Source organism: Zosterops lateralis, assembly GCF_965231275.1.
Source record: "Zosterops lateralis genome assembly, chromosome: 1".
Lineage (NCBI taxonomy): Eukaryota > Metazoa > Chordata > Aves > Passeriformes > Zosteropidae > Zosterops > Zosterops lateralis.
In genome coordinates, this window is record NC_139762.1 from 70,584,246 (window position 1) to 70,656,000 (window position 71,755).

Sequence of the window (71,755 nt, forward strand, 5' to 3'; positions counted from 1 at the left end):
ACCAAGTGGTGAGGCATGCTAAGAAATTAACCAGAAGAGCTGTGGTAATCCTGAGCCAAAACAAAGGAACTATAAACCAACTAGCCAGAAGAAGAAACAAAAAAGCAGTGTTAAAATACATCTGACTGGACACTTGGGCATCCTCACCTAATGCAGGGTTCCTTAATGTTAGGCAGTCATTGTCTTGTTCAAAAACCAGAAAGAATTATAGTAAAGCATTTCTTCACAAAGTTCATGCTTATGAATGCTCACATTTTACAACACAACAGATGTTTAACCATGTGACAAGTCAGCTGGAAGGCCTGGAGCAACGCTTGGTACAGAGACAACACAATCATCTTGGAGGCCACAACCAACTTGGATGCCTGGCAGAAGGGAAAACCAACCAACCACACTATCAAAGTGAGAGCAATGGGGGAAATGGGCATATGCTGGGGTCTGCCAAGGTGCTGCAGTAGTGAATTCTCCAGTCATGGTAGATTATTTTTACAGGGGCACTGCTGCCTAATGTGCATGGAGGTATCTGATAAAATGAGAGCTCTATTAAATACCTGGAAAGCACACAGACATCTTTCAGCAGTGTACTATTTTATTATAGACACAGGGGTGTAATTGCTCAGATAGCATCAACATGATAAAAAGGAAGAATCCTGAATGGACAAGTAGAAATGACATTTTAGTGATGCTACTCCCAGGTAGGACTTACAGGTGCTGTAAGCCTTGCAGAGGAACTTCCAGTCTCTGTGTGAACATGTAACAAAGTACACAGGTTAACAGCCATTAATGTCTATACTGATGTTCAACGCCAAGTTGTGTTCCATGGGGATAAGAAGGGCTGCTCCAGTGTCCTTGTTTTCCCATGGCTATATGCAGAATTACTCCTGTCCTGCCAGGTCTGGAAGTGACTGACTTTCAAGAACACTTAGTATATTCACCAAGGATAATTATGTGACTCCTCAAACTAAAAGACTTGTAAAAATGCATCCTGTGCAGGAGGAAACCTCAGGAATGAGTTGGAATCAGTGCCTAGTTCTCAGCAGTAAAGCATTACCACATCAGGTCTATGAGAGCTCCTGTCTGGCTCAGTGCAGGTGCAGAATAGGCACTGCAGAACACACTGGGGAAGGCAAGCACTTCTTGTTAAAGAAATTCAACATACAAAAAATGTTACAAAAACCTAACTAGGAATGCAATTATGCTCACATTTTGCTCTTTTATCTTTTTATTTAAAAAGGCAGAGGCATATAATAATGTATTTTATTTTCCCTATTTATTCAAATAAAACCTTCACCTTTTCTCAAATAGATAATTCAGATTTTTATTATCATTAATTATGTGTATTACAATAGCAGCCAGAAGCCAAATTAGTGCCCAATGCACAGATCCCTGTTGTACAAACAGATGCTAAATAACCACTCCCAGCTCCAAAATGATGACAAATGAAATCATGAGGATAAAGAAGTCCATTTGGGATCCTTGTCTAAGGAGTCAGGCAGAGACCCAGGGAACATGCAGCATTGCTAATGGCTGTGATATTGTTTTTTCACTTTGGAATAGACTCTGGAGGAAGAAAAATAATTGGGTCTGTCGGTGCATCATGTTTCCCATATGGGACTCACTTCTTCATGCTTGCTGATGATCCTAGTTTCAATCCTTGCCCAGTAGGAACCTGAAATTCAACAAGTGAAAAATGTGTCCTCATTGAGGACACATAGTAAATTCCCATTGTCTCCCTTCAAACCAGGATTCTGAGCTGCTCTCTGGTGGCAGTTATAAACCAAGGCAAGAAAGACGCTGTGGAAGGAGAAGATGACAGACCTGGGTAATTTACCCAGAGATGGGTGCAAGAAGTCAGTCCTGCCTGCCCTGTAAATGGGACTGCGGTTGAATGCTTTCCAGCAGAACTGATGTCTTGGAGAAAGCTTTCCAAAGAAAAGCAACTGAAAAAAATTAGGATGAAATGAGAAAATATCTATACCACCTTGTCTTAAGGTGATGGTGGTTCTGCTTCCCTGTCCCTATTGTACCAGTGCCTAGGGGATACAGAACTACTCCAGAAGAGACTAGAAAGAGGTTGTAAAAGATCCAGTAGGAAAGACAAAAGAATATTACAGACAAGAGAGCCTCAGTTACACACCTTCAGAGAGGCCCTGCTAGCTTGGGCCATTGCTGAATGGGACACTCTACCTGCCTGAGTCTAGGCTAGGATGATCTAGTTTTTTGAAGGTCACATTGAGGTGGAAGTGAGACTGGTTGTTCGTTTGCCCTTTTTTCCAGTCACCCAAGAGAGAGTCTTGCACATTTGTACTGAACTTTACATCCCAGATACATAAACAATGCAGAATTATTCTCTGGAGAGGTGAAGGTGGCTAAGCCAAACTTTTGTTTTATGCATGAGAAGCTCCTTGTGACACAGTGATCACCTTGCCAGCTTTATATGTGCTCCTTCACCACACAGAACTACTACTGCAAACAGCAGCCATGTAGTGAACTCCTCAGCTTTAAAACCTTCCTGGGGAGAAGCCCTCCCAACCAGAGACCTTTTCCATCAGGGAAGCCAAAATTACACTAGGAAAGAGATCCCTTTGCTGTCTGGCAGGAAACAGTGCACTTGCCCTCCTGAAGGCTCCGGCTGCAGGTAAGATTCCTGCAGCACTTACACCTGTAGGAGAATGTCAGAAAATTATCCCTTGTCAGGAAATCATTAAAAATGTTATTTTTTTCTCTTGGGAGCTCCTTGAGACTCTGTTCTCTTCATCTTTCTCTCCACAGTGGCTGCTGGAGAAGGCTGCAGGATACTGGACATGAACCAAAGCCAGCTGAGTAACCAAGACTCCCTTCTAAATACAACTACTGTTATTCTTTAGTGCAAAACCTTTGGTCCCGTTGTTCATCAGCTCTCGGTGTGACAGATGCTACACTCTGACTTTAGCTCACACAGGCCAAGTTCTGGAAATAGCTTCATGCTACCTAAGTAAATCTCTGCCTATTAATGAAAATAGCAAAGGGAATGACAAAATTGTTTGGGCAGATGAAAGATTGAGTGTTTGACCTTGACCGAATTCTCCATCTTTGCGTAATCCCTCCCTCTCCTGTAACTCAGGAAATATCCACAGCTGGCTGTCACAGGCCCTTTCTCCACCCGCTAGCAGCAGCTCTTTGTCTTAAACTATAGTGATGTTATTCCTGCAGCACTGTACCAGGCACACATCACTCTCATCTCCAGAGGTTTGAACTCCTCTGGAGAGGTGCAGTAAGGCAGAGGTGAATCAGGGTCACTATAAATGCTCTTTGCTCGAGATTAATCTTATATGCTTTTAAGGCATATCAGCTGTATTTCGCATGTTATCATCCGCTTGTGGCAGCATTACACACACCTATTTATACCCACAAGTCAATAAGGGGCAGCCCAGGACCTTGGCTCTGGCTCTGATTCAGGACTGGAGTGTCTGCCTTCTTGGGGAAAGATGGGAAGGGATGATGCCACCTGCCACATCACCATAGGGAGGCAAAGGCTGCAGCAGCACCAAGGTTCCCTTCCACCTCCAAGACCCAGCAAAATGGGTACAGCTTAGTTGCAAAAAAGAAACCCCGAGGCAGAGTTTGGGGTCCCTGTGAGTCCAGTCCTTGGCCACATGGTCCCCTCTCCAGGAGCATCCTGCACACCTGGCCAGCATTGCTCTTCTCCTCACAGAGTCTGAGATATCTCCCCTCTTTTTCCAGGGAGAGGTGGCAGGGACTGGGGTGCACGCAGGGAGCCCATCTCCCTGTGGAGGGGAGGAGAAAGCCCTGCTGCTGCTCCTGCTACAGGGGCAGCGCTCGTGGCTTCACGTGTGCGCCTGTCCCCACCGGCCACCTCCACCCAGAGCACCACCACCACCGACGTGTGCGCCATGAGGGTCCTTCCAGCTGTAGAATTTCCCAGGAGACACCAGGGGCAGCAACAGTCTCGCAGTCTGTCGTGACACCCAGGATTGTGGCAGCACGGCAGCAGCCCCACACCCCGCTGGGGGCTGTGTGCCGGTGCCCCGGCCCGCAGCGAGGACACAACGTCCCCTCAGTTCAACACCTTCTCCGAGAAGTGTCCCAGCTTCCCCTCCTCCTGCACGGGCTGCGAGGCTTGTCCACAGCAGGAAGGGCCCCGCTCTTGGGCCAGGGCTCCACCAGGCCACCGTGGCCCCCCGCTGCCCGGGGCGGGGCGGGCGCCCTGCAGCTCCGCGCACTTCTCCTTGTAGTGCTGGGCATTGCCCGCGAAAGTCTCGCAGCGGCTCAGGTTCTCCTCCTGCACGGGGCTGCCCACGTTCTCCTCGCTCTGCCCCGAGGTCGTCGCCCCCTCCTGAGAGTTTTGGCTAAGGTAGACAACAATGATGTCGCCCTTGAAATTCATTACTTGTCCACTTGAAATAAAGGTGGAGTTACTGTTTCCAGTCACATTTCCTAAGGAAGGAGGGGGAAGAAAAGAAGACACACATGATTAATATTTTCCCCTCACAAGGTGGACACTTAGTGCAGTGAACTTAATCTGCTGTGGTGGCTTTGTTCTTGTTCCATTATTTTTTCCCCTGTGACATGAGGATGCTCTTATAATCAATGCCTTCTGCTGGACCTTTTCATTATTTCCATTTTTGTCTTCTCGGGGCAAAGTCTGTCATGCACAAGAAGTCTGTCTGGAAGGGTTGGAAACATTTTCCCTCTGAGCTGTGATCTGGGAAGCCAGAGAGAAGGTGACAATCTCATGTTCCCTGTGCTGCCTGATGCACAAAGCTGTGTCCAATCTGCGCCTGCCTGTGGTTTGTGAGGAAATGCTAATTATTTCTGATTATGAGATCTATTTTTCTTAGAGTCCCAGAAATCGCACTGTTTGCCAAAGAGGCAATAAACCCCCAATCAAGCCTACCATTTGGGTTAGATAGCAGGCTTACTGAATAAATACTGAAAGACTTAACATCAGATTACAGAGTCACACAGTGTCCAAACAACACAGAGCTCATACAGTTATGTTATATAGTCCAGATGCTCCATGTAGGTACACTCTGGCACTCACCTTGCCCCTGCAGGGATTTAGCTGGATATAGACTGACGCCATTGAAGAGACAGAGTCTATATTATAGCAACTTAATAGAGTTATGGCTTCAGTCAGTCTGCCTGAGGTTAGAGATTTTTCAGTATAAATGCAATCTTTCTGCTATTCAAGGACTAGGCTGCTGACCTCAGTGACAGCAGGACTGGGCTCTGAGAATTAATAAGCTTTCCTCAGAGCAGAAAGAAAATAACAGAACAAACTTCCAACATCAAACTAACAAGCTTGCTAAAGGTTTGAAAATGAAACAAACTGAAGAAACCAAGTAAACAGAATTTTCCTGGCCCGTGAACACCCTTACTAAGAAATGTTTTTCCTGCTGTGTTTCACCTCATCATTACTTGCAGACTGATCTGACTTCTTTAAGATATTTTGTGCCTTTCTTCATTACATTCCTTAACACTTGAGACATTCCCATTTTCCTTGCAGATAAACATGGCCCAGCCCAGACAAATGCTGTTTTTCCGGTGGCCACGTGTGATGTTTGCACACCAGCCCTGGGCACTGGTCTCCAGCTGTGTGGAGTCAGGATCTGTGCCAGCTCAGAGCTGAGTCTGGGCAGCACTCGAGTATTTCTCTAATAGGCCCCCCTCAAGCAACCTGATTTATTTCACCTAAACTACTGCATTGCTAGCTCTTTGCTTTCTTTCCAAGTGCTGTTGATTAACATGAGATGTCCATAAGGGTTTTCTCTGTGGGAGGTTTTCCCTGCTGGTTCTTTCCCCTCTGCGTTCGATTCAGTTTGGCTGTTTGCCATGAACAAAACTCTTGGGCATAACGGCAGTACAAAAATAACTGTTTGTCTTTAAACAGATTGCCTGTCACTTGCAAAAGGTGCTGTGAAGAATGTTACCAGTGCTCAGCAAGAGATCAAAAATTTAGAATTATATGTAACAGTGGGGAGAGGAAAAAAAAGGCAGATTAACACATTTATAATGTTTAGCTGAATGTGGCTGGCAAACCTTCTGTGCTTTCTGAAGACACCATGCTGAAACAAATGGGTATTTAGGGCCCCAAAGCACAGAAAATGGACACAAGAGCTTCCTGCATTGTGCAAGAAAAGTGCTTCCAACCTGAAAAGTATAAGGGACACATTCAGAGTGAAGACATTGTTCTCTGCAGTGTTTTGGCCTTTTGATCTCTACAAACTATCTGATATTAATAAGAAAGACAGATTAATTTCTGTGGTAATTGTTCACTAAGAACTGGAACAACGCAGGCAAATGATTTTCTCTGAGACATTTAATGGCCTCTAGGTGGTGAGAATTGTTTGTCACTGCCAAACCAGGCTGGTTTGGGATCTGGAAGTGAAAGGCTTTGCAAAACCAGTCCCAATTATGAGTCAGCTAAGTTTGCTTGCACTCATATGTTACGCCGTAGCCCTGCACAGAACTTGAGGTGGGCCTGAACTGACCCACCCTCCATGTTCTGACTGCCTCCAGGCCTGTGGGGTTTGAAGAACTGCTTGAAGGTTTACCTCCATCTCCAGTGGTGACCCCTGGAAAGAGGCACCTGACCAGAGGTTCACTTTGTCCTCTAGGATTGTTTCACAGGAGGGACAGACTTTACCAGTTCTGTTGTCATTTTGAGTGGTAGTGAACCAAGACCAAAACTTTATGGAATTTCCCATGGTCTTTTCCTTCCCATTTTTTATCCACCCTCTTTTGTACCATTCTGTTCTGGCATAACTGTGTGCAGAGCCTGGTGGCTTCAGTTGCTTTGAAAAGCTTTACAGAAAGTTATTTTACATGCACATTTATTCCATCTGGGCATTTCACAAGGCCTAGCAAAATGAGAGATGCTGATGCACCCACACATGCAGCCCTGGCGTGGCTGGGCTGCTTCAGTGAAGACGCTATGGCTAAACCCTGCCCTGGTCCTCATGCAACCAGGCACTGCCAGAGGGGCATGGCCATTCTGTGGGCAGAAAAATTACTCTGCCAGCAAGCCAGGTTACCCACAGATCAACTGACCCACGCTCTGATACTGCCCACAGCTCTGTCAGTATCTTCCTGTAGTCATGCATAAAACTGGCCGATTAGGAGCACGGTATCTGTGCTCAGGTTTCACCAGATGGCACTGTAGCATGTACATATCCAAAGGCACAGGCACAATTAAAATCCCATACAAAGAATTGTGTTGCAGATCTAAGATGGCACTTGCTAGCACAGCACTTATATCCCAGCTCTCCTGTTTGCTCTGCTGTTCCTTAATATTTTCTCTTTCTCTTTGTGTCATATTTAGAAAGAAAAGCAGTACCAAATATAACTTGACTTTCAGTTCTACCTCAAGAGTCCAACAATAACAAAAAAGGCAATCTGTGTTCTCTTTACTCCTGCTGCATTTTGTATAGACCAGACAGTGAAACTGCGTCAAGACTTCAGGAAACTGAAGCAGCAGCAAGTTTCTGCTCTTCAGAAGATGAATGCTACACACTTTCAGATTCCCACATGGAATGCAGGCTGAGAGAGGAAGGGCCTTCAAGTGTGTTGTTTTGGGGCTTTGGCAGACTGACAAGAATGTCTCTGTAAGAAATTTTAAGGCACGACATGGTTTTAAAGAAGGGCAACAGCTTACAACTGCTGTGGGTATTACAGTAATACTTGGATGTCCCACTCAACACTAAGGTCTCATTATGCTTGGCAGTGCATTGATACAAATAAAAATAGAGCATCCAACTTTATGCGATTATAATCTAAAATGACTAATAACATATGACAGGCAGATTGCAGACTTTTATACTGAAAAAAAGTCTGGGGAAGGAAGAGCTTATCCAGAGAGGGCGCATGACTTCCCTTCTGCTGGTTTTACTTCAGTGATTTTTTCCCTGTTTTGATTTGACAATTTTGATATATTTACTCAATTAATAAATTGGGAGACAATTAGTAAACTAATCAGTGTTTCAGAGTTGTTTAGGGGACAAAGCATATGTGTATGGAAAAACAGTGTCTGTATGAAACTATTTTATGCGAATGCTTATATCCCAGCAAATAAAAGCAAAGAGAAAGAGCTATAAGCAGAAAAGTGTAGCTAATCTCTCATACCCAGTTGTGACACCAGCTTACAGCTCCAGCTGGAGTTTCACTGACCACTGTATAAATGTAACTGGACTTAAATCTAATGGCAAAAAATACGGCACACTGGTGAATAAAAAGTATCTGCCTGAGCATTATGCATCCTTCCTTAGCTCAGCCTCTAGGTCCCTATGCTGTGTTCTTTCTGATTTTCTCCAACACACACACCTGCTAACAGAACTGCCTGGCCTCTGCAGTGACAGCCAGAAGGTGGGCTCTGCATTGCTGGTTAGGTCAGGGTGGGACAATGGTGCCTTGCTGGGCTCATTTTTCTTGCAGAATTCAATACAAACCAAATGGCCTTACAGTTCCAGATTTTTTTCCAGACTAGCTTCAGGGCAATCAAGTGTAAAAAGCGTCATTTTCTTCTCCTAAATCAGATCCTCTGAATACTACTGAGCTAGCAAAGAGAAAAATCCTATACAGCTGTGTATGGGTGAAGCCTAATGGGCTTACCAGATGCTGGAGGGAGGTCTGAAGTGCTGCTGCTCGTCCCTGAAGTGCTTCTGTGTGTCCCTGAAGTGCTTCTGTTTGTGTTCTGGTACTTCATGTTGGTACTATCTGAAGGTGCATCTTCCATACCAAGATCGTTTGCTACAGTGCTCTGACCAGCAGAGAGAAAATTCAAACCACAGGTGCACTGGGCACAGGAACCAGTTTCTGAGGAGGTGGAGGTGCTGTCAGCCACAGCACAGAAGGGTTTGCCACACTTTCGGGGAGATTCTCTGTACAAAATGCCACACCTCACACATATCTTCTCTGAGTCACAGTTTGTTGCAAAATGATCTGTGTCTTTGTTGCCTATTTCCTTCGGGCAACTGTGGGCATGTTGGCAAGATTTCTGTAGAAGCTGTTCCGTGGCAATGTGTGCCCCATCTGCGTTGGAGGGAGGATGAAAACCTTGAGAGACTGATACATCCTCTGTGCTCCCAATACCTGAAAAGTACTGGTTCAAGCTGTCATTCTCCCCTGCCTCCATTGGTTCTGACAATGATGTCACAGCTTTACTGTTAGGCTGACTTAGCAAAGATAAATAATCAGCGTTATTGAGATCCTTATCCATGTATTCATCTTCCGTGGGAACTGGTGGGAATTGGTAATCATCAGTCTCAGTTACCACAGGAAAGTCTCCTGCCTCACAAGGCTCTGTGCTGGGGCTCTCATTCCTGCAAGGAGTGTGACCAGAGGTGCAGCATGAGTTTCCAGGGACAGGAGAGCCCGAGGGGACCAGGAGACATGTGTCCTCGGAGGGCTGGGGGACAGCAGCATTTGTGATGTTCACAGTAACAAATGCATCTCTGGGAGGTTCCTGAAAGAAATTAAAAGTAAAAACATCTTTAACAAATAGATTAACATTAAGTTATTTTTTAGACAAAGAAGGAAAGGGCAGATCGTGGTCCTTCCTCTGTGTGGAGCTGCTGAGGTTGAGCAGTGCTGCTATATTTGAGTCTTAATGTGTAATTCTACTCTGCTGTGAAACTGACTGGTGATGCTGGGCTCAGCAGGTGTTCAGAACGAAATCTGAGCAATAACATTTAATCTTGTGAGACAACTATTTCTAGTGGTTTTTTGAGGGCACATAAGAAGAGTTAATAAACCTAGAAGAGTTGGTGGATTCTGCTGTTCCTTATGGACCATTAGTAAGACCCACCTAACTGCTTATTAGCTTTTGGAAACACTCCCATGTGTCTGAAAGGCTATTGATCTGTGAAGGCCTTACTGGGGGCTGAATTTTTAATATCAGCAATGACTGAAGAAAGAACCTGGGTTGATTCAGAAGTTCTGAGAGAAGCTAGAAGAAAATACAGGCAAGGTTGTATTAACTGAAAGGTTAGGACAACAAATGCAAAGGCCCGTGACATCCTGTTGTCACAGTACTCGACAAAGTAAAGCTACATTTTTGGTAGCAGCTCCAAAAAAAGGGTTGGGAAATATCTCTTCAGCTCGTACAAGTTGTGCTTTAAAGATGGGTGTTTGGGAACTGACACCTTTAATTTCTAGCATCTGTTCAGATCTTCCATGATAGAAAAAAGAGTTTAAGTGCTGCCAGCCACTAATGGCTGTTGATTCACTCCTCTGTCCCAGAGGATCTGAGTGGCTGCCAAGACAGGAGGCTGCATGAAGACTTACGAGACAAAAGAGGAACTGCCTGCTCAGAAAGGTGGTTTTTTTGGGTATGTTTGGTTTTTCTTTTAAGCAATGAAATTTGAGTCTTTCAACAGCTAAGCTCATCAGAGCTCCTAGAAGGGGTGGTGGGACACCTGGGACACCACAGTTCACATCCACAGCATTAAGCAGGCTGTGCACATGAACTTGAACCAGTGCCACCATCTTTTTCAAGCATGGGGTTGGTGCTCTTCCAGAGCAAAGCTCTTATTTATTTCATATTGGAATGCACAAGCAGGATTTGTTCCTCCCTAGAATTAAGAAGTCAAACAGTTTCTTTAGCTGATGGCTCTGGGTTTAATGCCTTGCATGCCTGGCATTTTTGGCATGACCCAAATCCAGGTTTCTTCCCTGTGAGCACTCTGGTATGTAACAAGAGGCAAACTCAGCTGAAGCTTCTCCTGCACTTAGGATATAGGAAGGCTGTCTCCTAGGCAGCCCCAGGTGTTCTGATTAACTTTCTCATCATAAATATTAAATAATCACAAGACCTTGATCTCTGTTAAAACTGTCTGAAACCAGCGAGCAGGTTCAGAAGCTAATTGTGAATGGTGATTTCACATGCCTCACATTTACAGAAAACCAGACTGAAGAAGCCAAAGCTGCGAGCAATTTTTGAGGAACTCAAAATTTGTTTTCTAGCCAAAAATTACCGAGGAGTCTGCTTCAGAAGGGCTGTCAGGAATGCCATGAGGAAAACGCAAAACAAAGAGAAAATGCTACCATCTTTGACTTTACCTTTGTTCCTTTTATTTGGCTGCACACTTCATTAGCCCAGTTCTGTAGATCTGCTGTAGGGAAAACAAAAGAGTAGCTGTAACATATAGCAGGCACTTAAGTTAACCACAGACCTAAACACCCACAGTCATTCACAGCCCACAGTATCATATTAAATAAAACCAACAAGCCTGTTTTTACTGCCTGTTCAAGTGTCCCAGCGTCGGTCTAGCTGAGGATTCATTGTAACTGGAACAGGGATATATTTCTGTGGAACAAATGTTTCCAAGCTCCTAAAATAGACCACGGTTAAACTGTGTTCCACATCAAATGGGGTTTCTTTCCTGGTCATATGTCACACCAAGCTATGACTGGCCCAACAACGACCTGCTCACAGCAGAAATGGTCTATTTCAAGAGAAGTCACATGGATGGCCCAAAGGCCCTTCCCAGATAGGAGTGAGTAGCCTGGAGAGATGAGGATAAGCCACCGAAGCCACAGGATAGCAGACTCAAATATAGCATATTCTACTTAATCAGAGTATGTTTAATGGGGAAATTAATTCCAATATTTTTGGAGTATCTCCCAAGGAAAAGCTTGAAGTCTCACACACTTTAGGGCAACAACGGACACAGTGAGCAATTCTTGATTTGTGTTTATAAATGCAGGAGACTTTGCAGGGCTCAAGTCTCATGTACATTTAAAGTTTACAATGGTTTTGCATGGCTGAATACAGATCAGTCGTGCAGCCACTGCCAGCTCCCAGCAATGATTCTGTTGCTCTGATGTTGATTTACCACTAGTATCCACACCAAGCAGGAAGGGCTCCTTCCTGAGTCTGCAATTCACCCAAACTCAGGTGAGCAGGATTCCTCATGCAAAGGCAATGAGGGACTGTCACTGCAGAGCAGCAGGGCAATAGAAAAGTCAAAGAAATTGCATTCCCCCTAACCTGCTCTGCATCTCAAGTATTTGGTTTGCAAGCAGTGTCACCATTTCCTCCAGCCCATCCCAGAAATTCCAGATTTAGCACAACCCATGTTTAGTGTGGCAGAGGCAGCCTTTTTCTAAAACACAGGCTGAAATATACTTTACAAGAAGTGAGTTTTGTCTTCCTTTCCACTGCTCCCAAAAGTTTTCATAAATTGCTAGCACTTGGGAAAGGAAATGATGGAAAAAGCTTTCCATGTTTAGGAGAAAAAAAATTATAAACCGACAGAACAAGAGAAGTATGTCCTTCACTAAAGAGACCCAGGGCTTAACAGAAAGTGGAGGAATTTGAAGGTATTTCCATTCTATTAATAATAAACTCAGTATTTCACTGTTATCTAGTATGCCTTTGGCTAGAATTTTTCTATTTTTCTACTTTAAATATTCATTCTATTTCCTTCTAGTATTTCTTCAGTACCTCATCAGAACTTCAGCTTTCATCATCTCCATCATACTCTCAAATACACATCAGGCCTTTGTCTTGAAATTCATATTTTAACCTGTCCAGATGCAGGTTTTTGGGTGGGAGGGAAAGTAAGGTAAAGAAGACAGCACTTCTATCTGTCCCTGCTTCCCTTTAGCCAAGAGATCAGCTGTGCCAGGTGCTGCAGAGCAGCCAGGCTGCTATGAAAGCCCCCAGCACCAGCCATCCTCCTTCCAACCACAGTCATGTCTGCCCTGAGGATGGTCACTCCATGGGTCAAGTGTAATACACTGCAAATTACTGCCAGCCTAGAGGAAAGGAATTTTTAGCCTGGCTTTGTGCTAGATAAAGCATATCCACATGGACAGACATGGGCATGGCATAGAACTTCCAGTGTAATTCCTGAGCTTCTTAATCTGTTGGTTACCCATGAAATCAGAGAGCACAGCGAGCCCCAGCTGTCACACTCAGGAATATCATTAGCTATGATGTACCTGTCAGCTTTTTCCCCTTCTTCTTGTAGTATATGATGAAGACGACGATGCCAATTAGTGTCACAAAAAACAAGATGACAATCAACACGTATAAGATCTTGTTTGTTCCTGCAGGGTGTAAAAAAGATAGTGCCATCAACACATAGCCTGCACTCCGTAGTATGACAATCCTTGCTCATTTTACCTGCTTTTCTAGAGGCCAGGGTTGTTTTTCCTTCCTGTTTGATCTTTAGTTTCTATAATAAGAACAGTAACTCCAGCATTTATGCAGTTCTGTGACAAGCAGCCACACTGATGGTACCTGCTACCAAGACATCTCCATAAAAACCAGAATCTTGGTGTTACAGAGCAATGTTGCCTGGTTAGGCTTCTCTCAGTGTTCCCCTGCAAGCTGCCAGCAGGCCACAAGGCTGAGCTTGATCTCACTCAGGGGACAGAAGACATACATTCCATGGAAAAATCTGTCCTTTATCTCAGGTTATGATGGATCATTGCATGCCAGGCAAGCAACCTCCTTGGTACCATATCCACACTGAAGAAGGAAATGGACAGTGGGCAAGAAGGGATATCTGAGAGGGATCAGGCTGAGACTGTATCCATTGCTATAAATAAGCAAGGAGAGGAGCTGCTAGTCTTTATACATGTAATGTGTGTGGGGGAAAGCACATAAAAATGAACAAGCTGTAAATGTGATGGAGTCATGGGTATAACATGGCTATAACAGCAATGCTGTCATGCAGCTTTAGTGGGCGGTGTCAAACTCAGCTTAACAGTGGACACAGGCCCTAGAGTCACCAGGCCTGAAACAAATTTTAAAGGTGAGATTTTCCAAGAGCACTGTCTTGATCTACAGCTGCTCTCCCCAGAGTCACCACAGTGAGAATTGATAAAGCCAGCCCAAACCCTTAGTAATCACATCCCTCCTCCTCCCTGCTACTCTCCACCCAACAATCCATATTAGGACACAAACCATCTTCTGATGGCTCAGGCATCTTCCGTTCTTTACAAATTGCATCAGACTTGTCGGTCCCAGGCACACTTTCTTCCATTCCTAGAGCTGAACAGCTAAAAAAGAAACACAAAGAGGCTAGGTTCTCTCAAGGAAGCTTCTTGTCCCTCCCACACTTATGCAGAGCAGTACTTTCTGTTGTAAAATACAACACTTCTCCACCCCTAAGAACCTCAGATACTTTATTTTTGGCTCAGCAGTTCTGTTGTCACTGTTCTCTCTTGTTCTCCTATAAGGAGAATTCAAGCTTCAGCCTGACAATGCCCCCATCACTGCACAGCCAATGCTGATGTTCCCTGTGCTCTACAGGCAGCCTGGAATACTCCACTGAGAAATGCTTTTGCCCAAGCTTCTCCCTGCCTTCTGGCAGGTATGATTGTTTTACAACACCCAGGGACTTACTTGGTCCAGGATTTACACTCATCGGTGGACGAAGAGACCTTTGAGAAGTAGCCTCTGGGACATGGTATGCACATTGTGTCCCTGTCTTGTTGCACTGTGTGTAGGAAGGAAGAAAGTCATAGATGAGTTTCTGTGGGTTTTTTCCAAGTGAGAGGAAGGTGACTATACTCCCCATCCTCCCGCTCCACTCTCCCCCCACAAACTCCCTAAAAGCTTTCATAGAGTGGGATCTTAGGTTATATTAGGGCAGCAAAGGCAGTCCCATGTAAGCTTCACCTGAGCCCTTCTCTACATGATCAAAATGAGAAATGACCAGGAGCCATTTGTGTTATTTATTGCAAAATAACACTCAGCTGGTACGTCCTTCCCCTTCTGTTTATTCCCTCACAATGATGCTGTATCACAGACAGTGACACTGATTGGTATTGTCACTTCTACGAAGCCACGGTAAACAAAATGCTGTATCAGGATTTGTTAGTCTGGAGAAAAAACAGCAACTCTCCTCCAGACACGTGAAGCATTTCTTCCTCCATTACTCTATTAGTTGCTGCTTTTTTGGGGTTCTTTATGCCTGGTGCAGCTGTTCCCAGTGTTCACTACACCTTTGAACTTAACTGTCTGTCTTCCACCCACAAAACACCTGCACTTGTTTCAATTAGACTTAAGAGTAAATTAAATGTCTGTAATAAACCTTTGCACTACTAGCTATCCAAAATGGAGTAATTGCTAAAACAGAATACATGAGCTATCCAAAAAGTGTTAATCACTTTTAACTCGTTTGGAACAATGAAAAATGGCAAGGCAAAGTCATTGCACAAAACCAGACTGCAAATCTGACCTCAGGAACAACCCCCAAAAGAGTGCTTCTCTGAATACAGGAGCAGCACATGACCTAATGACTCACAGTCAGACACCTCAGCAAACATCAGAAATGTACTGGACACCTTGCAACTACTGCCATGTCCACGTGATGTCTTGCAGAAGTCACTTGATCCAAGATACTGTTTAAACTATGGAGGCAGAAGCCTTCAAAATGTGACTAGTACAGGAGGATTATATGTGGTAGCAATGACGACTCAGACACGCACCTTCTGTTGACAGTCATCTGAGAGTCTAAAGGACCCTCTCTATTGTCACAACCCACACAATGCTGGCTTCACCCAGTAGGCCTGAGCTGGACATTTCACTCTGTACATCCCCTTTCTGTGTCTTACCAGGAGGTTTGACTCCCAGTCCAGGAGCACACACGGTATTCCGCTGACAGCAGTCGCAGTCCTCGTTCCAGTGGTATCCCATGGTACAAGCACACTGCCGCTGGAACGTGCTGTTCCCTGGGTTCACTTCTCTCAAGGCCTTCCCTAAAAGAGAAAGCAGATGAGAGTAAAAATCTCTCTGATAACAAGCCTCAAGTTTCTGAACCTCCTGTTCTACACACTTGCTTTGCTTGAATGGCAGATGCAAAACCATTAATGTTAGAGGAAATGGTGTTTTTCAGGAAGCACGGGAGACCCTTGATCAGCACGGGGCTCCTCACCCACTGCACTCCTAAACAATACATTTCCTTGTGGCTTTTGTAGAAAATAAACACAGGATTGCAAGGGTGAGACAAACATATTAGGGGAAGTGAACACAGAGTGTGCTGGGCAAAAGGACAACTTCTAAAATCAGCCCACAGGGGTGAATGGCCCCAGTGAAGATAATCACTATCAGAGCACAGAGACTGCAGTCATGGTGTTTGCACAGCACAGGAGCTCTGCTGTCTGGGGACCTCCCTCTCTGCCAGGCTCTTGTGCAAGCTCAGCCTCCAGTGCTGGGCACCTGAACAAAGCAACTTCCCTAGATCCACTTTCCCATCTGTACGCTTCACTAGTTTGGATTAAAAGGTTCTGCAGTAGGAAAAGCTCACCTTGATCACATATTTTGTGCAGTAAGCATTTATCTTCTTCATTCCAGACGTCCATATACTCGTTTGGGCCGCACGGCTGGCACACGCTATCAGAAGTAGCAGTGCATCTAGCAGACAAATACTTCCCTGTGATTAAGAAAAGGACAAGTAGGTCATCTGGAAGCTGCAGAGCAGCTTTCTAAGGAGGTTAAAGAAAAATAAGAGGTTGGGTGCTAACATGCTGTGGACAATTATTTCTTCCTGCACATTTTTAGCTTGTCAATCTGGTCCCCGTTTAGTGTGGCACTGAAACATCAGTGAAACACTGTGCCCCATTTAGTGTGGCACTGAAACATCAGTCAAGTGGATGGCCTGAGAGCACAAGAATCGAGCTGCTTTCTGTCTCCTGCAGTAGTTAAGTGCTACTCCAACAAATCAGCTGCTGAAGCCTTTGCTGAGGCCACCAGGACCACTCCTGCCCTAGGAAGGCACTTGTAAACCTGAGATCAGGCACCTGCAGGGCACGTGCCAATCCACCAGCAGTCAGGAGAGCTGACTGCTTCACCAGTGACCCACAGAGCAGCTCCTAAGGAGCCTCTCAGCCCAGCCAGAGCTCACATACCTGGCTCACACTTCCTGCAGCACCGTCCAGAGTACTCATAGTATTGTTCGCTCTCACACGGCGGAGTGATTTGCAGTGACAGCTGGAGCAGGGAAGGAAAGAGAGGACATGAGAACCAACACACCTGGAGAGCTCCAGACCTCCCCAGTCCCAGGGCTGGCAGAGAGAAGTCTTTCTGTCTGTACAGCATTGTGGATAGCCAAGCAATAAAACCTACCCAACATTTGTGAATTCAAAGGTGCTTTGTAGACATGTTAAGGGTATGTACTTGATGCTATACACACAGGGAATTTTAATAGAGCCAGGTGACAAATATATAACCCATCTTGCAATTTATCATGAACTTTTGGCCTGTTACATAATCCTTTCTTACAGTACTCTTTTATTTAAAATCTACAACTTTAAAACCATTGTAAAGACCAAAAAAAAAGGCATAGAGATACCTCTGTAGTCTCTTCCACAGAAATTACCTCAGATCATGACCTGGAAAACTGCCAGTTTTAATGTAGAGCATTAAGCAAACAAGCAAAGTCAATGATTTATATTCCTGAAAAAGAAGAAGTTCCAAGCTTCCCACTGGGATACAAAATGCTCCTGGCTAGTCCCATGAAATACTGGACTTAAATTTTGCAGCTTTTTATGGCTCCCACTGTGTCCTGCAGAGGTGGTCTCGTGGAACTAAGGCAGCCATCCAGAAAGGTAATGCAATTAAGCCCACAGCTTTTTGTGTCTCAAAAATAGCCAAAACAAAATCAGCACAAACTACCCTCTCCCCCCCACCCACCTGAAACGGGTACATGACAGGGCCTCTGCAAAGTGGGCAACAGAGATGCCTCTGGTCCTCATGGGCCTTTGCATCCCCTCCCAGCTCTCAGCTGCCTGTACACAGAATGGTCCCACCCAGAGCCCAGGCTTCAGGCCATGGCTTGTGCTGGGGATCCTGGCCAGCCAAGCATTGTGCCCAGCCCTTCACTGACCCTGCTTTGGCAGACCAGAGTCCTCGAGACAAACTCAACACCTCACAATCAGTTGCCGATCTTGAAATTAGATAAAGTGATTTAAAATCTAGCCCACAGCAAGGAATTCTTCATTCTTGGATACAGCCCTGAAAACTGCATTTACTTGGACAAAGTTGCAATAAAGCTTCTGCTGCTGCTTAAAGGGAGCTTTTGCCATCTAATAGCACATGACAACCCTGTGCCTGCTGGGGCTGGTTCCCATTCCTCTACTTAGCATTCTCCATTTGTTTCCTCCCAGTCTTTACATCTTCTCTTTCCTCCTTTACTAGTTTAAGCAATAGAAACTGCTTTAAAAAGAAATAGTTTTCTCTAAGGACCTTGCCCTCTTCTAATGCTAGGAAGGGTCTTGTATATTTAAGATGACCAAAAAAGACTGCATTTTTTTTTTAAACACCACCTTTTGGCTTGGAGTTTGAGCCATGGGTTGGTGCACGACTTGTGTTTATCAAAACTGCACTAGCTGTGTCTGGAATAGAAAAAGTAGCACAAGTCAGAAGTCTTGAATTCTCATGTTTTTGCAGGGTATAAACAACTTACAGCCATTTTTTAATCATCACAACAATCCCGGGTCAAATTAAGAGTCTAGTCTTCTGTTGTCTCATTGTTTCCTCGTGTCTCTCTTCATTAGCAGTACCTTTCCTGTGATTAGATAATGCATTTTTGGAACAAACACTGCATTCCCTGTTTACACAGCACCTCCAAGGAGGGGCACGGGACAACAGCCAGTGCTGGTGAGGGAAGAGGCAATCTAGGAAAAGGAAAGCTGGGCCAGCCTGGCAGCCGAACGGTGACACAGCTCAGTGACCCCTACACTTGAAAGAGCTCGTTTTCTGTAATGCACTTCAGGCTAAAACACTGAGATGGCCAGCAAAGGGTTGAGGTGATATGTGGAACCAAGCACAACGAGTGTCTTGAGCAATTGATTCTCTACCCAGCCATCCACAAAGGTAACAATTGTGGTGAGGCCAAAGCAGGTCCAGTCACTCGCTTTTTGTTACGGAATGTCCTCTTCTTCCTCGTTTGCCCCTGTTCAATAGTTCCTCTTTAGACGAAAAGACTAAAAAAATTACTGAAGTGTCAAACAAGGGCAAAGTCATCCTTTTTACGGAAGGATATGCAAATCTGCTAAGAAGCATTCAGCAAAAGGGTCTGGAGTAATTTCTGAGAATCACAACTCAGTCTGAGGAGAAGCAGCAAGGCTCTGGAACCAAGGTGAAGGGAGCAGGCTAATTGCTCAGCCACTTTTTGGACATTGTTTTATACCACCAAGCTTTAGGACACAATTGTTATGGAATAGCTCACACTGCATTAACCTATGCTCTATGTCAATAAGCAGCCTCTTCTGTGTCCATGTCCCTCCTCTTTTCATACAAGCCAAGGCATTAATAAAGCTGCAGTACTACCTCTTTTGATTTATGCCCAATGGTGCAAAGACAAGGCTCTCAGCACCTATGGGCAAACCCCCATGTGAAGGTGAGGGATCCTAGCTTAGTATGGACTGGCTGGACCTGCTGAGTGTGAAAGCTGGGGCAAGAGTGGACAGGAAGGGAAACCAGAACAACCTGGTTTATTATGGCGAGAGCCAAACTCAAAACTTTTTTCTAACACTGCTCTGTTGATGTCATGCAATCCTGTGTTAATCCCTTTGCCAGGCAGATGTGTCTGTCTCAAACTGCACATTAACTTCCTTTGGAGGATGAGAAGTACTTGTGCTGCTGGCAGCACGATGACCTGATGCTGCACCATCACCAGCACATTCCTGCCAATGTGTCCTTCTGAGACGGGGAAGTGCAGTCATTTGCAGATGAGGAACTTGTACCAGGAGGCCATCTGGCTTTACAGAGGTGACAGGAAACCAAACCAAGTCTCCCAAGGCTCAAGTTTGCTCCGTAACCCCTGGAACATCCTTCCTCTCCTCGGATGCTGGCCTGTGGGTCAGAGTGATTTGGACACCGCCAAGCTCTTATCTAGAGAGAGAAAGTGCCAACTTCCTCCGAAGTGCTTAAATGAGATAAAACCCAGCCTTTAATGGTCATTCCTTTAATGGTCTCACTATGGATGGAGCTGCTCATTAAATCCCACCACCACGTGCATATAAGTGCTTCAGAGAGCTCTAGGTATCCTGTGTAAGTTTAATTTGTCACTTCAAAAGTGTGCAAAGCACCTAGTTTTGTACCTAAAAAACCAGACAGCTTTCCTATTTGATCAATATTACTTCAGAACAAGTGTATCTGACAGGGGAAGAAGCTGAGGGGGAAAAGACAAAGCTCCTCCAGGCTTGGTAGATCCAGTTTGGTAAAGCACACCAACACCTGCTTACCTTTAAGCACATGATTACCACAATGGACTTCTTTGGTGAAACGGGCATGCTTACATCAAGGTTTGTGTTTGAAAGATTGTTTTGGTATTGAGCTGCAAGTAGACTTTTCAGCTTTGGGTTTGGGCTTTTTTCTTGCTTATTTGTTGAAAAGGACACTAAGCAAGAGTGTGCTTGTGCTTTTAGGGTTGGAGAACATGGACAACAGCACTACAAAGCACCACTGTGTTACTCACACCTTAAAAAAATACACACAGGTGCTTCTGAAGGGGAGAACCAGCAGCTTTCAGACTCCTGTCCTCAGGCTTAAAGAAATATTTATTCTTTGTGCCCTTGAGCAATCAGAGGGCAGAAGAAGCCGTGTGTCATGGATGCTAAAATTACTCTTTTTCTCTCCTCACATTTCAGAAAAGATAGAGTTGCACGGGCCTCTTTCCTTTAAAAGAAAAAATCTGGAAGAACAAGGTCGGGGGTTTCCACAGCCTTTTTCCCATGACACTTCTGAACAAGAACCTGAGGCCTCAGTGAGGATTGCTCATTAGCGATAATCTCAGTTTTGCAAAAATTGAGATGTAAAGAGACACGTCAAGGGGTAACTGTCTTTTAAGATGACACCTTCTTGATCAGTGTAGTTGTTTCTGGAGAGTATTCAAGTCATCTGTCATCATTTCACTGAGCAAAGCACATTTTTTCCTCCATTTATTATTACAGCATCAAAGTACCTATGGGAAAGACAACTACAGTCTGTCCTGCCTTGCACACACCACTTCTTTTTTGTGCTTTGGAGCACAGGTTTATTCAAGTCACTTGCTTTTGAGGTCCTCTGACTTGCCTGCTATAAAACTGAAAAAAATCTGTAGATTTGGGGCTTTATTAGGCTTTGTCAACAGGAGCGAGCTTTGAGCAACATTTCCTGAACTGAAGTAGCCCCTGCAAGCACAGCTAAGATGGCCTCTGCCGTCATCTGCTGCTGCTTCTTCAAATATGAGCCACTGCCTCTCCCCTCACAGGTACCAGCTGTGCCCACAGCTTTCCAGCCTCCAAACTGATTTGGGTCAGTACTATGTCTAACCAGACCCCAAATTTCTTCAGCCCAGTGCCAGTTTCAGAGGCTTGCCTAAATAATTATTTAAGAGTAAAAACAGAATCTGGTTCTTGATGGGCGCTGCTCTGTGGCTGGTGCTCCCAGGCACTCTGTTGAGGCACACAATGGTAACAACTCTGGAAAATTTTACAGTCATGGGTGTACAAGGGGAAAGAGGAGTCCTGTGTTAAAGACTTAATCATAATCACGTTGCATGCAACAATTGGACATGTCTTTGCTGTTGATAAAAATTAAATCAAAGCAGCACCCAAGTCACAGCTTTGCAATTCCAGTTATTTGCTTGCAGGCCTGTAATTCATGACAAAAATCTTAGCTTGTGAATGAAATGATTTTGGTGATGTCAACTTTCCAGTGACCAGTAAACCACATCACAGAACTGCCACCACGTGGTAAATAGAGCCGGGAAATGGGAACAGCTTAAACTAAATATTATTTCATTTTTAAAAATAGGTTCTTAAAACCCTCCTAGAGCCTGAATGCCTGAAGAGGCCAGAAAGAGCGTGAGGGATAAAATCAGTAACGAAGAGGTGAAGAGAAAACTGTAACGTGCGGCCAGGACTTGGGCAAATGGTGGCAGAAGTTCTATCCTGCCTATTCCCCTTGTCCCTCTGTTCCAGCATGAGCCAAAAGCAAACACCTGAGCAACTGGTGCTGCTCCACCGATGGGAAGGAGCATTCCCCAATCTCTAACCCACCAGAGCTATTTCTGGCCAGCAGCTACGCAAAGGAGAAGTGCTGCACTGACGGCTCTCACGGCGGGGTGGGGTGGGGGCAGGCAGACAGGAACCTCAGGTATATCAGATAAATCAGATGGGAGACAACGGAGGTGAGAGACAGCAAGGCTGAAACAGTGACTGCCTGAAGCTGTGAATCAGTCAGCCTGATTCTAAGGGCTGAAGACTTGCCATCACGTGCACAACATTTGTCACTGAGAGACAAAGTCATCCCCACACCGCAGCCAGAGGGGCACACTTAACATTTTCACTGCCTGGGCAGTCAGTAGTGCCTGCACATTTGCCTGCACTTTGCTGCAAAACCTCATGCTTTAACCTACGTGCCCCCATGGCCACAGCAATTCAAAGACTAACAGCTACTGGGTAGAATACTCTGAAGGTGAATCAGAGAGTAAGGACCCAAAAGCTAACCAAACCAAAATATTTAACAAAAAGGCTTGACAGCAAGACCAACAGTCTATAACAAACAGAAATAAAGACTGCAGAATAAAGACACTATCAAAGCTAATACCTAGGTGTGCTTGTGGTAAGGCCTGCAGAGACAAATCTCTTCTGGATTAAACAGGTGTGAGAGCAGTGCTCCAAAGGAAAGTTTAGTAGCCTTACCACTCCAGGTACAGTCTCAATGACTCATCATGAGTAACTCTACACCCATTCATGCTTAATTAAAAAAAATATTTAAAAAAACCCCAGTAAAGCCACAATGATTTAGGGGGAGCATGCTCCTCTTGCATTTTAGTTCAGCAGATAATTTTTAATGCTTCTTTAGCTGAAGTTGAGTCTTAATGAAGAAACGACCATGACAGATTTCATGTGCTGGATGCCAGATTAGGAGTCCAATGGGGACTTTCTGTGCTTAAAATCTGTGTATTTATGTATCTTTTCCTTCCAGCACGCCCTCAGAGTGCAACATAACAAACTAATCTCTTACGGTGTGAGGTGAGATCTCAAAATCGTAGCTGAGCTGCTGGGCAGAATGAGAAAGCTTGTAGAAGAGAGGAAGCTTGCTTTCACCACCTGATTTTCTGCCTTGGCTTCCTTCTCCTGGATTTTAGCATTGCTCATGGAACAACTGCTGAATACTCTGCAGGCAGAAACATGAAGGGCAGTGGTGGGGCTGCAGCCCTTGCTTGGTATGATGGCTGTCTGGGGGGATGCCTCCAACACCCACAGACCATTCTGCTTCAGTGTGAGCTAGAGGGAAGACTGCTGACTGTATCTGCACTTTCTCTGTTGTGAAGGAATTGCTGCCTTTATGAAAGGGCTCAGGACTGGGCTGAGAATTGATTAATTCACTCTGTAGGTGTCATCACAAGGAACCAGCTCTGCCAGTGACTGCGGCCAGTAATGTCTGTGGAAATATTCTTCCCTGGTTTGAAGAGGCTCTGGCTGCTTTCCATTAGCAGGCTGTTTTACAACATGTGGTATTGCAGGGGAGTGCTTTTCTTCCTGTGAGATCAGATTCAAGGAACCATCTCACCCTTGCTACCAAGCAATGCAAAGTTACTGGAGAATATATTGCTTGTAAGGCAAAACTTTTCACTGTGGCAAAATAATGCACTTGAAATAGATGTCCTTGTGTGCCACATAAGCAATTTTAGGGCTTAATATGAACCTAGTTGCACATTTTTCCCTATCTGTATTTCTGCATTCCAGATTAATGGGTTGCCTAACAAAACTTCACAGTATTTTTATTTCCATACAAGATTCTTTTCTTTTCCCTCCATTTTGACCACTGACTAAATATATTCTGCACCCATCTGCAGTCACAAATGTTGTTCTTTGTCATTCTTGAACAGACCCTATATACTTTTTTTTCTTTTGGAGTAGCCACAAAGTGGTGAGGGTGAATGACCTCACTTTTTTTCCCCCCTCCTTGGCTAACTGGCTCTTGCAGAGTGGATTAAACCGGCCAGCTTGGCTTTTTTACCAAAACACAGTCTCTCCTGGTCTCTTTTATCTGGATTTTAAGAGAGGAGGCAGCTAGAGGGTTCTGCAGAGGCCGAGAGGCAGCTCTGGGTCTCAGCTCTCTGCCTGCCCACTGTGGTGCCATCCCCTGCCAGAGCCCTCTGTTGGAGCCGCTCCTTTGGGAATGCTGCAGGGAGGCAGCACAAACACATCTGGCCAAGTGGTGCGGGGAATGTTCCTCTGCCGTGGGGATGCTGCTGGAGTCCTGGTCAGAAAAATATCCAGAGAACAAGGGTGAGGGTTGGATGCTGCAGCCTACACCGTGGCATCCGGCCAGGGCAATGTATCCACTCCCTTCCCGGCCTGCGTGGGCAGACCTCCCTGTGCCTTTGGTGGGAAACAGATGGGGCGCTATCCCAAGGTGATTAACGACTCTTTGGCTTCGTTTGCAGCCACGACATCCTGGGCACTGCACAAACACCAAAGAAAGCCGTGCCCAGGGAACTCACACCCTGAGAAGGCAAACAGAAGAGGTAACCATCAGAAGCCCTGCACAAAGCAGCTCAGGTGGCGACACAGGTATGGGACACAAACCAGGATGTCCTGGAGTGCCAGGGTGATGTCAGCATTGCTTCTCCTGTGCAGTGCTGAGCCCTCTAGAAGGCACCACAAACATGACAGCACACTGCAGTGACACACAGATGGGGGCAAACCAGGAAACCTGCTTTCCCCAGTGCCAAAGCATCACACCAAGTCCTGCTCTCACAGGGCAAACACAACAACAGGCTGCCCTGAGTGCCAGCACAGCCAGATTCCCACCTGCAGCCCACCTTATGACTTCCAGCCATTGCTGCCTGTGGAGTTTTTTCCTCTACTACATGAACTTTGGATCATTTTCAAAGAAGAGTAAGTCATAAAAAGGGGCAAGTTCTTGCAGGCAGGCTATTGTGTCGCATAGACCAAGGCCTACTGAAGTCCAGAGTGCAACCTGGTTAAACATCACTTAATTTTTATCTTGCATTTATAACATACAAATATTTGCCTTTGTGTTGTCCATTAGGAATAACAAGCCATTCTCAGAGCAGCTGCTTCTCCGTGCAAGCAATGCATTCTTGAAAACAGGAGTGCGTGTCTGCAGCAGAAGCCAGTGCTGCCTTGCAAGTTGAGTTTCCATGGAAAGGAAGGGGAGAGTCAGTGCAAGGGGCAGAGCTGCAGCTGACAACACGATGAACCACCTATCTCTGTTTCCCTCTTCCCTCCTGTGTAAGCTCAACCAGATCCCAAAGCAACCACCTCCTCCAAGTGTCCAGCAGCCTTTGCTGCAGAGCAGCCTCCTGCAGCACGGGGCACAGGATGGAGGGAGATCTGAATTCTGTGGTCACAGCATGTGGAGCCAGGAGGGTGGTGACCCTCCTGGCTCTGGTCACCACAAAGACTTCCTGGAGACCTGGTCATACAGAGAGGAAGTGGCAGGGAGAAGCAGGAGGACAGCCTTGCAGCAAGCATTGCCTTTTCCTTGTATCTGCACATATACCTACTACAGGAGAGTCTTTCACCACTTGTGCTCTTGGGGACAGATGGATGAACGTAGCAAAGTGACTCAAGTATGATTCCTCTCAATGGTGTGAAGGTATAAATGGTAGAGGGCACCACTTTGAGGTTCCCATGATTTTCTGTTACAGTTACCATCTTTTACCATCTGTACTGGTTCTTGCCCAGCTGTCAAGTTACATCCCACTTTTCTGAGCTTGAGGGTAATAGACAGAAATGGGCAATAGAAACAAAAAAAGATCCTCAGGGATGCAGTTAATCGCTCTGCTTGACCTGTTTCTTTGGGTTTTTTTTCTCTTCTGGCACACTATGAAAAAAGTCCTGTGACCCAGATGACATTGGTCAGTATCCCTGAGATGTCTGATAAGCTTTGAATTCTACCAACCTGTGAAATGTGGCAAAGGTTAGTTTTAGTTGGTGGGAAAGAAGAAATTACATCATCCAGATGATGCTTAACATGAAAAGAGAAGTGGGACAGATTTCTTAAATTGTGGGTTGATCTGGTTTTACATACATTATATTCTGTTGATATGAGGTACTGTCAGATTTTTCCCATGTTCTGAGGGAAACTGCAAAACAATGAAAGGCTTGCCAGTGTTCCTCACAGGGACCACTGCTGCAAGGGAATTTTTACAAATGAACTAATTGAATTACAGTAGCTTTGAAGCCCATGCTGTTAATGGTAGAATAAATCCAGGAGTTTAGATTAGATATTGTAGAAGTTTTGCTCTACTGAACGATTCCTTTGGCCCTGATCAGAGCAGGAATAATGGACCACGAGAGCTCACAGTGTAACACAGTATAGTCACTGTTACACTCTTTTTTCCCCTCTCTCATCATACAGACTATACATTTTAGAGAAGTTAGAGAAAAATCTGTATTTTGGCCAAAACTTTTATATATAGCAAAGAATTCCAAATGTTTGCAATGAGCAAACTTTATCAAAGAAGTAAATGTTACAGAGTAGTGGAAGAACCCATCCCATGCCACTAAAAAGGAGATGAATGTGATAGTGCAACTGATTTATTGCACATTTGCAAATGCACATTCTCAGAGACTTTGACTCCCATCTGATAGTAATGCTGATACTCTTTATTGATGTTAAGCAAGGAAAGGGATGTAACTAGTCTGTGCAAAGAAGCTGAGCAGATCATGCCCCAGAAAGCCAAATACCCCTGACAGGTGCCCAGAATGAATCACTTGGAAAGATCATCTTGTGGCTGAAGCACAAGATGAGCAGGGCTGAGCTCTGCTCCCAGAAGTTCTGCTCGGTGTGTGACCTACAGCAAGTCACGAATTCTCTGTTCCCATTTCCTCTTTGGTGAAAATGATGACAATGACCATGTCTATTCTCAGCAGAATTATGAGTGAGTATGCAATAACTTACATTTTTGAATGTTTCTCATTCTTTGCTGGAAATACATTGCAAATATCACCGTTTGAGCACTATTCCACCCTGTTAACCAGTCTAAACTAACACAAATGCATCAGAAAAACCTCAATCCTCCCACAGGTTTTCTCACATTTGTTCCATCAGAAAGCAGCACTCTTCTAAGAAACCACTGCCCAAATCAGTCAAAGGAGAAACTGTAAGGCTGTTCCACCTCTCTAAGCTTGCCTTTCACATTCTTGTAGGTTCTGCTCACTGTTAAAGGCAGAATATTAAATTAATGGGCTCTTTGACAAATTATGTTTTATCCTTATGCCTTCCTAAAGCTACCTGCAGTTTTGTGCTGCTACTTGTCCAAAGCAACGGCAATGCAAAGTTGCACACTGTACGAACACAGACTCAGAATTAAGCACATGCTGGATGCAGTGGAAAGACTTTACACATCAGCCCAAAATAAATACAAGTTCCTTGTTCTGTGTCCTGTGAAATGCTATGAATCAAGAGGTGAGAAATGATGAGGAGCTCTTGCTCCTGCATCAGGGTACTTTACACATGCTAGGAGCTATACCGCAGAAATCTGAATTTCCAAGGTTTGGTCAAAAGCTGAGCCGGTTCCATGCAATGAGGATATTCCAAAAGGGAAAACTGCACTAAACTCAAATGGCTCCAGATGGAAGCAGGCATGGAATGGTTAGTGACCTGAAGTAAAGGTATGCAGAGCGTTGAGGTCTGCTCTTCCTGCTGCATTGATTCCTAAGGACCAGGGCAGGAAAAAAGAGAGACACAGAGCATACCAAGGGACAGGATAAACCATCTGAAAGCTGTGATGTAAAAGTCACTTTCGAAATTTGCAGGCTCATTCACATACATATGGAGGACACCTGGAAAGCAGCGATTTGAGAGAAGCCTGAGAGTGAGGGTGGACAAAATGAAACGTATGTTTTAGAGTGGAAAAAAGGGCCTGTGTGGTTTTAGGCAACATATTTAGGACCAGGGATCCAAAGGAAAGGCTCTCAGGACTGTGCGGTCAGACATTAAATTGTAAGCTGTAGACAGCAGAGGGTTTTCTGTTTTGGTTTGGGTTTTTTATCTCTTTTTTCTTGAAGCTGCACCTTGCTCTCAGGGAACTCAGCCATGGCCCAGTTGCAGCCCCATGTTGAGGGAAGCACTTTAAGTTATATAACTTATCAAGAATAACGAGACACAGAAAAATACCAGAAGTTCAGACGAAAGAAATACAAATGGTAGCGAGGCTGCCAAACATTGATTAACGGAGGAAATAAAGTGTAAATAAAGGGTAGCATGGTATTTGTAAATCCTGCCAGTCTAGAAGAATCTAAATAACCAGAAGGGGGATGGATAATTTTTAAGCTGTATAATTAGAAAGAGCAAAGCAAGAACTTCTGGGGGAAATGCGATGCAGGCCATTCACAAGGCTGAAGGCTGAGCAGGAGCCGGCTGTAGAAAATGGTTTTTCCGACAGCGGGGTCAGACCAGCCGCGGTCCCCAGGGTACCGCGCTGAGCAGCGGCCACCTGGCACCGCACAGGGCTGCGACCAGAGCACGCCGTGTTTGCAAACAACCGCAGAGCCAAACCTCGCTCAGATCTTCCCCCGTCAGAGGAAAGGGCTGCGCTGGGGGGCAGCTGACCTGGCACCGGGTTCCCGGCTCTGCCAGAGCAGCACATCGACCTCCCGGCGAGTCGTGCGGGCCGAGCCCCAGCCTCCCGCCGGCGGGGCCGGGCACACAGGGCCGGGCCGGGGCGCTGGGGCTGCCAGCACCGGCATTCGGGAATGCGGGACGGCCGGAGTGCCAGGGGGCTCATCCCGGCGGGGAAGCTGCAGGGCTGGACCCGGGCTGCCAAAACCCCCGTCCCCCGCCCGAGGGACAAGTGTGCCCACGCTCTCTCGAATAAATCTGCTCGGCAGGGTGGAGTCTGCCTTATTTTTACTCTACATGCAAATTATATCCCTCAACAACCTCACTGCAAACATTTTCTGGTTTCTCACACCCTGCCCTGGGCAGAGGCAGGCTGTTTTCCCCGCAGATCCCCTGGCTTCCTTCGCAACTTCGGCTTTGGACTACTTTGATTTTACAGAAGCGAGAGACGCTTATGAGTGGCGGGGATAAAAACAAAACCAAAACCCGCAGGACGGAGCGGAGCGGGGGTGAGGCGGGCGAGGCTGCTCTGCCCAGTGCCCAGCGCCGGCGGCCCCGGCCCTGAGGGGACCCGAGCCCTGAGGGGGATCCCAGCCCTGAGGGGACCCGAGCCCTGAGGGGGATCCCAGCCCTGAGGGGAGCCGACCCCGCCGGCCCCGGCCTTACCTGCCCGCCCGAGGCGCCGAGGCACAGCAGCAGGAGGCAGCAGCCCCAGGGCCCGGGCATGTCGGGGGTCCTCCCGTGGCTCCTTCTCCTGCCGCCCGAGGGAAACTAGATCCGTCCCGCCGAGCCCCCGCGCCCCGGCAGCGCGGCCAGGCGCATTGGAGCCGGCTACTTCTCCTTCTTCCTTTCCTTCCTCTCAGCTACACCAGGGGAGAAGAGAGAAGAAGAAGAAGAGAAAGGAAAAAAAAAAAAAAAAAAAAAAAGCGCCTGGCTGTAGTTCCCACAGCATTTCCTCAGCCTTGACATGCAGGGCTCTTTTTTTTTTTTTTTTTTTCCTCGGTTCTTGTCCCTCCCTTTCCTTTCTCCACCCCTTTTTACAAGAAGTTTAGTCACCATGCCCGCGTCCCTCCTCCGGCCCGTGGGGATTGCATTCCCGGCCGGTCCTTCTCGGCAGGGCCCTGGATCCACCTGCCCCCTGCCCCGGCCCTTTCCCTGGAATCCTCTCCCCTGGAATCGCTGCCTTCCCCTCACGCCCCGAGTGTCGCCTGGCACTGTCAGAGGAGATCCTGGGCCTCAGGCCGCCCCCCATCCGCTCTGCTCTGCCCCGGCTCTGAGGGGAGCTCCTGCCCTGTCCCTTTCCCGTCCCCAATCCCACCTGGCTGCCCGGGCAATGTGTGTGTGCAGCCTCGGCCTTGTGGCACAGCGCGGGGACCCCTCCCTTCCCCCCACGTCCTTCAGCCGGTGTCGGGAGCCGGCGGGCGGGATTGGTGCCAGGAGGGGAAGAGAAGAGGAAGATGTGCTTTGGGAGCTCTCCCAAACCGCTCCACGCCGTGCCCGGGGCCAGTCCCTGCGGCCTGACTCGGAACGCTGCGGGGCGGCCTCCTGACCCCGGGAGCGGCTCCTCCGCCCGGCCCGGGGACAGGGGCTGGGGACAGGGGACAGGGGACAGGGACAGGGGCTGGGCCCGCCCCGCCCGGCCCGCGGTGTCCTCGGCTCACAGAGGGACAGGAATCTCTCCCGTCCGGCAGGACAGGGCCCGGCTGTTGACACAGGCTGGGGATCCAGCAGAGCTGACCCTGTGGACACAGATCCTGCCCTGGGCTCACAGCCTGAGAAATAAACTTGGGAGCGTGTTGCTGACTTAGGCAAAGAAGGAAGTCGTTCTTTCACTTATGAATTGAGATTTAACCCTTGACCAGGAAAAAAAATCTAGAGTTTCTCGATGTTTTCAAATAAATAAATACATTCAAACACAAAAGATTAAGAGACTATTAAAAACTCATCCTTCGTTGGTGCTGTTGTCTGATTTCTGCTCAGAGGAATGATGCACTCAGGACAGAAACAGCTGCTGAGCTTTTTCCTTGTAGCTCGTGGAGGGCCTGCCTGCACAGCAAAGGGAAACATTGACCTTCACTTCACCCATTCATAGTTTCCAGGGGGCCATAAAGCCTTTTTAATCTCCCTAGAGTTGCTTGACCCCCCCAATGTCCTCAGCAAGAGTTGGGCCCTGCCTGATCTGTGCTCAGGTCCTGCTGGGCTCCTTCCCTTGCCCGGTCTGTGACACCACGTTTGGGCACCGGGGTCCCCTCGGTGACTTTGGTGCTCCACAATGGGCTGTGGCTCAAACACCACTGGGGGATGTGCCTGCCTTAGGGCCAGCCGCTGCTCCTGCTGCCCTCACTCTTCTGGGGGTGACTGGGCAAGGGTCATGCTGATGGATCATTGAGCTTGTAAGGGCAGTGTCAGAGCCCTGCCACCCTGCTTGAGGAGCCAGGCTGCTGGTCTGGAACAGAACTGAGTTGGGAGTGAGGAGAAGGAGGGATGGCCACAGCACCCAGCTTACCTGGTAGGCAACAAATGCAAAGCCAGTTCACCGGGACGTTGCAAGGTAAAGTGTGACACATGGAAAGGTGTGTGCCCGGCTGCTGGCAGCAGTGTCAGTGCTGGCTGGTCCTGGAGGGAGCCCACTGAGAGGGAGGGACAGCACCAGGGTGAGATCCTTCTGCCAGAGCCTCGTCTACCCATTGCTGAAAACATGCAGCTCTGTGCCAGCCGGGATGTTATAAAATGTTTGTGTTTATGGTACAAGGAAATGTTTATTTTTAAACAGAACAGTCTGTTAAGTCTCTTCCCCTTTTCACATTTAGCATAACACCAAGGCTATAGGCTGTGTTTATTTACCAGCTGCTCGTTCTAACCACAGATTTACAAGAGCAAACTCACACTCTCATGAGCAGTTAGATCTGTTATCAGCTTGCTCTGAAGGTGTCAAGTGAAGTGTTTGAAGGCATCGAGTAAAGCCAAGCCCTGTGCAGCTCAGAGAAGCTCCAGAGTAGTCAGTACTGCACATCAGCCCAATTACTTTTGCATTCTCACCCCTGATCCTGCCTGAAATACTTCTTGCTTGGGCTGAAATTTCTTTCATTTTCTACCGCTATGTGAAAACTGCCTCTTTTTGAAAGCTCAGACATTTTCCTCCAAGTTAAATTTTATGTTTCTGAGCCAAAACCCGCAGAAGCCACTACTGGGTGCTTTATAGTCTTAATTATGGATTGCAGTAGATTGTTAGAAACTAAAATGTGAATGCTATAAAATATGAATCAGGGAACATTTAGCACTGTCAATTCTCTCACACTTATCACACATATCATTCTACGTAGCACAAATAAAACTTAAATGTTTATACCAGAACTTGTTTGTTCGTCTGTTCTAGAACATTTTTTTTCTCTTACAGAACATTATTTTGTCAGCTACCTTTGTGAAGCACCTGTCCTGAATAAAAGCAGCATGCTTGAAATATTAAGGTTTCAAACTTAATGGTGACATTTGGGTGCCTGTTGTTTCTGTTCACTACTGTGGCACGCAAGCATAAACTGGACTAGCCTTTGGGAAGCTCTTATGAAAGAGGTGAGATGGAAAACCCTGTGCAGCCTTAGAAGTGTGACAGAAGGAAAATAATACCTTGGGTAATTCCAGGATCCCTTCTTTGGTGATGCCTGCCATGGAAAACAAACTGTGAGGCCAGCTGACCGCTTAGCAGGGCTGCGGTGAGTATGGATCTCTTCTTCCTTCCTTCCTAGAGAGAAAAGCAGGTATTTCCTGCTAAATGCTATTCTAAAAGAAGCACATCAATGTAATGCTGCAAGTTTTGTAGCTGTGTGAAAATTAAATCCCTTCAGCATCAGTGTAAAAACTCCTCTTTTACAGGAGCTGGGATAATGGCAACTCACTCCCAGCCAATGCCTGAATTTGTCTCCCATCTTTCCAAACTTTCAACCCAAAAAGCAAAGGCCAGGAATGGTTTGGTGGATACACCAGGCCATCTGAGCAGCACCTGTACACTCATGTTCATGTCCCCAGCTGTTTCTTCACTTTATCCATGCCACTGAACTCCCCTTACCTGCACATGGACACCAGCACCTTGTGATGCCCCCTTTCCTCAGGAGGGAGAACCAGGAGGCTCTGTGCTAAATCCAGGTCTTCAAAGTGATGTGACAGAAACTTGGGCAGAGAAGCAACACTGAAAGCAGATGGTTGCACCCTGGGAAACCTTTTCACATGTGCAGGAAAGCTGTGAAGGCATTCTCTTGCCTCTCACATGCTGTTGAGGGATAGAGGATGAGAGGAAGGGTTTTGATCAATCACAATCAATGGTTTTCTTTCAATACGTGTCACAAAGGTTATTTGGGGTTTCAGTCTGTGGACTAAATACAGGCTTTGTAAATATGAGCACCTGCCTCTCAGCAGGTGAGCAAGAAAGGCAGTGCAGTGCAAAGTTAGAGCTCTAGGAAAGATCCCCCTAAATCAAGGGGATGTCCTGCAGGGCAGCTGGGTCACAGTGCAGCTTCGAGTACTGCAGTACTCCATGGAGTACCAGCAATCCATGCAGTCAGTCTGCCATGAGACCAGAGAAAAAGAATGCCTTCAGCTGCCTCATCATCCACTGCAACGAGGGAGCCCTACTGTCTGACCCAGCATGTGGAGCTTTCTACACTTGGAGAAAAAACGTAGAAAAAAATCTGCACATTTTAGCACAGGCAGCACTAGTTTTATTTGAGAACTCTAGCTATTTCAAGAAATCAATTAAAAAATTTAACCTATTATTTACAAAAAGCCCCAACCCATTCACAAAATCATGTGGTCAACTTCAGACTGTTTTCTTACTGTGAAAGGCAAGTTTCCATAACATTCATTTGCCCAGTCTCCTTGAAATTTTCAAACACAAATATTTCCCATGACAGAGCAACTATAATAAAGCTCCTTAGTCACACTGGTGTGGTTTACACAACACACCTTTTACAATGCCACAAAAATGTACCACTGCTAAATGCCTGTCCGAAAACCTCAAGTCCACAGCATTCAAAAGAAAAACCACCCACCGCTAGTACGTCAGATATTTGAAGTACGTGCAAGCAGACACCGAGCTGACAGGTTATCACCAGCCACTGTGCCAATACCTGTGCTTGCATACTCCTGGGAGGAAATACAAAGTCATGGTGAATTTTTAACTTTGATGTTTATAAGATACCTTGAGTCATGTATTCATCCTTGGGACAAGAGCAATACTGGCAGGGCCTGGGGAGCTTGCTCTGCCCAGGATATCCCTCAAGCCCTGGAGATGAGTCTTTAAGGCTGGCTAACACCTACCATCAGGGGAACTGAGACCCTAAATCCTTTGCAACACCCCATTACCAGCTCCCCAGAGCCACCCTGACATTTTATCTAACAGCACAATTAATGATCCCAAACTTCTTTGAAGACTCACCTGATTGAGATGACTCATACTTAGATCAATGGAGTGCATTCATCTGTCAGCAAGGGATCAAACTTAAATGAGCCATTGTTGCCTATTAAACATTGCAGCTGCTTCTTCCCCATAACCACTTCCCCTCCCCTTGCAGTGTATTTAAAGAGAAGGTACAAACGCCTGACAGAATGACCCACATGATCCTACAAGGCACATGCTCTGCTACAGCTGCTGCCACTTATGCAGGATTCCACTGTACTGCCTCCATCTCCTGAAGAGGCCTCTCAGGTGTTGTGGAATGGGAAAAAACTCTGAAAGTGCAGGGCAAGGAGCAGCACCACAAGGCCACAGTCACAATAGTTTTGGGAAAGCCAGTATTCAAATACACAGCAAACAGTCCTATTTGCAAACAGTATTTAAATGGTAGAAGAAGCAGCCCTCTGATTCTGTGGGATGGTGAAGTCAAGAGGGTGCAGACCAGCCTGATATGGGGTGACTGAGGGAGGCAGTGGCGAGCACATGCAGTCCCGTGCTGGGAAAGGAACAAGACTGACCACTGCCACGGTGTTGGCCCTTGACACCAAGTGGTGAGTCACAGTTTTAAGTCACTGACTTCTGCAGTAGAACTGCTCATGCTCAGAAGTTTCTAGGAAATGGAAATCTTCAGCCTAAGGAAGTCATTAACCAAACTGGAAGTGTGATGGTCGATCAACCTCAGCACATAGTGCAGATGCCTCTGAAGACAGAGACTGTTTACCACTGACTTGCCTGTTACTGACTCTATAAGCAGAAACATCTTTTCCTGCAGCTTACCTGTATGGATGAAAACTGGCCAGCATTAAACCTAAGGAAACCTTAAAACAGCTTCTAAGCTAAACCTTAGGAACATCTTCTGTGGAAAAATGATTAATCATTCATGGTTACTCATCTGGGCTAGTTAACACACAATACATCAGTGTACACCAGTGACATCCAGAACCTGAGCAGCTTTATTCAACAACCACACTCCTCTGGGCCTTTGTTGACCAATTTCATAATCTAAACTAAATTAGCTGTGAATTTGAATGTATTTACTAGAAACATTAGCCAAATGCACTCAGAAAACCAATGAAACAGTTTCCTTGAAATCTTGTTGCCTTCATTGCTGTTCTTCATCAGGACTTACATTTGATGCAGGAACTTCTGTGATTCCATCTCGAATCAGTGCCATGCCAATCAGTTTGCTGTATCAACACATCAGTGACTTTCTGCTCCACAAACCTGTGTTGGTACTTTATGGTTTACTTAAATATCATCACCAGTAAGTTCCATACGGGAAATTACTTAAAACATTTGGAATACATTTTACCCACCTTCATAAATGCACTAACAGAGCCACTGACTCCTGGAACAGAGAAATGCCATTAACAGTGTCACAACAGAGAGAGTACAAATATCCCACAAATCTACTTTTCTGCAGAATCTTTTTGAATCATCTTATCATCTCTATGTAGCAATGAATTCCCATAATATATTACAATAATTCCTCCTTGTTCTTCACAACAGATTTTTTCCATGGATAATTTTTAATCTTTCAATCCATCAGCTTCCTCACCTTCTCTAGCCCAAAATCCATTCAAACACTGCTTTTAGTTCTCCTAACAAGAATATACTTTCATGTACAGTAATAGCAGGGTTGTTTTTCTTCTTGGTGCAGAAGGGGAGTAGGAAGAGACTGACAGAAGAAGACTGAGCAGCTTTTCTTGTGGAGCTCCCTTTATTCACCTTGCTTACAAAATACAAAAAGAGCAATTTGCCTAATTCAGAGTTCTAAAAACAATTTCTTTCAGAACAAAATATAGGCATAATATCAGTTAGCCTTATGCTTAATCTACAGAAAACATATTGAGGCAGTCAGGTACCTTCAGCCCACTGATCACTTTTGTTTAAGAACACAAGAGTCAATATTTTAATTAAAGATACTAAGATTTTATCTGAAATCTCTCCAGGGGCAGCATGAGACCTTTGACATTCAAAGCTAACAAATTGAAGAAGTTCAGGCAATGCCAATAAAGCAAACATTTCAGTTTTCTACAGAATCCTTACTCAGGTAGAGCCAAAAGCAATTGAAGCTAACCCTTAGGGGATGAACTTCTTTCTTTTAACAAAACATTTTTTCCCAAAAGGTTCACTTATTTTGAGTAGTAATAGGAAAGAGGGGGGAAGGTTAATTTAAAATATTCTGGTACTTCTTCTCATTAAATGGGTCTCTTTTATTTTCCAGTCCTGAATGCTACAGTGCTGTATTTAGGAGGAATAATCAGAGAAAAACCCCAAATATCACCACCCCCCAACACAGAACAACTTCTTGCAATCTTGAAAGTCTGTTCATATTTGAAAACTAATTAACACTTTTCAAAAACTCCTGCAACGAACATACACTAGCAGAGACTTGAAATTTAGGAGGCAAAACTCCTGAAGACAACCTGCATTGGAAGTTTGCTGCCTACACAGTAATTTTTTTACCTCAGTAGTTACTGTGCTGGTCTTCCTGGGATCCTCGCTCAAATTCATACAACTGGTGTGAAGCAGAACCCTGAGTAGCAAAAGCTACATTTTTCAAGGGGCTGGAGAGACTGGACCTATTACCCTGTAGGGGCAAAGATGCTACATTTATATTAACAAACTAAAAAGTCTCATACCACTTTCTCCACCGTTAAATTGCTGCCAGTTTTTAGGCTCTTGCGAATTTGCAAGTTTTCCAAACACTGGATGAAGTTCAGGGTAGGTGAGCAGCAGCTCAGCTCTCACAGGCAGCTGCCCTGCTTTAGAAAGCAGCAGCTTAACCATGGACCTGTTATTTCAGTCTCATGACTACAAAGCTGTCTCTGGCACTGCAACTGATCGAGAAGTCAGAAAAAAGAAGGAGAAAAAAAATCCAAAACAAAACCGTGGCACAGGAGACATGGGAGAAGAGGAGATAGTGAATGAAAATGGCAGTAAAGCCACAGGTCTAGGAGCCAAGCACACAGATAGGAGCAAGTTCAGTCTACCACCTGCTATGTAAAAAGAGTAAAGGAGTTAAGAGTCAAGTTAAATAATTCTTGTGCATTAGATGTCTCTCCTGTAACAGCTCTGTTGATGTGATTGTCTTTTTCAGAGAAGAGCAGAAGTAACAAGACAAGGCAGGTATACAAAACTTTTTATTGACAACAGAACAATAGAGAGGAACGTCACCACTTCCCATTCCTCAGGAATGTCTCCATTTCACAGTCAGTCTGCTAAAAACATACTTTCATGGTAACGAGCAACACGAAGGCATGAGACTGTCTGTAACCTCCAGAAAAATGTTCCATCAGTGCAGTGCACGGGGACCGACGGCGCGCGCGTGAGCAACAGGCCCTGTCACAACTCCAATGTGGCAGGGACAGCGTGTGCAGAGCCAACAGGCACAGACATGAAGCCGTCAGAAGCCTCAAGTTATCTCCATTATCTCTATCTAAGGGTCATAGCTGACCTGTTATTCCATCCATACTCTGTTTCAGGAGGGAATACTTTATTCCCTTGCTCTTTTTGCTTTCCCTGTCCTCAAAGATGTCCATACTTCCAGCCAAATGGTACCATGTCAGAGAATGCCTGAGCTTTTGTATTTTGCTACCTCATACCAGTTCATGCATGCACTTGAGTTTACTTTCAGAAGCTTACATTGACATAAAAAGGGGGGAAAAAAGTGCTGCATAAGAAGAAAAGGATTTAGTTGTTAATGCTTCCTTGCTAACAAAAATATTTGGTAGTTGAATATACTCCCTGTAATGTCATTTTCCAAAAGTAGGTAGGCAGTCTGCTTAACATTTTAAAGAAGCTGCACATCAAACTCAACATAATTTCAATCACTCCAAAATTAAATTTGAACTGAAATTCAATCTAAACAACAAAATCTTTAGTTTTCACAGTCCACAGAATTGCACACCGAGTGCAAGATGAAAGCTCTCTCTCTCCTACAAAAGATTTTCTCTGCCTGCAGAACTCTACTGGGGACCCTGTGTTGTAGCTTAGACATTTATTAACATTTATTAATTTATTGTGTTTTTCCTTTACTTAATGGATGTGCCTGTGGATGTGTAGACTTGTAAAGTGCTTTAAAATAAAACAAAAACCTCAACAAAAGGAAAAAAACCCTCAAAAACCCACATAGGTGTGAGAATTTTATCTGAAGGACTTTGTACAGCATTTACAATGTCAGCATAAAGCATCTGAAACATGAGCATTCCCTGCAGACTGATGCAGTGCTAGCAATCTCATACATTGGATACTGCAATTCCTCTGGATTCAAGATGCACAATACTTAAAAAAAACAACCCTAGAAGCACAGACAAATGCTGGTGGCTCTTCCTCTTCTTTTTAGAAACATAATTTAAAAAATCTGCATTACTCTCTCATAATTTAAATACATAAGTAATCTCCACTTTTATTACTTCATGACAATGACTTCAAATTTACATTATTTTAAGTACCGTCAGAATAGCTCCATGTATAATACAGATATTTGCTGATATCCTGTCAGAAAATAAAAAAACCAAAACCTTCCACTATATAAAAAAAATTATGCCGGAAAGACAACACAGAACAGGGACTTGGTACAGACTATGATTTCCGTTTTATATCAACCACAGTTAACCCAAAATTAACAGATACACAGCGATATTCAAAAGCAGTGCAAATATCTTTGGAGGTTAGAATAAAATTATACTACAAGAACATAAGACATAAGAAGAAATTAAAAGGCAAGTACTTCAAGTACAGGAACCAGTCTCTGTGAGGTCCACCTTAGTGTTAGCTGGGAGTTCCTTTTCCCATCTTACTTCTTCCTCTGGAACACATTAGCCAACATTGCACCTGATGTAGTCAGCTGGCCCATTTTGTTCAAAAACTTCGTCTTTGTATCTTCACTCACCAGGCTCGCTGCAATTGACATTGAACTAGGAAAGGAAAATATTTAGTGGCATAAGACCGCAAATTAAAAAGAACATTATGTTGTTATTTATTAAGCAACTAAATTGTCTTTGTGTTTCAGAGGTTTCAACAAAAAACACCAGTCTGTGAAGAATTGAAAACCCATCAGTACCTACTCCATATATACACTGTTAAATTTATTATAATGTGCTCACAGTGCCTGTGAAAATGGTAAAATATTTTTTGCACAAAATAAAATAAAAAAAAATTACTACCTTTGGATGTAGCATTTGCTACCTATTGGGGAATTGCTATGTGAATAGTGACAAATACCTCTGTGAAAGACTTGTTTTGCCTTCTCCCCAGCAATGTCAATCCTTATGTTTAGTTAGTGTAAGTTGAACAGTATTAGTTCAGACACAGACCTTTCTAACCCAAGTAACCTGCCTCCAACAGTGACATTAACAGATGTGTAGAGATGAGCAAAAGCAAGCTAAATACAAAACAGTGACCCCTCTCCTTAATTTTAAACTATTTTCCAACTACTTTCACCTGAGCAGTTAAAAATTGGTGAGGATTGTCAACCTAGTAACTTTCAATAAACCTTTTTTTCAATATTACTGGATCAGCTTTCCTTTGATATTCTTATAAATTTCTTGTGAACCCCACCCTGAGTCCTACTGGGTCAGCCTCTCGATGGGTAAGGAGCTTTTCCTCCTGGTTGTTGTGAACGTGGCTCCTGTTACCTGTGCTTGGATGTTCCTACTTGAGACATACTAGATAGGTCAGTGGAGAGTTCATAGGTTTCCCACAAACTGGACTAAAAGGAGGAACCAAGCAGTGCTGAAGCTACAGGATGCTTAACTTTCAATAACATGTTAAAAAATTATCCCTATTATGTGAAATTAACAGATTTTTTTTTTTAATTAACAACATATCAGTGAGCTCAACTTAGATATATATAACTGTTTAGCACAGTAGGAGTCATCTATCTCAAGACAGAGCAAACGTACATAGCAGGAAAATTAACAAATATTCTATATTTCCTATATTTGTAGTCAAAATAGCAAATGTTTTTCAACATTGGACAAGGACAATTTTATAAAAGACTACCAAATAAATTCTCCCTTGTGGACTCAGTGTGGACTCTGTATTTCAAAATTATAGCTAAGACCACAAAATCTGTCTTACTGGCAAAGGCCAGATTTCACACCACAAAAAAAAGGGTCCTTAGTGATAATGATTTCTGTTTTTTTTTTTTTTTTTTTTTTTTTTTTTTTTTTTTTTTTTTTTTTAAATTCCTTAAAAATAAAAGGGAAGCTTCTCACTAAAGCTGTACTGTGGATTTAGACATAGTTTAATCATAAACTTTTAAAGTAAATTATTTATTTCAGGCACATTCACGTAGCCAGACATCTTTGGCTTGATTAAACATCTCCAGTCAACTAATGAATCACATATTTCCAGCTGATAGAACTCAGCAGGGAAATTACTGCTACAGTAAGATGGATGCCTTATGCAATTTCCTTTGATTTCATGATAAAACAAGGGCATATAAATTATGTAAGTAACAGTTTACACTCACTATCAGCTAGTTAAGGACAAGAAGTTAGCTCAGACTATGCAGTATCCTAAAGTTCTGTGTAGCTATGAAAACTTATTTGGGAAATACCGTACATTCCAAGCATTAGCAGCATTAAGAAATTAAAACTGCTCACTTCAGAAAAGAAAGCCTAGCAACTGGTGACAAACCTGTAGTTTTAAACAAACTGTGCTTTCATTAGGCTAACGATCCTGAATAAGATTGAAGAAAACAAGAACGTGCTTCATTGGTTCTTGAAACAGTTCAGGGGATATCAACCATCTGATGTCAAAAATTAAAGAGTAACAACTGCAGAGTCTCTGATGTCAAAAATTAAAGAGTAACAACTGCAGAGTCTAGAAGTTCATGTTTTTAATATGATGTAAATTATGTAAATAGAAACATAATCTACACCATCCTGCATACTTAGAAGTTTAAATATGCCTCCAAAGTATTTCCATTACTATGCAAGCTGAATATTTAAACATAGTAAAAATTAATATGAAATTAAATAATTTGAATCTCACATTTTAAAAAAATAATCAAAAAAACCAACAAAGCAATCGTACATCTTGTTTGAAACAACCAGTCTTATAGAAAAATCCTTGCATTTATTCATTATGTAAAAACCAAAACAAAACCCAACCCACAAACAAAAATAATGTGTAAATATCAAAATTTTCCTGGTGTCTAGGTGAATCAGATGCTACACAGAGTTCTACTTGTTTTACGGGAAAGCTCTAGGCCAAAATAGACATTCCTGATGGGCATTTCAAAGCAATCAGTTTGTAACCTAAGTTGTTACCCATGATTGAAATACATTGTTAATTGCTAAAGAAAATGCTTAATAAAAGTGGCTATTCAATATTTTAAAATTCAGAGTTTAATCTTCTGAAAAAAACCTATTTCTTTGATCTTGTATTATTTGACCAACTTTTTCTAACAGCAAGGGGAAAAGACAAGATAAGAACACCCATTTTGACTTCTGTGCGTGCATTCCCATGCTGTTAACAAACACCAGTAATTTATATCCCAGTCACATTTAAATCCTTTGTCGTATATATATTTGTCATTGAAATTAGGAACTGAAATTAGCAAGCACTTAGCAAGAAAAGAGAGGTATTTACGTATATGAAAAGGTCATTTCTTCACTGGTAAAATATTTCTTGTTAATTTTGTACAGTGCAAGACTGCAACCATAGCCTGATGTTGAATAAGAAAGGGGAAGGCTAATTAAAGAACAAAGGAACAGATTGCAAAGACCTACCCTTTTCATATCTTAGTTTTCAGCAGTTGCATTCTTAAAGAAAATACACTAGATGTTGTATGAGGTTTACATTTTTCTGTTGCTGCAATGGCTTAATAGGACTGACTGATTACAAAGTATTTTCTACTAATAAAGCCTGAAGTACTTTACTTGGTGCATGAGAGACTGACCTTTTGTCTACTTCACATTTCTTCTGTTCAGTTCTTGTACACCCTATTTTAGTCATTCTCAAACTACCAGCTGCCTTCCAGGACTATGAGTGAGCTCTTTCAAGAAGTCACTTCTATCAGTTTGTTACAGATAAGGAACAAGCTTTAGTAATTGTCTCAATTCTCACGACAAAGCATTGGGATTGAGAACAGATTCCCTTTTCAGATACCTTCTCACACACTTCTTGGCAACACTGCTAAGCATTTATTAAGTTATATAATAATCCACAAGAATTTACCTTGCTGGCATGCCATTTCAGGCAATAAGCAGGCGACAGAGCACATACAACAAACTCATCATAATGACACTGAGCATTCCAAATTTCCATGTCCAGTGTGGGTCTGTTGGCTACATTTGTTATCAGGAAGTGCACACATATGATACCATCTCTACATGTGGAGCAAATGGATGCACATGCACCGTGTGTCTGCTGCCTCCCTGGAGAGCTGGGTTTACTGTTTGTGGAAGGGATATTTTATCAAAGTGCAACACAGGTGGCATTTTCCCAAAGTGCTTCCTAACCAGCACTCTCACACAGGGGTCAGTGGATACACTGGAGAAATTGTTCTCATGTGCACTGGTCATGTGCAAACCAGGACAGCAGCCTAAAGCAAGCCATTCCCAGGACCTGAACAGTTCTCTCAGCCTGCAGGCTGCATCCCCATGCTCTAAGCACTTAGGCCAGGCACTCCCTGATTTCTCAGATTCAGGACAGAAATTTAAATACTACTTTAAATGGATAAAAAAATTAAGAACAAAGAACATCATTCCTATTAAAAAAAAATGTTGTCCCATGTTTTACACTGGAGACAGAAACAACCACTGTATTAAAGTTTCTATAATCTGTTTTCAAATACAGCATATGTCAGTGCAGGATTTCAGGTCACAAACCTTGGGCACCTGTAGGAGAAAGGAATACAGGTGACCTCAATGTGATAAATAACAGCTGCGTTAATTCCCAATACAGCCTTGCCCCTGATGAGTCACAGCTGTATCCAATAAAGATAAGTGTGATAAAAGGAAGTGTGTTAGCTGGTGAGAGGAATGATGAAGGCAAAGGAACCTTGAGGAAGAGGGAATGAGAGGACGGTGAAGAAGGAGGCTCCTGGGGAGAGAGAATTACTGCTGTGAGGTCAGTCTGGGTCTGCAGTCAGAGCCTGTTGTTGGAACCTGCAATCACAGTCTAGCCAGGTAAAAGCCTGCAGTCAGAGTCTGCAGACTAATCCCTGCAGTCATAGTTTAGCAGGAAATAACCAGCAGTCAGAGGCTGCAACGGAAATCTACAGCAGGAGCTTGCTGCAGTCAGAGTCAGGGAATGGTTGGAGTCAGGATGGCTAAGCTGTAAAGAGAAACAAACCAGGACCCTTTTCATCCTTTGATAAACAAGAAGTCTGTGTCTCAGCTCATCTAAGAAGAGGGCTGCTGCAGCAGACATCATTATGGAATACACACTGCAGAACACTACTCTGGAGGCACACAGAAAAAGGGAAGTGGAAGTCTTACCCTTGCGGTTCTTGGACGGTCTTGTTTTCCACTTTCTGTTCACATTCTTTTATCATGGAGCTCAAAATAACCTAAGTCACATAAGGAAGAGAGATACATGACATTTGACATTTTTCCTTTTACATTAACACTTCTTATGAAATCTATTCTGCAAATAATTCTAACATTAGCAGAACTGTTTAAAACGTTTCCCTGGGTTTTTTTCAAGTGCCTTTGAGTTCCAGTTATCTGATAATGCCTTGTGGTTAGAAACAACAAAAACGTTCAAAACAACTAAAGGAAGAAAATGTTTTCCAAATAGTTACAGAAGGTCAGGACTCCCTCCTTTCTCCCAGGCTTTTAAAAACAGAGCTAAAACAAACTCATATCTGTTACACATTATATCTTCAGGAACATTATGCATGACAGAAAAAGCAAGGAAAGAAAGTGTGATGGCACCCTAAGACAACATCTTAATGGAAGGAAGTAGTAAAATCAACTTGATATCATTACACTGGTGTCTTCCGGAGTTCCTATGACTCATGGCTTTCTTTCCTTTATTTAAGCAATTACAGTGTTAAAGGTTTCTGCAAAGTATTTAAGATTGAAAACACCTCCACACTGACATTTTCACACTTATCCAAAAATAAATAAATGATTCCCAATAGCAAGCTTAAAAAAACCCCAACAACACACAGTTAATATATGGGACAAATAAATGACTCCCTGCCCTGTTCACAACAGTACTGTTTTAACACATTAAAATAAAAGTGTTTTGAAACACTTAAGCAAAAACTTAGAATGCAAAGTATGAAACTATAAATATATACATATACACATATATATACACACTGCATAAATGGAAACTTCCTCTGCCACAGCTCAGTAGAAAGCCAGACTCTTTTTTGAGACACTAAACTTAAAATCAGTACTGTCTTACCAAACCTGAATATATACAACAAAGGAAAAAACCTATTTTCAATCTCTAAAATACGTATCAGTCACTAATGGTTACTACCAACTGGTAACTATTTAAAAAGGTATTTGTATAAATTAAAATTCTGGTTTCTGTCAAGTCTGCAGCACAACCATTAATTACACTGATAAAATGTGGCCTGGTCTGCAGATCTGGGCCACCGCTCCCTCGGTTTCTCCAAAAGAATTACTTCAGCATTTGAAACATTTTAGGTACCAGGTGTTACACACCTTAAGTGTTTCAGAGAGCAGCATTCAAACAGGACTACAACTCTTCCTGCTAAATTTGCTGTCCTCCGTTTGCATAAAGTGTTATACAAATACTTAATGCTCAAGAGTACAGTGGTACAAGAGAAATACATTCAGAATTCTAGTGAAAAAACAAGATTTTTGTTCTGTATCAAAAAATCCTGAATTTTCTAACCACAACCACCATAATTTTTGTTACTTAGCATTTCTACCTGTGCACTGGAGCTTTCCTACATTTTTGTACATCTGAATCCAGATCTTCAAATATCAACAATATGAAGTCTTGATCAAAGGGGAGAATAATTCATCAAGGATTCAGCATCATTTAAATAACAGGATGGATTTCCCATCCATTGCACAGCTCCTTCTGGAAAGGCTGTGTAATTCATGATGAAGTGAAGCAATTCTTGTTTCTTCTGCAAATTAATTTCTAAATTTCTACATTATGGCTTTGCACATACTGCTCAGACCTATTCCCTTAGGTTCTCTTTGTTTGGTCATAGGACTGATTATGAAATCACATCTCCTTAAAGAGAAATATTTTAGAGCACTAACTCTATATTTAGAGACACTTAAGAGACTTAACATGCTGAAGTCCTGTAAACAATACTGCAGTATATGGACTGAATATTTTTACCAAGTAGTGACTCACTATCGTGCAACTCAAATCCACTTACTTTGAAAACCCATAGAAGGCAAGGAGAAAATGAGGAAGAAGGGACTTGATATTGAACTGAGATGCTGGTAAAGTATCTGAATGTCTGTACAAGGTGAAATGTTTCCTTTAAAGATGAGAAGGTCTGACCTAAATGCCTAACCTACACTTTCACTTATATGAAAGAAAGGAAAACAAGTATGAGTTATGAGTGGTAAATGCTGCCAGACAGGACCACACAAGCCAATTCCACAATGTTACCTCTCCAAGATGAGCATCAACTCTGCACTGACGTTAAAGCCATTAGAGCTAAGGCACTGTGATTTAGAAAATGTGTATTTGTCAAGTGATATGCCATTTGAATCAAGAATAACACCACAGTGGACAAAATAATGAAAAAAGGCTTAATTCTGTTTATGCCAACGTCTAATTGTTTGAGACAGTAAAAGGCATTCATTTCAGAAGACATGACTTTCAGATAGAAGGCTTCCAAGACACACTAGAACTCACTGGGCCTCAGAAGCTTCTATCATGATGCCTACAAACATCCTATTGAAGTGGGAAGCTGATCAAGCACTAGATATCCATTTCTACAATAAAAGAGATAAAAATGGTAAAGCCTGTAGTGAATTTTCAAACCCACTGGAGCAGGAGTAAGTATTTTAAATTTTATATTGCTCTCTGGCTAAAAGAACAAAGCACTTGGCATCAAGTCACTTATGCACAGTAATGGAGAATGTTGTAATGGAGGATTAAGAGCTATCTTTACTTACTGATTTCTTTTTAATCCTATTCCAGTCCTTGGTTCCTTCTCTGACTACAAGATTCAAACTCAATCAAACCCCTTGCTCTAATTCAGTGTGTCTTTTGAACTATATCTTTAAACCTTAGAAGTTACATTAACTACAAAAATGAAGTAGCAGAATTTGTTTTAGTTGGTGAAAGTATCTTCCATTCATATCTTTCATTGGTGAAAGAAAATGAAACTTTTGCCTACTGCAGCTTTCAGATATATGCTTGAGACCTCCCAGTCCATCTTCCACCTCTCTCTGAACACAGGATATCTACCATTGCCACACCTCCAGTGCTGCCTATGGTAAGGAAGCACAATTCTGTTGCCTTTGAGTGACGCTTGGGTCACTACTGTTCCTTCTGACTCAGACTTCTGAACTCAGCTACTTTCCTTTCAGGTTGAAAAGTTTCTCCAATAATAACACACAGAAAATAAAAGATTGATACTATAGGCTTTTAGATGGAACACGTAACTGGAAGAAGGAACTTTATTACTGAATGTAAGAACTTACGACTCCCAGAGAATACAGTCATCTCAATTCAGTCACTTTTGCAAACACAAGGAAAATAAATTCATTTTCTCATGTACAAATAATTTATGAAAGTGCAGTATTAACCTTCAAGCTACTTCAAACAGTACTCTTCTGTACATTCTGATTAAATCTTTTCCTCCATCCCTTGAAATGCTCATCTTGTTAAGATTTTCCTCAACATGCAACGAAAAAACATCTCTTATTTCTGCTACTGACTTAACATCTCTTTGTTTCAATCTCTGTTAGTATTCATCCTCTTCAAGTACTTACCAAAAAAAGTACACAGGGCCAAGATTTTCAAGTTCCTCAAGATGGCTTCTTCTGCTAACTTTATTTGGTTTTTTGCTGATTTCTGTAAGCTCCTCCTACCAGAGAAGATCTTGTTCACTTCCATGTTGTCCTGTCTGCTTCTTTTAGTCTGCTCTTTACAATTCACAGAGTCACAGAGAGGTTGAGGTTGGAAGGCACCCCTGGAGGATCATCTGGTCCAACCCCCTGCTCAAGCAGGGTCACCTGACACCAAATGCCGAGGAAGAACGTGTCCAGATGGCTTTTGAGTATCCAAGCATTTAGACTCCATAACCTCTCTGGACAATGTGGGCCACTGCTCAATTACTCTCATATTTTTTAAAAAAACCCCAACTGTGCCCAGGGTCTCTGGTCTTGTCACTGAGCACCACTGAGAAGAGCCTGGCTCTGTCCTCCTTGGACTCTCTCTTCAGGTACTGATAAAATTCACCCAAGTCTTCTCTTCTCCAGGCTGAACAGCCCCAGATTCCTCATTTTCTCCTCCAGCCCTTCACTGGATGCTCTCGACTAAGTCTATGCTTTTGTACTGGGGAGCCCAGAACTGGACACAGTGTTCCAGATATGAAGTGTACCCCAGGTATTTTAGGACTCTACTTCCCTAATCCTTAATATTTTCTTTCCTGCACTCCACCAATTTTTATCTGCATTTCCACGGATTTATTTATTGTAGCCATAGATTTTAGTGTATTCTTGGTTTGATTAACATCAAGATGGTAAAAACATTTCCTTTTTCTTCAGTCTAGGAAGACCTATGTTTCTACATGCATTTCTGACAGCTGAATATTTGTCTGCAGAGGTCCTCAGCTTCGAAATACATTTTACAACATTTTACTGGTTTTTAAATCATATGACCTATTCTTTATCAAAAAACTCCTCAATGCCATGTTTTGAAACCACTTATGAGTAGCCCACTTTAACTTCTGGTTTTAAATGCCATTACATTTCAACTTCTGCTACCTACACCTCATATTCAGTAAACATAGCTGCTCACCTCATGCTCTGGAGAGAGATGTTCCATGTCGGTTCGTAAACACTTGAGTCCTGGTAAAAAGTGATTGACCATTAAATCCTCTGAAATAACTAAAGCCCAGGTTGTTAAGGTATTATAAGGACTGCCTTTTGAAATTATACTTTTTTTTCTGTCTTCTGATAATGTTGTTCTATGGAACACAATAGCAGCAGCAAAACTGAGAAAATGGAACAGCATTTGACACTTCATGACAAATAAAAAGGAAAAAAGATCTTAAACCTATTTAACGTGATGTATTTCATACATCCATACAATTCTTTTAAGATTTTTTTCTTGATTCAATGGTTAAGATCAAGAGTTTTGTTTTTGTAGCTTTGTTTTTTAAGGTGTCTATCAGATCCACTGTATAGGATCCGGCTGGAGTTCGTTTTCTGCACAGCAGCCCTCAGTGCAGTGCTTTCCATTGGTACCTAGAAAGGTGCTGGTAACACACCAGTGCTTAGGCTACTGCTGAGCAGCGCTGCCACAGCATCCCTGATGTCTCCCAACATTCCCTCCCATCAGCAGGATGGGGAGGGCACACAGCCTGGGCAGCTGACCCAGACTGACCAGAGGGATGTTCCATACTGTGTGATGCCTATTCAGATAAAAACCCTAAGTGCTGGTGGTGGGGCAGGACATCATTTGTTATTATGTTGTTTGTCTTCTGGAGCAACTGCTACACGTGCTGAAGCCCTGCTTCCCGGGAAATAGCTGGACATTGCTTGCTAATGGAAAGTAGAGAATAAATCTTCTGTTTTGTTTTGCTTCCATACATAGCTCATGCTTAATTAAACTGCCTTTATTTTGACACGAGTTTTTCCTCCATCTGATTTTCTCCCCCACCCTTATCCATCCTGCTGAGGAGGGGAATGAGAGTGCCTTGGTGGGCACCTGTCCAGCAAATCCATGATATTCACCATTTCTGAAAACCTCTCACTTACACTGAATAGATGATGTTTTACATCACAGATTCAAAGACAAACTTAGTTATTTTTCTAATATGAAACTTCTCTCACCACCAGAGAAACAACAGTTAAACTTCCCCTGAAAAAAGGATACAACAACAGGAAAGAGCACTGTAGGACTCAAACAGGTGGGTAGCGATATCCAGTCTCTTCGAATCAACAGACTGCTGGTTGTTGACCAAGGCTAACTTGTGCAAGTGTGGAATAACAACTGGAAAAGTAAATACAGGAATAACTGGATACAGGAATAACAGGAATCTGAAACTGCTTTTCACAGACTTGTTTAGCATTAAACAGGTGCTATATGGCAACTGCAGGTGCCTGAAACTTCACACATCAGCATGGAATAAAAACTGCAAACAATTGTGTTTGATAGGACTGCCCTTGCACATTTAATGGAGTGACTCAAACTTGAAATAAAAATTTGTGGTAGCACTACCTATAATAAAAACATACCTTGGAATACCTTTGAAATAATAAGAGTTTACAGAAAAGAAAAAAAAAACCCATCAATGTAACCATCATACCTATTAGCTTTTGGACAGAGAGAGGAAGACTGCATCTTCCCATGGATGCAACTTACATTCATCTCTAAATCTGGGCTCAGCATTAGGTCCAACTCTTCCAAACGTTTTTATGATTTCTGTATGCAAAGAATGTTGGTCTTGATACTGAGGGTCCTCCAGGAAAGATGCCAGCTGCATTTTTACTCTCTCCAGAAGCTTAAATATTCCCCGAGAAATAGAAAGAACACAAAAGAATGAAGATGCTAGAAATTGTTATGATCAGTTCAGAGTATGTTTACAATCTTCTGTATTTCAGATGACAGATCTTGGACTTCTAATTTACAGTTTTTTTTCTAACAGGATGTTTCAAACTCTTCAAATGCACCTCTATGTTTTAAAGACTGTTACTAGAGTTTTAATCTGATCTATCTTTTAACAACAGACAGGTGCTCCCATATAGCTGATCTTTCCTCCTGAGGTTTCCTTGAGTCTGATACTTCTTTTTATCTGCTATTACAGTTTCCCTCTTACTATTAATATCTACAGAGTTTCCCTGCTTAATTGGAAATCAATTAATGGCATTTTTTGTAATGTATCTCAATTAGTAGGCTGAATTTTCTTTTGCAGAGGACAGAGATGCAAAAGTAACCATCATAAAATTAATGGAATGAAAAAGATTCCTCCAACTAAAGGCTAAAAACCCAAAAATAAGATGAGATAGGCATTTAATTTGGATTTAAAGTTGAAAATACAACATTTTATGATACATTTTGAAAGATGCTATCACCTCTGTAGTCTAAGGCTTATTGTAATTAGTGCAATGGATACAGTAATTTCTGTGTGGTTAACAAAACAATATTCTCCCCAACTGATTATAGGCATGCATTCCAAGCTACAAAATTCTAACTTTTCCATCTTCCAAGTACGTGTGAGTCATCACTGACTTGACTCAGATTACTCACATTTCCTCAAACACATTCTTTTAGAGTTTGTTGAAATTACGGGAAGAATGCAAGCTCTGCAAAAAGCTGGAAGGACTTATAGAAGAAATTTGATTGCACAGTCGTTACATGAAACAAAATCCTGTTTTCTACTGCTTACAGCAGAATCCTGTCTTCAGGATTCTTATCTATTACCATAGTATCATCATTTAAAAAATGAGGAGAAATTGCATCTCTACATTATCTTCAAGGAATACTTTGCTAATGTCATTATGTCTTTCAGTGCCATCTTGGACACCAAGGGCTAAACCAGCAGATATGACTGGAACAACAAGAGTCTTGTGCTCTTCTAAAGTATTTGGGAGCCAAGCAGGATACCCTGAAGCATTTAAATAGTACAATATACAATAGTAAGATATGTGGATGGTTTTGGTCACCATTTTAAAATAGAATTATTTCATTTGGAAATAATGAAGTTAGATTTCACAACTGTACTGGAGAAGGTTTAAAAAAACATTTTGAGCATGGGATTTCCCATCTTCTAGCACAGGCCTCCCCTCTACTTATCTGTCTCTGTTTGTTTATGTTTGGCTGAGATTTAGGAAGAAATGTTTTTATTAGTTATAAGAGTTGGCTTGTTTAGAAAAAAAAAAAAGCCATTGCAAAACAGGAAAACAGTTTGGAAGAGAATAAGACAAAGAAAGAAAGAATTTATGAGCTGCTCCTTTTATTCTGGATTTATTAAAAAATCATCCACTTCTTATGCTACAAAAGCATAGGTGACAACAGGTGTCTTACCTCTCTCTGAGTAACAGTTTCCATGATGGTCCCAAAAGCAGGGATTGTAGCAATCCTTACTGAACTACAATGGAAGAACAGGGTTTTGAAGATGTATTCAACACCAAGAACAAAATTACTTAAATAAAAATTTTAAAATTAGTACTTTTAAGTTACATTAGTTTCTAGCAATGACAAAAGAAAAAAAAAAAAAAGCAGATCAGGAAAAAGACAGGATTAACTCAAGGTCTCAGTCTGAAACTCACAATTCAGGATCACTGGACAAGGTAACAAGGGCCGGAGCAACCCGCTTGTCAACTAATGCTTCACTCATGCCTCGAAGAGTCAGCTGTAAACCAGTCAACATGCAATAAAAAACGCTTTGGTAAACTTTAAGAACTGGGTTAGCTGTGACTGAGGATGGGCAGGCAGACTCTTGGGGTTGTTCTTGGTTTAGTCACCCACACAAGACATTAAAGCCACTAAGACTCTATTCATGCTGGAGCATCTGTTAGTAACAAGTTGTTAGTGAGATTAGCAAAGCATCCCTCCTTAGCTTGAAAGAAATACCACATCAAAATGTCCAGGAAATGAAGTGCCACAGTTATCTATCAGAAATGAGATGCAGCCAAAACTACTTTGCATTTCATTAATGCAGATGATGCTTAATTTTGCAGTAGCCAAGCTGACAGCATTACAGAATAGTAGTATCCAACTTTCTGCCAGAAATGATGTAAGCAAATTTGAAAACTGAGAACATGATTAAATATAGAAAACAAAAATCAAATTACATGGATTTAAGTTTTCTATTTAAAGTTTATTCAGCATTTTTATACAGTTTAATTCCAGGTGTTGCAGTAAACCTTTTTATTTAGAAATAAGTGATTTAAAGGTTACTTTCCTTTAAAAGTAATTCAATTTTTGTTCAGCTAGATTAAGAGACATACCTGATGGTTATTTCTTTCTAAGTATTAAGAGGGATGCTAGGTATATAAGACAGTCAGGGAACTTACATTTCAGGGTCACTGGAGAGAGTAATGAGAGCAGGAACAACTCTCTGAGCTACCAGAGTTTCATGTACCCCCTTCACCAACAGCTGAATGGTCGGAGCAGGGGGGTATCACAGGTGATGCACGGAAAGAGCGAGTACAGTATCATGGGAAGAAGAACGGCACGACCAAGAGAGAGAAAGAAAAAAACACAAAAAGCAAACCAAAATTAGAAGCTAAGCAAATACTGCTACACTAGAGCTTCATAAATGCAAAGGCGTGAAGAAAGCTTAAGTGGTCTGGCACTCAGCACAAACATGACAAATTCAACAATACAATGTTTTCTTTATTTTCAGATATTTTAAAACTTGAGCTCAAACCTTTAGCAGGTAATTGCATGTTTTATTTCAGATACTATTATAATTATAAATAAAGTTATGTATAATTAAGTACTAAAGCAATGTCCATTTGAATTTGACAATTTCATGTAAATGGTGTTCCTAACTCAACACAACAGCATTTATCATAGTAGATCGCTGTCACATGCAACACAGAAGTGTTGACTAGGCCAAATGTGTGTAGATTTCCCCACACTGAGTGATACCTCTCACACCTTTTACAATGAGACAAACAGCATCTTCCCAGATGCCAAAATATCTTCCTGAAAGTCATTCAAGACTTGTTGATTTTTAACAAACATCCAAGCAGTATGCATACTGGTCTGTGCAGGTAGAAAATGGAGAATCCTTGAACTATGCATGAAATGTATTTCCTGAAGTCTTTTTGCAAACAAAGGAAGAGATGTATTTGTTGCAGTGCATCCCAAATGTTAAAAGCTTGAAATCACAGTAAAATTCATTATCCATGAACACAACAAAGTTGTCTGAATCCAGATGTTCCCAAGTGATTTTTTTTACATTACCTATGTAGTTATAGGCAAGCATTTGCAGCACATGTTGCAAATGCCCTTTAAATGCTTTCTTCATGTGAAAGCCTACTAATTTTCAAACTAAGTTGCAAACTTTTTTTTATATCCAACAAAATGGTGGGTTTTGTTTTCATTAATAAAAAGAGAAAAGATTAGATATTTCTATTGTGTCTCATGTAAGGAAGTCTGCATGTATTTGCTGGTTTTAGGAGATACATATAAAAAATTTATCATTACATTTATATGAGAAATATGAAATGTCGTTTTAATATTTAGCTATATTCTGATTACTCATATTGCATAATGAAGACAATTTAAATTCTAAACTTTTCCCCTGGGAAAAGCAGTAGCTGTCAGTATAACAGTACCAAAACCAGGCAGTATTTACATTCTCTAAATAGAGAAGATTTTACATTCTGCTATTTGTTAGAGCATTCCTGCTTTACCAACTCTGAATTTAAACCAGTTGTAAGTTGTAAAAGTAAGTTGGGAAAGATTGGAGGGAACCTGACTTTTCAGAAGCTTCTATATAAAGCAGTCATTCCTATTAAGCAACACTTGTGTGTGCATGTATCTGTGTGCACACAGACACGGAACAGAGTGTGGTCTCACAGACAATTACTGGAGAAGGAAGAACGGGGAGAAGCTGGGTAAGAACATGAAGACACTATTGCTGCAAAGCACCTGGAGTAACAAAATTGCAACATCCTATACTTGTTCAGAAAGTATTAGGATGTCAGTTCAACTACAACATTTTAACCTTAATACATTTCACAATTATTTACATTGGCAACAACTCAAAGTGCCAATCTGTTGAGTTCATGGGCTACTCTTTAAACAGCTGTTAAGGACATAGCTCACAGTTTGCTTATGATGGTTTAACTCTCATACATAGCTTTACTGATTTTCACATTTACTAAAATAGAGAATGGTTATCATTTTCAATCTTGGACAAACAGAGACTTGAGTTTTCTTTACTGACCTTCATTTAGAGAAAAGCCTAGCAGTTATACAGTGCTTTGAAAAAAAACCCAAACACTTGGGATTTGTATAATTAGCAAATAATTTAGAATGATCTCAGCTTCATTCCTGTCTGGTCTGCCACATTTCTAAGTATGGTAAAGCATGGTGAACAGATACATTCCATCATGCATAAAATAAAACATGCTTTATAATACAAGTGTCATTCTGAAGATGTGTCTCTAGCTCTGAACCCAAACAAACCAGCAAAGCTTATGTATAACTTAACCACGTGCTTCACGTTCAAATCAGAGCAATCAAATCTGTTTGCAACAACAATCAAATGGGAAGCTGCTGACTAAAAACATTAACACAGAAGCAACAGAACAGCTGGATAGGCAAACCCATGTAGCAGCACGTAAGGTTAGAGTGAGACAGACAATGTAATTGTTATCTTTCTTTGATTCCTCTAAATCATTACTTACACATACTACAGCTTAAAAATGGCAGCGCAAAGCTTCCCTGCCCCAAAGGAGCAAGGGAGTGGAAAGGCCCCACATCACTTGTGTGTCCTTCCAACCTTAACAGACTGTAAAGGTTTGGTAAAGCAGTCGGGCCTGCAGTTTTTGTGCTGCTCAGAATCTTCTCATAGCTGTCCTGCAGGTCACATACTCTTTATCCTATTATCTAATCACTGGGCTTTGCCATTCAGCAGCCTCTGAGGTTACAGAAATTCCTTGAGTGATGGACTCTTCCAATAGTGAAACCAACCTCTTTGCACAGGTGACTTCCCAACTTTACATAATACCATGTAAAAATATGTATGCCGTGACTAGCCGTGACTAGCCAGGAAATAGCAATATGCTACTATTTTCAAGTAAGAAAAGCATTTAAAAGAAAGCTGCCTAGGCTTTGGTAAAATGTGAAATATGCTAAGAAACAAGATACAAAATAGCATGCATGGACTGCCTAGAAATAATCAACATGCAGCTGAATTTGAAAAGAAGCTGCAACCAAGACAACAGCCTGTTGTAACTGAGGTCTTGCACATGTTTGGCTAATGTTTATTAGGGGGAAAAAAAGCTTATTATTACAACGGGATATAAAAAATGCTTTTGTGAGAGGGAAAATACACAAATACATTTTAAGGGTGTCCAAAAATTGCCATTTTTTTAAAAGGAGAGGCCAAAAAAACCAAACAAAAAACCAACCAAAAAACAAAACAAAACAAAACCAAACCAAAAAAAAAGGACATTGTTGGATGTTTTCAACTGTAGTCTCAGGATGGAGCTTGTTGTGGCTGTTTGCTGCTCTGACTTGCAGAGTATCACTAAAGAAAGCTGATGGATATGTTAAGTGCTCTTTTTTTTGAGTCAGACTTAAGAGTTGTTTTTGCAAATGGATACGAGATGTTGGATTCTGCCAGAGGTCCCCTCCAAAGCTATCAAAACGAGACAAATATGGAAGAAATACACCAAAAAAAAAAGAGAAGGAAAAAGTAATGGTGAATAAAAATATGTTTCTAATACTCAAAAGACAAAAAGCTCTCTTTGTTGAGCCAACAGAGTATGTCCCAGAGTTTTTGCATATGCCTTTTAAAATGAACATTTGATGAAACAAAGGCATGATGTGAAAATAAAAGAAAACTTACTAGGTATATGCTTTAGTCTTTATTCTGACCAAAATGTATAGAGGGCAAGAGAAAAATGAAGCCGTCATAATGAGGCAAGTAAAGTAACTGTAAATTCTTTTAAAATTCTTTTAATTTTTACAAAAAAATACAAAATTGGTTACATTTGTGTGTTCACCATCGTATCTGGTACAAAGAAAACTAGTTTGAATTACAATGCAAGTGCATTGTATGATCATACACAAGACCTACTGAAAATGGTAAGTTGTATATTAGACTACTGATGATGTGCTGAATAGCAAAAACACAAGTTAAAACTTAGAGATGCTTATGTTTAACTACAGACCTATAGAAAGATGTGCTGTTGAACAGAGAACAGATACAGAAACAACTGAGCAACAACCTCCTGCTCCATCACACAGTACACAGCTTATTTAAGTTTTTTCTAATTATTAAGAATGTAGCAACATTGTCTGATTGATCCCTGTTTTTTTTAAAAAACCTTCTAGTTTTAAAAAAGTGAAAAACAGTTTGTATAACACTTACCTCAAACATTCTAGCAGCTGTACATCGAACAAGAGCAGAAGTATGGACAACTCCATACCACAAAACAGTTAACAGTAGCTCATGATAAGCTGGGTTTGCACTAGAAGAAAACAGTTGGGCAACTGATCAAAAAAAAAAAAAAAAAAATACTCCCAAGCCCTGGATATGCACTTTACCTAAAAAATGCAGTCTTAAGAATTCCTTATCAAAAATTCCAAAACTCCAGCATTCATCCTTTCTGAAGGATACAAAATATTTACCTCATTCTGAAAGACTTGCAACATGTTGCAGTCTAGAAAATATGTTCCTTTTTAAAGTTAATTAAAAGAACCCCAAGATCAACTTTAAGAGCCTAATTTTCAATGAATTATTATATTGAATGCAAATACATGTTTAGAACAAATTACAATAGTATGGTAAATACAAAATCAATTTCCATTGTATTCTCAATGAGTTATTTTTGTGGAAATTTTATGTTTGGATTTTGGTGTTCCTCTTTTACATTTCAGAGGTTTTTTTTTTTTTTTTTTTTTTTTTTTTTTTTTTTTTTTTTTGCTACATTTTTAACCCAGAAATTACATTTACATGAGGGGAAAAAAAGCAAGTATAGCCTTTATTCACCCAAAGCATTACAGTTGTTTAAAATTACAAATAAATTAACAGCTTTTAATAGAAGTTTCTAATGTATTTAGATGGAGTCAACCCCAAGGTATATTCTTTACCCTAGTTCCACAAAGGAAGCTTTCAGGCTATCAAGAGGAGCATGGGACAGGGAAAGCATGGTCATTACATCTTCTAGGAATCCAACCAACAGCTTGCGGTCTTCTTCCTGAAAGAAGGCAAGAAGGGAGTACAGTGATGAATGTGCTGGAAGGATTGCTGAGGTTGTGATGGCAACCTATGGCTGCAGAGGAGACAAACTATGAAAAAGAACAAACAGGATTAAGCATTTAACAATTTTCTCAGGAACTTCAAAAATGTAGTTAAAGAACAAGAGCCTTTTGAAGCAAACACATGAAGAGATTGTGTTTCATCAACTAAGCACATACTCAGGGGCTTAAATTCCTTTAATAAAGAAACTTCTAAGAACAGTACTTAAGCACATTTATGACTCCTGAAAGTTTCTAAGTCATAATCCACTAGAAATTTGTAAGATTATGAAGAATTTCTTTTTTTCCCTGCAAGGTATGTATATACTAGAACTTGACTACTCATTGCTGGAGGATTAGGTAATATTTATAGTGTGTTTGTTTTAGTTCTAGGTAACATTAAAACTTTAAGACTCCAACTAGGCCTCAAATGCCAATTTACCTGTTTCAGTAACTTTTGCACCATGAGGCTTGCAAAGTTCATAGTTAAATGGCCAAGAAACCGTTTCAGAAATAACATTAATAGATTTTGATAGAGGGACATGGTAACAGATGACCTAAATGTGCATCACCACTTGACTAGAAAACTTTGCTTGTAAATGTATTTACAGCTGCCCCTTCATCTACTTATCTTCAATGCACAAGAACAGTAGGTTTTCAATGAATACAGTAACATTTAGGTTTTTAAATGGTTTTGCACACTATCACACATTTAACAAAGAAACAGAAACCCAAACCTACCTGAATATAACATGTAAGGACCCCTGTTGCATAGATGGGAACTGTGGCTTTTGTTAGCACTCCATTACCTGCTGTGGAATCTAATGAAACACAGGGAAGAATTGAGTTTTTATACATACATATGAGTATAGAACATATATATAGTTGTCTTACATATGTGTATTTAAGTACTACAGATTTAAACCCCTTTTTATATACACATGAAGAATTTGTATGCATATATATATGGATATACACAAATGTGCTTAAATAATACTCAAGGGGTATTTGGATTTGAGACTTTTTTTTAACCTTACACACAATCTACGACTTCAGAGTGCTCCATTCAGATTAAGACTAGATTTTTCAACATTTCACAAAGATAATAAATTTGAGAACTGCACCTTGAATATGTTATTTGAACAAGAGATTGAAAATTTTTTTCCTGTTGCAGTTAAGATCAATTTATTTCAGTAAAAAGCTACTTACCTATGTTTTCCTCAGACAGTCTTAAGATTTCCTGGAACTGTGGTTTTACCTATGTAAAGGATGATGAATCCCATGTAAGAAAAGCTAGTTACTAGTGTCAATTAGCTTAGAAAAATAAGAAGAATGGCAAAACAAAGAAAAAAAAATCCTTCAAAACAAAACCACAACAATCCCCTCTAAATGGAGGTAGTACATACTGCTAACAGAATTTTATCTTTAGGCAATCCTCTCATGTTTGACAATTTCCCTTGAAGTACTTTTAAACTATATTCAGAAGTTATTTTATTGAGAAAAATTATGTAACTCCTTGATAAAAATGTTCAGATACCACCTGCAGAAAATATTTCAGGCTGCAAAGGCATCAACTTTAAATTTTTTCATCAAGTAAAGCTGGAGTACTTGTGTACACACAAAGAGTGAACAGTATGCTGCTCTGAAGAAAGAAAGTTGTTAAATAATCAGAATTAAGACGATCTCTCCTACTCTCTTTGTCATTCACAAAGGAAATACAAAGAATATAGTTTAAAAAAAAAAGATGTCCCTGGTTGGGCAAGATAAGAAGGCCATTCCAAAACAGCCAAAACCAGAAAAGGACACAAATAAGGCTCTATAAATAGCAGCTTTAAATGTACTTATGGAAAAGCATCAGTGTGACATAAAAATATAAATGGTCCCAAAGTGTGGGTGTTCCGACATATCATAAATATAGAGAATGTATGTTATCAAGGTACACTTTATGTAGACTATTTAAGGTAATATCTTACCTTAGTGTTTGTAAAAATTTTCCCAAATGTCCTACAAAGTCTCCAGAAAAATTTAGAGAACTCATGGACACAGGCAGTTGATGCTACATTGATCTTGCCAACTATTTCTATGAGCTGTGGTAGCCTAAAAATCAAGACACAAAAGGATATTAAACATCGCTCTAATTTTTTGCTTTTGTCCATTTAGAGTTGTATAGATTTACTGCTCATATTAATAAATATATGCATACACAGAGCACTACGGGTTCTAATAAAATTAACAACATGTTCTTTAAAATCCCTGACCCGTGAAGAAAGCAAGGGTTTAAGTGCCAGAAAAGTCTGACCCATATTTTCAAACACCTGTTGCTATCACAAGATAGAATATAACAATCTTAACTTCACAAGAGAATTAACTATACCAATGCAAAAATAAAAGAAACAAGTTTCAGAGCAAATAGTTACCTATGTGTTCTGCTAGACTTGATATTTTCTGAATAAAATCAAAGGCAATTCAGCATGAAAATTAAAACGCCTAAAATAAATTAGAAGTTTTTCTCTTTAGTAATTCTCAAATGCAATCATTCATAGCATTCTTATATTCAGTAATTGTTAAACATGACAGTGCTTAAGAACCATTAACTTTGACACATTTTTAAATGAGGTATCCTAAGACACAAATGAACTCACAGCTGATTGACTACCCATAGCAGAGTCTCCCAGCCTGTGGTGCCCTCATGCTCCAGCTGATGGTCGTACAGCTGCAACAACACCGCCAGCTGTTCGCGGCTTCCAATGATGATGGCGACATCCTGAAGAGGTGACACGGGCCGGGGAAACCTCGTGACTGCAGGGAACAGCAACCATCAATGAAAGAAGATGGAAATACCATGGAGCTGATGTCAGAAACAACAACTAAGAAATTGCGGAACCCATTAAGTGCCTTCTCTATAAGGTTATCAATTTGCTTTTTAAAAATCAGTGAGTTAAAATAATCTCTGAAGAGATTATGTAACCCTCAGTTAAAAAGAGAAAACACAGGGAGATTTTTATTGCCAACACAGATTGACCAAGGTCAAACCCTGCCTGACCAACCCAGTGGCCCTCTATGATGGAGTGACAACATCTGTAAACAGGGAAGAGCTACAGATGTCACATATCTGGACTGCTGTAAGGCCTCTGACAGTCTCCCAAAACATCCTCTCTAAACTGGAGAAACATGAATTTGATGGATCAGCTATTCCATGAATGAGAAACTGACTAGATGCTCACATCTGGAGGATAGTGGTCAATGCCTTAATGTTCAGATGAGCATCAGTGACAAGTTGTGCCTCTCAGGGGTCCATACTGGGACCAGTGGTGTTCACTACCTTCACTAATGACACAGACAAAGGACTGAGGGCACCTCTGGCAAGTTTGCAGGTGACACCAAGCTGGTGGTGCAGTGACACACCTAAGGGATAGGATGCCAAGACTGAGGGAGGGACCTGGACGAGCTTGAGAAATGGGCCCATGGGAACCTCATGAAGCTCCACAAGGCCAAGTGCAAGGTGCTGCACCTGGGTCAGGGCAATGCCCTGTACAAATACAGGCTGGGGGATATGAAGGGATTGAGAACAGACTTGGGGGTGCTGGTGAGTGATAAAACTGGATGTGACCCAGCAGTATTTGCTCTTGGACCAGAAAACCAATACTATCCTGGGCTGCATCCATAACAGCATGGCCAGCAGGGGGAGGAAGATAATTCTACCCCTCTGCTTCTCTCTCCTGAGACCCTGCCTGGAGTGCTGCATCCATTCCTTCCTAGCACAGGAAAGACATGGACCTGTTGGAGCAAGTCCAAGGAGGGCTACAAAAATGTGAACAAAAACACAGAGCACCTTTCCTATGCAGAAAGGCTGAAAGAGATGTACTTGTTCAGCCTGGAGAAGACTGAAAACCTGAAATTTTTGAATTCCTTATTTAAGTAGTAACCACACAGTGAAGAAGTGCTCATCTTCAAATTACTCAAGTCAGCTAAATGAGCCTTACCATGGCATCTTTAACATTTTCAATAGAGTATCAGACAGTTATGTACCACTAGCTACTTTCCATATTTCCTTTGTTACATTTTCTTTGCATCTTCACACACAGCACTCTTATCAGCATTTGGCAGGTGTTACCAGTAACATCTTATAAAGTATTTGCAACAGTAGAAAACACTCCACAGGTTAGGATTGCTGATCTAAGGACAACTTCACCATGAGGCCATTCAGTCACAGAATGGTTTGGGTGGGAAGGCACCTTAGTTCCAACCCTACTACCATGGGCAAGGACGTCTTCCACTAGACCAGATTGCTCAAAGCTCCACCCAACATGGCCTTGAACACTGCCAGGAATGGGATGGTCTTCTAGGATATTACACAGATAAATAACAGATGGTGATGCTGCTGCATTATGCTGTGTTTTTGCCACTCCATAAATTTGTAAGAATTAACTGAAACTGAGGCTAACCTTCCTGAGCTATTATTGGCTATTAGTGGAAATCAGTTCTTTAGAAACCTTTAGGAAGTACAATTAAAAATGGCTTTGCTTTCTACAAGCTTCTTGTAAGAAGTAGAGAATAATAGATGATTTTTTTTTGTGACGATCAGGTATCTCAAGCATAGCAAGAGGTGAAAAAAGGAAGCATTACTTAAGAATTTGCTAAGGCAGACTGATACGAAAAAATCCACAGATCAGAAATTAATCATTTACCTTCTATTTGTGGTACTTCTCCCTGAAGCTTAGCCTTGCTTGTAAAAGGTGCATTCTGTAGCACCAGTGCAAACAGCGAAGGAATCAACGACTGCAGGGCAGACAGATACATGTGGAGCTTATGCTCATCCAAGCCATGCTCTCCTTCCTGAAACAAACAGGACATTAACTTGGAGGTTTTCAGTTGGATGATCTGTTCCTTTGGCATTTATTCCCTGGCAAGGCATCAACACATCTGTGATGAACTTCTACCCAGACTCACTAATTATAAAGCAATTTAGCCTAGTCAAACATATTTCATCACTCTTAAGTCACCTCTACTCAAAAGATTCAGGCAATACAGCCTTTGGCATTTAGCAGTTCATGCTGATGAACAAACTGATATTTTCAAAGAACATTTTTCAGCACATTTTGGGAATGTGGATCCTTTGCCTCAGAGACCAAGGCATCTAAACTGAATAAACAAGTCACCTGTACTCTGAAAGCAAGCATCTTCTTTTAGTGTTAGATAAATATGAGGCACACAATTTTTCCAGAACTTCTGAGATATCTATCAAATGAAATGTGCAAACTGGATCATAACTGGAAATGACCTAACTTAACCATTCAAATCTACTTTACTTGCTTATTTAATAAAACCTGCAGTTTACTAAAATCTACACAATTTAAACATGGGGCAAATGCTATCAGGTTATAAAACAAAACAGTATTAAGGAAGAGTATACAAAACAGTATTAAGGAAGAGTATACAAAACAGTATTAAGGAAGATTATGTTTAGTTTGGGGGAGGTTTGTTTTTATTTCGTGTTTTTTTTTTTTTCCTTCTTCCAAAGTACAAGTAAAGAATACAAAGAAAATTCTCCAATGTAGAAACAGCTGAGCACATACCCTGAGCAATTTTTCAATTTTATTAAGCAGTGTGGGTATAAGATGGAACTGTAAATTTCCCAGTTCTGTTGTCCAGGCAGCATAAGCAGGTAAAAATACCTGATGTGTTGCACTAACCACACGTTCTGAAGGGTCTCCTAAAGCTGAAAGCAGCAGTTCAAAACCCTGGAAAAAGACAGTAAAGAATGCAATTATTTCCCCAAAATTGATATACACATTTTACCACTACTTTCAAAAACTCAGAGAGAAAAATTCTTTATTTTCACTTATCTGAAACATTATTGGGCAGCATTAAGCTAAACTACAAGTAGGTTTTGTTGCAACAAACAAATCTCTGTTAGTAAGTGATGATATCAAACTGGCTAATAATATCAGGTGGGCAGTGAAGTGGTAAGTTTCTTAAAGGCAAATTATCAACTATTAGAGTAACTTCTGTTTAAGGCTTACACCTGAAATTCTAATGCTACTTGTAGTTTTTCTCTTTTGTCTTGGCGATACAGTAAAATCAACATTCATATAAATAATCAATTTTTAAAAGAATCTGTAAAGAATTAATAAAAATAGAAGAATTTAAACAACCCCCTATTATTAAAAAAACCCCTTCATTATTCATGAAATATCTATATAAAACATTTTATACATATAGAACCCAAACCAAATTATACCTGTTGATATTTATCTGGATCATCAATATAGCCCATAATGATGCCAAGGCTTTTGATCACAGCTTCTCGTACCAGATCTGCCTTATCTTCCATTAGCATTTGTTGCAGCATGGAAAGTACTAATGAACTACGAATTTCTTTCTGTTTGTAAATGAGAAACATATTTGTTAAATCCAATGAAGTAAGAAATGTGCTTTTGTATCAACCACTATAAAAAGTTTCCACTTCTATTAGTGCTCACAAACAAAATCCGTTCCTCCAACCATAAATTCCCTTATGAATATTACATGTTTAATTTTCACAACAGAAGATGAATGAATATAAAATGTCAGTAGCTTCATTAGAGAGACTTTTGTTATATTAAGCACAGAACTAAGGTCCTTTCATTTGAATGGAACTAAAAATAACTAACAGCAGTAAAACTACTGTGGGCCTAGACTTAAAACTAAGTAATCACTGCATTGCTAAATTGGGTTTTAATTTAGGTTCCCTCCCCCCACCCTTTCCCTGAAGCTTCAAATTCTAGTTTACCACTGACATAATTTTGCTGCTTCTTTTAACTGGCAGCACTCTTGATGTAACATTCCAGTGTCTGAAGAATGCTACAGTTAGGTGCCAATTCTTTTTTTGTAGATTGTTTCCTTAATTGGTCCTAATTATCTTTTCTTTACCTCATTTTTACTGAAATGAGTATTCATATTGGTTTTGGAAACACGTTATAGATAGATTAACCTGTATTTCTTCCTAACAAACCATCTCCTTCTTAAAGGGACTTAGTGAATCTCATGTGTGATATAAAGTAGAAGACAACGTCACTGTCCATGCATAACATACACACTTGGTAATGTTTAAAATCATAAAAGATGCTTACATTATGCATCAGATTTTTACCTTGCTTTCCCTAGCAGGTATTTGGAGTCTGCTAATACTTACTGGAAGGTAAGGTGCTAGAGCTCCACAGGATTCTGCTACCAGTAGCCGTCGCTCTGGGTATTTGTGGTTGATCTGGTAAAGACAAACAGATGGACTATTTGGTTTGCAGTAACCAGCATTCAAAATGTGGTTAGAATGAACTGCACCTCTTCAGTGAACACTGACTGAACTCATAGAAGTTGTACCTGGGTACTAACTTGCACTGAGGCAAAAAGGTGAGACAGTTGTCCTAAAAGACAGAGCTTATAGTAGGGAAAGAGTCAGAAAAGCACATATGTATATGAGAAGCACGTACATATATGCAATAAAAAGGAAAGCAGCATATGGCCTTCTGTACTCTAAAGAATCTGCATAAATCCTGAACGGGCATCACATAAAATATTTTGTTGTATGAAGACTTTCAGGAGCACTGTTCCTCCAAGAGCTACACAAGTGCCCTCTAGTGCTCTGAGCCAAGCAGTGTAACAGAGTTGCCCAGGTCTTGCTGAGCAATCAGAGTCCAAAGGAGACACCCGTAGAAGCCTAAATGCATTTGCATGCTATTAAAGTTCTGCTCTCAAGTCCAGCATAAATATGTCAGACCTCTAAAAACAATTCACATTACCAAGACCTCCTTGATTCTGTGATATTTCCCCTTTCTACTCAAAAGCTGCTTGAAAATTCTGCCTTACAAATTTAGTATTCAATACTGACACTTCAGAATCAAGTTTGCATTCTGGCGAAGCCAGATTTAGCAGCCTGTGTAATGGTTGTACAATGAAACAATGAAGTGTTCCAATATACTTTGTGAATAAAAAGTCCATGGTAAAATGCTGAGAGTAAAATGTGAATTTTTTGATGCTGTCAGATAAAATAGGCTATGTAGCATTTGGTGCTACTGTTTCTCTCTTGCTATGAAGTGTATAGCCTTGGTGCAGGCAGCCATCTCACCATGAAAAAAGACCAAAGTACTACTGCCTTCTTTGTCTCTATCTTGAAAGACTTGCCTTCAGTAGCCTGAGGTCCCTAAAATCCATGCCAAATTCTGGCATAAGGAGGACCTTTGGCAGAAAACTAGCAGGAAACATTTGAAGAAACATTCTAAGAAACTGGACATACACTAGTCTGTGGGTCTTGATGGGGATGTACCCATGAGTACTCAAGGATCTGGCCGATGTCATTCCAAGAACACTCTTGACAACTAACAAAATATTGTGGTAACAGGGCAAGTTCTTGAGGACTGGAAAAAAGCAAATGTCACTGTGACCCTCAGGAAGGGCAAGACAGAGAACCCATTAAAACACCGGCCAGTCTGCCTCACACCAGCTCCTGGGAAGGTGTTGGAGAATCAGCCTTACAAAACATTTCCAAGGAAATCTGAAGGACAAGAAGATGGCTGGAAATAGCCAGCATGTACTTACATTGAAAAAAGTGACACAACCAACCTGACAACTTCCTGAGATGAATGGCTCAGCACACACAACAATGATGCCTAACTCTGACTGCTCTGGTATGAAATTACTGAGAACTCTCTCAAGAATCAAATGTGGAAAAGATGATTTTAAAGAGACTTAAATGAATAAATTGTAAGCCTCAGGACTAAACTGAAGTCTCAAGCATGGGAGAATGTTCTTTGAGTGTGTCTATCACTATTTTGCATCCATTAATCAGTAGAGCACCTGTAATAATCTTTGGAAGTATGGAGATTTCAGAGATGAAAAATACTACAACCAAGTAATTATGAACTGCTTTAAAACCTACTAGGCTGTGAAGGTGGTGAGGCACTGGAACAAGCAGCCCAGAGAAGCTGTGGATGTCCCATCCCAGGAAGTGTTCAAGGCCAGGTTGGATGGGGCTTGGAGCTAGATGGTCTTTAGGTCCCTTCCAACTCTAACTTTTTTATTATACTGTAAAATCCTTGACTTATGTGCCATCTTTTCAAATGCAAATTTCCCACTGACAACAGAGACGCACATCATCTTCTGGAGCTCTGCCTACCTGAGGGAAACAGCAATGACTAACTTCAGCTGGTTTAGGTGGTCTGGCATGGCAATAAAAGTATCACCCCTGATATTGCAAAGAGATACTGGAGGAAAAAAGATTCAAATTTCTGTCCCATCTGTGTTCAGGGAAGATGAGTAGCCCTTGGAAACTAAATCTAACTAAAATTTTTATTATAATTTATTTTCCTTTTGTCTTTAGTAAGCAACATTCCCAATTGTGGAAGCCAATAACTGGTCATTAGTTTTGAGTGACCTTCGTAGCATTCACCAACTAAACTGAGCCAGTTACCAAATTTTACTTGCAAAAGAGCAGGTAGAGAGTTTACAAAGACTAGCCTGACAACTCTGAGCTCCACAAGGTACCAATTGAAAGGATTAATTTCCTGAAGGACCAGTCCTTTGCATTGGTAAATAGATTTTGGTTGGAGACAAAGAGCATGAATCCTTTTCATGACTTAGACATCTACTGCAAAAAGTAGAAAATTATGTCTATACTAGAGTTCCTTCTACAAACTCAAGACTTGTGACAATAAGATTCAGCTGGTATTTTGCTGGAGAAAATAATGACCTGGTTCCAGTACTGCAAACAAAGTCTGGCAAACTGCATTAAGTAAGTGCACTATGACATATGACTTGGCAGTCTGATATGCTGTACTTGTAAAATTGGACTAATTTCTCTTTTGCATCAGCAATTAGCAAGAAGTGGATGAGGAAAAAAAAGTGCTCTTAACTGAGGTGAGGTAGTTTTTTTCAAGCACAGTTTAAATTTCATGAGGACTAAGAAAACAAAATGTTGCTTACAAAATTAGGCAAAAATATGGAATTCTTTGTATGGCTCCTTTCAAACTACTACTGTCATGAGACCTTCACTTAATCAACAGATACATCAGTCATTCACAACAAGCACAAACGCTGCATATAATTCCTACTTCTACTGCCAGAAAGCATTAAGGCTATTAAAGCTTAGACTTTATTGTGAAACACAGATTGCTGTGTTATGCAAGGAACAGTAGAAAACTACCAGACCAGAAAGACTCTGCCATCAAAGCACTCATTCTCACTCCGTCATGGCTCAGTTATTCATTGTCTTTTCAGGCAATGATGAACTAACTCCCTTTCCTTCAGAGTGTGGTAGGAAAACGCAACACATTTTCACCTGAACTCATGTTGTTCTGCTTCTATGCCTCAGAAGAAACAGTAAAAATATTTCAGTTTGGTTGTTCAGTTATTTCTATTAATTTCGAATATCTGTGAAAACAATCACTGTGATTCTACAAGTGACATGCAAACTTCAGGCTCATCTCACAGGTGCACATCTGTGAGAGACTTGCTTATGAGTACTTTGATTTTCTGTTTAAGAATTTGAACTAGCTGAGATGTGGACACTACACTAGGGACTTAAAACAACATAAAAAAATCAGCAAATAAAATCATTGAATGAAAATGGATTTCCAACAGGCTGGAAAGTACAGTAAAAATCATGAAAGTACTGACCTAGTAATGTTACACAACACTGATGATGAACATGTGTTTATCTACCCTTCAATATAACAAGATAGTCTTTAATAAGCTTTCTGCTTCTGAGGTGTTTTTAATGTTAGATAAAAATATATATAATGAGAACAAAGAATATCCCAATATTTTTTTGAAAAGCAAACCCAAAACCTCCCGTTAAATGAATAAAACTCAAATTTATGAACTTTTAACTAATTTTGGAGGGTAAAGCAAGCAATAATCAGTTACCTGCTCCCAACACTGTGGTAAAAGTTCAGCTTCTACACGTGTTGGTCCAACATGTCGGGCAAATGCCACGCACCCAGTCAGTATCATCTGTCTGAAAATATAAATTTAAAGCTTTAATCTGTTTATAAAGTTTTATATAACATATATTCTTTAAGTTAGGAAAATCACATGCTGACAAGCAATAGGTAGTTGTCTGCAGTCAAGATTTCACACCATCCACACTGACTTAAAGACTAAATATTAAATTGAAAGTCATTAATATCCTTGCTCATTGCAGGGTGGGGATTTGCTTACATGACCTTCAAATGTCCCTTCCAACCCAAACTATTCTAAGGTTTTACCTTGGTTTATATTCAAAATGCCTTTTCCAAAATCTTGCAGGTTCTCAACTCCATAAACCAGTATGAGAATCTCTGATTTGGGTATTTCTGATTTTCTGAAGTCTGAGACTGGGAGTCTCTGACTAAATCTCTCATTTAATTCTTAGTACTGAATACTATCATGCAGTAAAAGGATTCAAATTACCTAATACTATCACACCATCAGTATTTTACAGAAGTAAATTGATTTTATTTAGAAGCATTTGTGAGATTTAATGAACTTTCTTCAGAGCAAGTAGCTTATTTCTTTTATGACATCGTTTTGCAACATTCAAAGATGCAAGTTACTGTCATCTTTCACAAAATACTGGACTTCATTCTTGTGAGAAATCTTCTAAAGCCCACTAAAGAATAAAAGCAAGTAATGAACCAGTAGTATCTATAATCACCTGTTATTTGTATTCATATTCTTATACTTTTTACCTTTCATTAAAGTTTGCAAGAAATTGCCACTGTTCCATCAATTTCATAGGCACATAGGTATATTTAAAATTTCAGTAAGACTGTACTAAACTGTCATTTATGAAATTTTATTTTATGAGTGTCTATCTTGCTCAGATTTTTTATTTCTCTTTTTCCTGTTGATAGGATTGGAATAATACCAACTTTGCAAGCAATTCACCAATTCTAATTACCTTTAGTGCCTAAATGAACTCTTAAATACCTAGCTTAAAATGATAATGTGTGGACATGAGACCCAATTTTATCACCTCCTCGGTAAAATTAGGACACTATTCAGAGTTTATTATTATTACTCTGTGAAATGTAAACCAGAATTAATTTGTTACTGTTTTACTGTCATGTCTAGACTCCTAAATATTTTCTGTATCAAAAGCATCCCCTTAAGGTTGAAAGGCAGAGATTTTGCTGGTTATCTTTTAACCCCTCACAGAACACACTCCATCAAAAAAAGACTCATTCACTTTAAGAATTTTTTAGGAGAAAGATCCTATAAAAAAGTTATTTTTTTAGTCCCAGCATTCTTTAAGCCAACAATCAGAGCAAGTTCTTTTGTTTTGTGTTGTGTGTGTTTGGGTTTCTTACCTCTCTACCACATTCAGAGAACTAGGCCTTTGATCAATGTAAAAAGTAGGGAGAAAACAAAAATGGTTTGATAAGACTCAAGAAACCAACAACTGATAGCAACATGGAGACAAAAGGCTGTGGTAATTCTGAGTTTTACTGCAAACAAAATAGGCATTTGAGTTACTTTTTTTGGTTCTATACACTGCACCTAATCACAGAACTGGGCAACAGAATATACATTTTTTAAGATATTAGAAAATAGCAGAACACAGTAATCACTTGAAATTTTCTGCATTAGAAACAGAATAAAGCAAAATATTCTTTATTAAATGAAATTTTTTTTATAAGTTTAATGAAATCTCAGAATTAAGTCAGATTTCTTTTGGCCCTGCCTACAAAGATGGGAATTTGAAGATATTTCAAAAATATTTTAAAATAAGGTTTTAAATATTTTACTGCAACCATTTTAACAGCATATGGTAACAGACAGCATTTCAGGGAAAGGAAAGTTGTAAAGATCTCAGTAAGAGGTGATTGAGGCAACATTTTGATCTTGTTCTATTAGAGTCAAACATTAATCTCACTTCTTCATGGCTCCTAGTCTCCAAAACTAACATAATTGTACAAAAAGGTTATGTGAACACATTTTTGTTCCTTTACAGAAGAGAATTTGATAGGCATTTTTAGAAGTTGAATGGGACATTAATGAGCAAAGCCATAAGGATAAAAGTGGCCTTGTTAAATATAATGTTAGTGTACAAGACTACAGAAATATGCCAAGCACCAAAAAGCATCTCCATGAGCAAGAAGTATAATCCAGGCCTTCTGCATAACTGCTAAAATACTTCAGATATTTTACACTATAGAACAAAATACTTATTTTAATGGGTTCATTCTTGGAAATGCAAAGCCACATTTCAGTCTCTTATATCTAGCAAATTAAAAATGTCAACTAATCAGCTGCTACATCAAGGTATAATGTGGTAGGCTTGTACAGTACAGCAGAAGGTAAACGAGTAACAAGAAACAATTAATATCATTGTTCTGGTGACTAAACCTCAATGTCTTTGCTCACTTCGTATTGCACAAGACTGCTAAAATATTATTTAAATATATTTAGATAAAAACAAAGCATGCATAATACATTTCCATACAAATCTATAAATATAATCCCCCTCTGAATAAGCAGTTTCTCTATTTAATATTATTCAGAATCTCTTATTTGAGGGACTCTTAAATGGTTTTCCATTTGATTATAGCACTTTTAAAAGCAATTACCATTTCAATGTGTGCAAATGTGTATTATGTACATGCACGCTTTGTCCTAGGGTTTATCCTAGGGCAGACTATTTTTCTAAATTTTTCATGAAAACAAGTTATTTTTATATATAAATTGCTAATTCACAACAAAAATTGAATAAACTCCAGGAAAAAAGGCTTTTTCTTCTTTCTCAACTGCTTGAAAAGACACACCTACTGCACCTAAAGGAGGATATGAAAAGTCTACTTGACAGGCCACCAATCCTGTAACAAATTAATCACAAGAGACTCCATGCAATATGTAATTTTCCTTCCAACCACAAATTATTTTAACTTCTCACTCAACACGGGATATTCAAAACACTTTGGAAGCAGATTTCTAATGACTCTGAAGTAGAACCAGGACTGCATCTTTTTCTAATTTCAATCTGCATGGTGCCACTATGCTACAACTTGCTTTTTTTTTAAGCTTTTTTTTTTTTTTTTTCAAATCTCCAAAGCCATGGCCTTCAATTATACCTAATCTCTAAATTTTACCATGGGAACGGTTTAGAAAGATGCCTGAACACTTCAGTTTTGGAGGGTCTCCAAAAGAAATGCTTTCCACCCACTTCATAAAGCCTATTTTGTCTGAAGACAGCCTAGAGCAACAATAGACACAGATGCTTTCCAAAACATCTCTAATGAAAATAATAGAAGAGCTACAGATCAAACATGAAAAGTCCTTTCACAGTTAAGAGAAGGAAACATACCAGCTTACTGTCTTTCAACCTTAAGGATATTCTCATCAAGATCAGTACAAAGTCAGATTTCCTGAGCACTAGGGAAGAATTAAATTAAATTTATAGAACAAAAGGTGTAATTTGTTTCAGAAGCTTAAGCAAAATGAAACAAAGTTCATAACACTTGTCAGATCTAGATCACTGCCACATTCTTCTTAATTTTTTTATTGCTACCATAGTAAAGAGTCATACACCAAAGAGCACTATTTTCCCCAGAGAAACCTGGTGGTTATCTGAACAAGCATGTAGATCACTAAGACAGGTTTAAAAAAAAGCTGTCTTGATTTCTACATCAACCAGTGCTAAGAATTATGAAGTTAAATATAATTTTAACAAAGCAGTT

At 41.2% G+C, this 71,755-nt stretch overlaps 2 protein-coding genes across 7 annotated transcripts in view; both read right to left on the reverse strand.

Annotated features, from left to right (window-relative positions):
* Positions 1–3,705: 3,705 nt before the first annotated feature.
* On the reverse strand, positions 3,706–29,981 carry TNFRSF11A (TNF receptor superfamily member 11a). Of its 3 annotated transcripts, XM_083867340.1 has the most exons (11): positions 29,865–29,934; positions 29,213–29,409; positions 16,864–16,945; positions 16,263–16,388; positions 15,571–15,714; positions 14,357–14,450; positions 13,916–14,010; positions 12,946–13,053; positions 11,059–11,111; positions 8,611–9,463; positions 3,706–4,437 (listed from the first exon to the last, which is right to left on the reverse strand). In XM_083867340.1, the coding sequence occupies exons 2-11, from the start codon at positions 29,270–29,272 to the stop codon at positions 4,058–4,060; spliced, it is 1,995 nt and encodes a 664-aa protein (XP_083723466.1). In that variant the 5' UTR covers positions 29,273–29,409; positions 29,865–29,934; the 3' UTR covers positions 3,706–4,057. The 3 variants fall into 3 exon arrangements, with proteins under 3 accessions (XP_083723466.1, XP_083723467.1, XP_083723465.1); XM_083867341.1 differs by having other exon boundaries at positions 11,059–11,108; positions 29,213–29,981; XM_083867339.1 differs by having other exon boundaries at positions 29,213–29,981.
* Positions 29,982–38,374: 8,393 nt separating this feature from the next.
* The window catches only part of RELCH (RAB11 binding and LisH domain, coiled-coil and HEAT repeat containing), a 75,453-nt gene continuing 42,072 nt past the window's right edge, over positions 38,375–71,755 (reverse strand). For 3 of the 4 annotated variants that reach the window (XM_083866797.1, XM_083866798.1, XM_083866799.1), the window contains 18 exons: positions 67,965–68,055; positions 64,240–64,311; positions 63,307–63,447; positions 62,642–62,806; positions 61,754–61,901; positions 59,708–59,864; positions 59,039–59,162; positions 58,275–58,323; positions 57,807–57,886; positions 56,919–57,025; positions 56,197–56,296; positions 52,157–52,239; positions 51,165–51,228; positions 49,503–49,641; positions 49,014–49,130; positions 47,934–48,022; positions 43,451–43,521; positions 38,375–38,914 (listed from right to left, as the gene is read on the reverse strand). In XM_083866797.1, coding sequence (XP_083722923.1) covers positions 38,794–38,914; positions 43,451–43,521; positions 47,934–48,022; positions 49,014–49,130; positions 49,503–49,641; positions 51,165–51,228; positions 52,157–52,239; positions 56,197–56,296; positions 56,919–57,025; positions 57,807–57,886; positions 58,275–58,323; positions 59,039–59,162; positions 59,708–59,864; positions 61,754–61,901; positions 62,642–62,806; positions 63,307–63,447; positions 64,240–64,311; positions 67,965–68,055 — 1,918 coding nt within the window. In that variant the 3' untranslated portion in view covers positions 38,375–38,793. Of the gene's footprint in view, positions 38,915–43,450; positions 43,522–47,933; positions 48,023–49,013; positions 49,131–49,502; positions 49,642–51,164; positions 51,229–51,409; positions 51,493–52,156; positions 52,240–56,196; positions 56,297–56,918; positions 57,026–57,806; positions 57,887–58,274; positions 58,324–59,038; positions 59,163–59,707; positions 59,865–61,753; positions 61,902–62,641; positions 62,807–63,306; positions 63,448–64,239; positions 64,312–67,964; positions 68,056–71,755 lie in introns of all 4 variants that reach the window. The other variant, XM_083866800.1, reaches the window with a different exon arrangement.

Coding starts and splice junctions, on each gene's coding strand:
- TNFRSF11A (XM_083867339.1), bottom strand. CDS start 29,272: ATGCCCGGGCCCTGGGGCTGCTGCCTCCTGCTGCTGTGCCTCGGCGCC. Junction 16,389..16,863: donor CTGCAGGAAGTGTGAGCCAG/GTATGTGAGCTC, acceptor TCTTAATCACAG/GGAAGTATTTGTCTGCTAGA. Junction 13,054..13,915: donor GCCTGAGCCATCAGAAGATG/GTTTGTGTCCTA, acceptor TACACCCTGCAG/GAACAAACAAGATCTTATAC.